At 32.9% G+C, this 72,089-nt stretch overlaps 1 protein-coding gene across 3 annotated transcripts; it reads left to right on the top strand.

The window, feature by feature from the left end:
* The first annotated feature begins 46,337 nt into the window (after positions 1-46,337).
* LOC124371281 lies at positions 46,338-70,236 on the top strand. Of its 3 annotated transcripts, none has more exons than XM_046829621.1 (3): positions 46,338-46,642; positions 58,261-58,508; positions 67,809-70,236. In XM_046829621.1, exons 1-3 carry the CDS (start codon positions 46,615-46,617, stop codon positions 67,875-67,877), a joined length of 345 nt encoding a protein of 114 aa, XP_046685577.1. In that variant the 5' UTR covers positions 46,338-46,614; the 3' UTR covers positions 67,878-70,236. The 3 variants fall into 3 exon arrangements, 1 of the variants encoding a protein (XP_046685577.1); XR_006923237.1 differs by lacking the exon at positions 46,338-46,642 and adding an exon at positions 46,700-46,924; XR_006923236.1 differs by lacking the exon at positions 46,338-46,642 and adding an exon at positions 46,703-46,928.
* Positions 70,237-72,089: the final 1,853 nt, after the last annotated feature.

Raw genomic sequence — 72,089 nt, 5'->3', positions numbered from 1 at the left:
TATCATGTCCGTTCTGCAAAAAAGAAATTTTAAGAAAAAACTATGATCGCCATTATAATTCTAAAAGTCACGAAAAAAAACAAGCAAATTTACGATAATGAACTAAATTATTTAAGACAATGGGCTAGAGAAAATAAAATTGCCGATCACGAAAACATGTTTAATATTGAGAAATTTACGTGAATTAAAGAGAAATTTCAAAGTTGAAAAGAAAAATCTCGACCTATTTAATGATGAAAAACTTCATTCAATAGCTGAAAAGTTGGCTATCGGTACTAACGATAAAACCAAGTCTGAAATGATCGAAGAAATTGATAAAACTCTTAAAGTAAAATCCGAAAATATCATTGATGTAGAAGTTTTATCCTCAATACACGGTCTTTTCAAGCAATACATTTTAACAAACTTGAACGACAATTCCATGTCAATTTACAAATATCTTTCAATTATGCGGTCAGAAATTAAAAGTTTAATCGAGAAATTTCAAGAAAATGTTAAAAATATGAAGGGCTATCTCTCTTTGGAATGTGAATACGAACGAACTTTAGTGAATGGTGAACCGCAAACATGTCTAATGTATTTTACTATCAAAGCAGACGAAATCTTTGACGTAAACGACTTTATTACTAAGCAATTTAATAAATTAACACATCGAGAACAAACGAATAATCCAAATAAAGGTTCCGGATGGACATTTAAAAGTTGTAAACAACTAGTTTTGAGCCTTAACAAACACGAAATGATGAATGCAGGATCATACATCGATTTACCAAAGAATATCAAAGATAAAAAAGCTTGTATAAATATAAAAAATAGAGATGATTTTTGCTTTATTTACTCAATAAGATGTGCTATTGAAAAACCAGAAAGAGACTGTGAACGTGTAAAGCAATACGAAAAATTTGTGAATGACGAAATATTTTCAGGTTTTGAGTATCCAATGTCTCTGAAAGATATACAAATATTTGAAAAACAGAAGCTACAATTCCAAGTATAAGTATCCAACAATGTCTATCAATGTCTACAGTTTTGATGAAAATATTAACATTGTTCCGTTACAAATTTCTGAAAAATATGACGCTGAAACAAACATTGATTTATTGTATGTTAAACAAGATGATAAATCTCATTATGTTTTTGATAACCGATTTAAATAAGCTTGTTTCTTCGCAGTTGTCTAAACATAAAGAAAGAAAATTTTTGTGTAGAAGATGTTTAAGCCATTTTTACAAATCTGGAGATTTAACAGATCACTTAGAAATTTGTAAAAATCATGAAGTTTGTAAGCCAATTATGCCATTTCCAGGTCAAACAACTAAATTTACTAATTATCAAAAGAAATTTAACCATCCGTACGTAATTTATATGGACTTTGAGAGCATATTAGAAAAAATTCCGACATGCAAGAACAATCCACAAAGATCGACTACAACCAAGATTCAGAGGCACATTCCTTATGGTTTTACTCTATATTTAGTGTCGAATGTGACCAATCGCATGTACAAACCGATATGTTATCGTGCCAAAAATGAAGAAGATTTGAAAAACGTCCCGACAAAATTGTTTGAAGAACTCAATAAATTATCGAAATACATAGCGAAAAAATATAATTCTAAGAACATGAAACCTATGAAATTGACAGAAGAAGAAGAAATTTCGTATCAAAATTTCAAACGTTTGTCATATCTGTGAATGGTCTGCTTATGATGTTGGGTCAATTCAGTATGGTTTTACTCCTGATAGTTGGAAAGATAAGAGTTATAATAAAGTGAGAGATCATTGTCATTTAACCGGCAAGTTTCGAGGCGCAGCTCATGCATGTTGCAATCTGAATTTGAAAATTTCCACAAAACATTCCCGTTTTCTGCCACAATATGTCAAATTACGATACTCATTTGTACATAAAAGAATTGGCTAAACAATATGGAAATGTTGATTTGATTGCAAACACCGATGAAAAATATATAAATTATTCTGTAAATTCTGGATATGGCTATGAATTCGAAGGTGATAAGCCAAGAAAATTCATCAAGTTTTCGTTTGTAGACACGTTCAGATTCATGGCCTCGTCTATAGAAAAGTTAGCTAAAAATCTAAAGAGAGAAGACTTCAAACATACAAATCATTTTATACAAGATGGACTGAATGAGATAATAGAAAGACAGCCAAATGACGACGACGAGATTTTTAAAATTCTATCTGGAAAAGGAATATTTCCCTATGAATTTATCGACAGTATTGAAAAACTTGATTACACAGAAGAATTGAGAATTCAAGATTTCTATTCACTTTTGACAGATGAGAGCATATCTGAGAAAGATTTTCAACACTACTTAAATGTTTGGAACAAATTAAAAGAGAAAAATCTAGGAAATTACTCTGATCTCTATAACATTCAAGATGTTTCTATTGCTCGCTGATATCTTTGAAAATTTTAGGAATATTTGTTTGAATTGCTATAAACTCGATCCGGCACACTATCTAACAGCTCCCAGTCTCGCATGGGACGCAATGTTAAAATTAACGAAAATTGAGCTTCAGCTAATTAACGATTATAATATGTATTTGATGATTGAAAAAGGCATTCGCGGGGGCATTTCTCAGTGTATTAAACGATATGTGAAAGCAAATAACAAATATTTAAAAGATTTTGATAAGACAAAGACCGAAAACTATTTACTCTATCTCGATGCAAACAACCTTTATGGGTATGGCCTAATGCAAAAGCTGCCGTTTAGTGATATCAAGTGGATGGATCCTAAAACGTATACAAAAGAAGAGTGGCAAGAAACAATTTTAGAACTCACTGGCGACGAAGATTATGGCTATATTCTCGAAGTTGATCTTGGATATCCAACAAATTTACACGAACATCACAAGGATTTACCTCTTGCTCCAGAACATTTTAAAAACAAACTTTGCACAACTCTACTGGATAAAACTGAATACGTTGTTCATTCGAGAAATTTGAAGTTCTATTTGGAACAAGGTATGATTTTGAAACATGTGAATAGAGTTATTGCATTCGATCAGAAGCCTTTTATGAAAGAATACATTGATTTTTAACACAAACATGAGAACCAAAGCTACAAGCGACTTTGAAAAGGACTTTTATAAGCTGATGAACAACTCAGTTTTTGGAAAATCTATGGAAAATGTGAGAAACAGATGTGATATTAAGCTTGGAAATGAAGAATTTTCAATGAAACAAGCTAAGAAAACAAATTTCAAATGCTTTAACATCTTTGACGACAACTGTATAGCGAGTCACATGTACAAACAAAAGGTTAAATTTAACAAACCGATTTACATAGGATTTTCAGTTCTCGACCTCTCAAAATTGCTAATGTACGAGTTTTATTACAACAAATTAAAGAAGTTTGATCCAGATTTGAATCTGTGTTACATGGATACAGACAGTTATTTTCTAGAATTGAAACGAGATCCTTTTAAAATTATTAAAGAAAATATAGATGACTTTGATACAAGTGATTATCCAAAAGATCATGAATGTTTCACTACTAAAAATAAGAAGGTAATAGGGAAATTCAAAGATGAGTTAAATAGCGAAGTTTTAGAAGAATTTTGTGGTTTAAGGTCTAAGATGTACTCGTACAAATATCTAGATAAAAACCCAGTTAGGTGTAAAGGAATTAAGAGAAGCGTTGTAAATAAAACAATAAATATCGAAAACTTGAAGAGATGTTTGTTCGAAGATAAAGAAGAATTTAGGGAGATGACAGTCATCAAAAGTTATAAACATGAGTTGTACACTGTTACCATAAACAAGCTGGCACTGAACGCTAAAGATGATAAGAGAATTGTCCTAGAAAATAAGATCGATACAGTACCGTATGGCTATAAAAAATGAAGCAAAATCTGATATATTAGACGAATTAAATAAACTTGGAAACTTTGATATGTAAATGGAAGATGATTTAATTCACTGTCACAAGTGTAAAAAGAAAACGAAAAATATAGATTCAAAAATCGTTCAAACTCAAAATGGATTGTATAGAATTGCAGCAAAATGTAAGACAAATAAGAGTAAATTTATAAAGAATCCTTATGAAAAACAAGTAAAGAAAGAATCTAAGAATAAGGAAGAAATCGAGATTGAAGCTAGAGAAATTCATGCACCGGTACGAAAAAAGTTTAAAAAGAGAAAAATTATAACATTAGGAATTGACGATTTATGGGCAGCAGATTTAGTTATAATGTCTAACTATTCAGATCAAAATGATGGATTTAAGTATATGTTAAATGTTATTGATACTTTCTCAAAATATGCTTGGTCAAGAGCTATCAAAAGAAAAAACGGCAAGGATATTTCAAAAGCTTTCGAAGATATAGTAAAAGATGCCATAAGGATCAATCACAAACCTCCTAACCTACTTCATACAGATAAGGGTTTAGAGTTTAAAAATAAAGAATTTAACGATGTTTTGAGAAAATACAACATTAAGATTTATCATACTGAAAACGAAGAGAAATCAAGTATTGTAGAGAGATATAACAGAACTCAAAATGAGAGAATGAAAGTAATTTTTGAGATTAATAAAAACTTTAAATGGATCGATATTCTTCAAAAAATCGTAAACAATTATAACGATACAGTTCACAGCACAATCAAAATGAAACCGAAAGACGTAGATAAGGATGCAGAAAAGGAGTTATTAGAGACCATTTTCAAGTATGTTCCACCTGAAATTCACACGAAAACTAAATTTAAAGTCAATGATCATGTAAGAATTGTTAGTAAAAAACAAACATTTTCGAACAAATATAAGAACAATTGGTCAAGAGAAATCTTTGTGATTTATCAAATTAATAACACAGATCCTGTAACTTATAGTATAAAAGATTTAAATAATGAAGAAATAACCGGAAAGTTTTATGAATATGAATTGAAGAAGTCAAAACTGTAATATAAATTTTTCTATATATAAATGGCGCATCAAAAGAAATGTACAAAGTGCAAAGAATTTAAAGATTTAAATGAATTTTATAAAGATAAAAATAGGAAAGATGGAATGCATTATAATTGCAAAGATTGTGAAAGGGAATATCATAAAGAATTATATGATAAAATAGAAAAATTAACTTTGGAAGATAAAGAATGTCTTAAATGTAAAGAAACTAAAAAAATTTCAGAGTTTAATAGTGATCACTATAGTAGAGATAAGAAAGACTCATATTGTAAAGATTGTGTAAAGAAGAATCACCATAGATTATATTATGAAGATACTCAATGTGAATGTGGAAGAACTATAAAATGGTTAAATAATTATCAAAAACATTTACAAACAAAATATCATAATTCAAGAGTTTAACATTTTCATCGTGTAATAATTTGTTCTATATAAATGGAGTCTCAAAAGAAATGTACAAAGTGTCAAGAAGAGAATAGAAAAGACTGTTATTGTAAGGAATTATACGTTAAAATGAACAAATTAACTTTAGAAGAGAAAAAGTGTTACTTTTGTAAAGAAATTAAAAATATTTCTGAATTTAATAACTGGCAGTATAGTAAAGATAGAAAAGATGCTTTTTGCAAAGATTGTGCTAAAAAAATTTTCAGCGAAAGTTATAAAAACGAAATGCCTTGTGAATATGAAAAAAAAATTCTACGATGGTTACCTAGTTATGCTAAACATTTACAAACAAAATATAATAAATCGAGAGTTTTTAGTAAAATTTAGAAACATTTTCATCGTGTAATTTAGATATTCTATAAATCAGTCGAGATTCTGCCATATTTGTAGTAAAATGATTTCCGTTGTATAAAATATTCAAAGATTCTTTCATTTGGTTATACAGATTGATAGAATTTGGTTCGTCATCAATGAACAAAATCTCTAATTCAGGATAATTTATTTTTAGATGTTTTAATCGGTTTGGTATTTCTCGTTTCTGAGCTCTGATAACATAATAAGGCCATTCCCACATGTGATTCTTCTTAATTAATACAAAAACATGGTGCTTTTTCTTATCAAAATTTTTACATATCATATCTCTCTTCATTAATTCCATTCGCAATTCTTGATTCTCTATTTTCAAGGATTTCATTTGACCTGAAATTTGTAACTGTTTTATTTCATCTTTTAACTGCTTATTTTCGTTTTCAAGTTTTGTACACACCAAATTTACGAATACTTGGTAAAACTTCTTCTAAAACCCAATCTTGAAACATTTCTGCTATTTTCATTTTAGATTTCAAGATTAAAGAATATATGCCTGCTTCATTGATGAAAACAGTGTTTTTTTTGAAAGTTTGAAGGCGGGGGCGAATCACCCCTACCTTCAGAATGTATGTTTTCGAAGCTTTTTTTATATTTTTCTTTGACATGTTCTTTAATTGCTTTCTTCGTATCTTTATATTCTAACACCTCTGCAACATCTTTCGCCTTAAACCAAAATTCATTATTTTCGTCAACAAATGTTAAAATTTCTTTATTATTGAATTTGAGTAGATTCACAACTGACTCCATTTAGATAGAAAAAAAAATTTAACTAGTAATTTTTATTTTGAGAATAAAGCCCAGATTCATTGATAAAAACAGTGTCAGGATGAAGATTTTGAAAGGGTCTATGGCATAGACTCTTGTAATTTATACATTCAAAAGTTGTTTTCTTGAAAATTTGAAGGTAAGCTATTCAATAGCTCCCCTTGATTCATCATTCTTTCGACAATCTTAAATATATTGTTGTTTTACTCTCATTATTTAAATAAATTTCCCTCAGAGTCTTGAACAGTTAAGACGATTTTTTGAATTCTTTTCATATTTTTTCTAATTGGAATATAATCGATTTCATTCGGTTTTTCACTGATTTTTGATCCATAAGCAACATTTGGGAAAAATGTGTACAAAAATTTCAGATTCTTTGTGTAAATGTTCGGTATGATTTTCAAAACTAGGTTCAACGAGATTACAATGTACTTCAATTACATCGAACGGTCTAAATTTTGGCGTTTTATTTCCTAAATATACCTGATTTGGCTCAATAGTTTCTTGAACAAACCCTAATAAAATCTACAATAATTGCTGAAAACATTATTCTTACTGGTGATTTTATTTGAATTTTATTAGAGAGATAATTTTTTTGCATTTCAAACTTGTTTTCGTCAAAGTTTAAAGATTTATCTGATTGTTTGAATGTTTTCAGATAATTTTTAAGGGAATTTTTTATTTGATCGAAAGTATAATATCCTTTGTTTAAACCATAATATTTTGTTACGTTCTTCTCACTAAATCCTATACAATAAGGAGAACTTTCACTAATATTTATTACAAAATTATCAGAATAAAAGCCGCTTAAACCGATAAAATAATTTGATTCTTCCTCTAAGTGTATAGGATGTTCCAAGTTTAAAACTAATTTAGAGCTTTCTGAAGTCAACTTGAAACAGCTTCATTTTCGCAAGCGTTGCTTCAAGATGAAAATCTTCTATTTAAATGGAGAAATTTTTAAAGCAAAAAGATCAGATAAAACTTCAAACGTTTGAAGAAAATAAGAAAGATCAACCAATCAGATTGTTAATTGTTGGTTCAAGTGGATGTGGAAAAACAACTTTATTATTGAATTTTTATCTACAATAGGTTGATTCCTTATTCCAATTTGTATGTTTTTAGTAAATCTTTAGAACAAGACGCTTATAAAAAATTACAAGAAAGATTTGAAAACATTGAGAAGAACTTAAGTAAGAAAATATCATATTTTTATAATGCCTCTGAGGACATAGTTCCATTAAGCGAGTGTAAACCAAATTCTTTAATCGTTTTTGATGATTGTATTTTGGAAAATCAAGACGTTATCAAGGAATATTTCGTAATGTCTCGTCACAAAAATATCTCTTGTATCTATCTTTCTCAATGCTTTTCAAAGGTTGATAAACAAGTTATTAGAAATAATTTGAATATGTTGTGTGTTTTTAAGCAAGACGATCACTATTCGAGAAAGATTTACAACAATTATGTGGGATCTGATATGAGTTTTAACCACTTTAATGAATTGTGTGATAAAATTTGGAAAGAAGACTATGGATTTTTAACTATTAATCTAACTTTGAAGCCTAAAAATGGAAAATATTTGAATAAATTTTCTAATATAAATGCTGCTCAGTGGTCTGACAAATCTACTTGATAAAATATTTGTTACAATTATTTTTATATTATCTTTAATTTTTATTTACATTATGAAAATAACAGAAAAACGGTAAATCTGTTCACGTTCCACGTTCACGTTCATGTTTCACATTCGTGTTTACGGTTCACGTTCATGTTTCACGTTCATGTTTCACGTTTCACGTTCGTGTTTCATGTTCGTGTTTTCACGGTCGTGTTTCACGTTCGTGTTTCACGTTCCACGTTCACGTTTTACGTTCCGTGTTCACGTTTCGTGTTCACGTTTCCACGTTCCACGTTTACGTTTCAAAATTTTCCTAAATAAATGGCGAACGTAACTTCAGAAGAAGCAAAAAAAAAAAAACTTGATCAAATAGAAAAGAAATTAATCAAAGAATTTAAAGAACAGATTCGAATGGATGAAGAAGAACAAGAACTTATTCAAAAAATTAATCAACCTGTAACTTCTGCAATAAAAAATGTTGAGGGCAAAATTGAAAATGTTTTAAGCGATAATCAAAATTTAATGAATTTGGTTCCAGTTGTACGACAATTTGCCGATATTTCGATACCAGAATCTGAGTTTGAATTGCCAAAATTACCATCTTCAACACCATTTAGACCTCGAATCATTGAAGACTCTACCATAGTTGAACCAATAAGTCCTGGAACAACGGATATAATAATTGGTGAAATTGGTAAAAAATTTCTTCCTAGAGCAAAGGATGATAAATTTGGTTTGTATTGGGACAGAAAAAAGAAAAGTTTTATGATTGGAAATTTGCCCGTGAATTTTGAGCATAATGATATCATTATTAATGAAAAAACATATAAAGGAACTCAAGGTTTATGGAGATTATTAACAGGCACTGATGTTCCAAAAGACGGTTTATATTCTGAAGAAGACTTGAAAAAGTATACAGAAATTTTATGGAAATCTGATTCAATTTACAAAAATAATGATCCATCAACTAAGAAACCAAAGTCAAGTAAAGGTAAAAAATATCTCAATTTGATTAAACCAATTTGGGAAAAACGAATCGAAGGATCAGGTGTAAGAAAATACAGTGATAATAAGATTGAATACAGATATATCGACGATTTGACAAAACTCGATGGAATTATTAATTATATTTATGCTCAAGAAAAGGCTGGAAACAACAATTTTTTGAACGAAAAGAAAGCGATTAAAGATTTTATTTCGAACAAACTTGATGAAATGATTGAAAAACCTGATGGAATTAAATATTTAAAACGAGTTTTGCCGGCAATAAGTTCATCTATGATTGAGGGTAGTGGACTTTTGAATGATTTTATCAACAATTTACCTTTTGAATTACACGTACCAACTTATCAGTATCTGGGGCCTGGCACAAAACTCGAAAAAAGACTAAAAAGAGGAGATCCTGGTATAAATAAATTAGATCAAGCTGCTATGGAACACGATATTTTTTATGCAAAACATAGAGACACAAATTCCAGACATATAGCAGATAAAGTTTTGCAAGATAAAGCAATGGATAGATTTTTATCAAAAGATGCTAGTTTAGGTGAAAGATTTGTTGCGCTTCCAACAGCTGGAGCAATGTTTTTGAAGAGAAAACTAGGAATGGGAATCGAAGAGAACTTGAAATTTTAACTATATAAATGGAGGTGAACGTAAACTTCAGCAAAAATCAGAAAGAAAAAATAAAATCCGCTTTTAAGAAGAAAATACCCGTTAGTATTCAATTTAAAATAGATCAACTAAAAAATGGCGAAGATAAGATATTTTTAACAAATAGACAATACAATAAACTCGAAAAAACATAAGAAAAACAATAAAGGAACCAGAATAGAATTTTCTTATAATCAGTTGAAAGAACTTAAAAATGGTGGACTTTTGAAAGATTTATTAGATTTTGGAGAAAATATTCCAGTTGTTAAAAATGTTGTTCCTTATGTTCGTAAAGCTGCTCCAATCGTTAAAAAGGATGTGATTCCTATTGTTCGAAACATTTTAAATTGGTTAGATAAAGAGTTGGAAGATGTTACAGGATCTGGATTAGATGAAAAAACTTTGAATTACGTGAAATCAAACATTGAAAAAAAAATTTAAACCTTTAACATTCGGGGAATTGGAAGAAATCTGCAAAAATATTAAACATTTTAGAGGAATCTTCATGAGAGATACATTACCTGAAAAAGTTAAGAAATTTGAATGTGGAATTGTGAATTTAGACTCGATTATGGGAAGTGGAACGCATTGGATTTGTTATTATAAAAATGATAAGAATGCATGTTATTTTGATTCGTATGGAAGAATTGAGGACAAACCACCTATAGAATTGATTAAATATTTGAAAAAATCAAGCGTCTACTACAATGATTCTCAGATTCAAGACTATAAAGATCCCCCAATTTGTGGTCATTTATGTGTTTTTGTTTTGAATGAACTGAGTACTGGTAAAGATTTTAAAGAAGTTGTTAACAAATTATTACTTAATAAATATGGATTCACAAAATATTTTTGACGTATTTGGAACACAAATTATTCAAAATGTAGATAATAGTTTGAATTTTGATAGTTTGAGAAATGAGTTTGATAACAAGTTAGAAAATGTATTACAAAACCTTCCAGATTCAGATATGTTTGCTGTCGAGATTGAAGATTTTAAAGCAGAATATGATAACAAACTTGCAAATTTCATGAGTTCAAATGAAGTTGCTGATAAAATAAAAAACATTGGAAAAAGAAGTTGATGATGGTGTAAAAAAATTATTTACCAATTTAATGTCTCATATCGAAAAAGCTGATAAAATTACTGAAGCGATCAAAGTTGAAAAGAATTATGTTAGTTTAGCTAATAAAAAAAGAATTGTCGGTGTTCGACCTGGTATTGACAAACATGATGTTGTTGTTAAAGAACAAATTTTAAAACCTCTAAAATTATCAGAAAACATCGATATTGTTGATTTACATGATCCGAATGTTAAAAATGCCTTAGATTTTAAAGGAAAAAGAATTAGCGGTGTTAGTAAAGGAATTAATCCATTTGATGTTGTTGTAATGATTCAATTAGAAGATCCTATTAAAATGTTTAATGAACTAAAACAAAATTATGAGAATCATAAACAGCATGTTAAAGATTTTACAACAGAAGTCTATGAAAAACTTGATGAAAGAAGTAAAAGATCAGTAGACGATGTTGGTGAATTACTTGATAAAGTAAATAAACTAGAAGAAAACTTTGATATATATAAAAATACTGTTAATGTATTAGTTGGTGAAGTAATTAACAAAATTCTGGAAGATTTTGATACACATTTCAATGAGAAAGTAAACTTTTTTGAAAATTTTGGTACACGTTTCAATGAGAAAGCAACACATAATAATGAATTACTTAAAAGAATAGATGATCGATACTCTTTATATCTCGATAAAGTAAATAAACTAGAAGAAAACTTTAATAAATTTAAAGAAGATGTTAATAAAACTTTTGAAAATATTGATAACAGATTTAATGGATTAGGCGGCTATGATGACTAATTTTCCTTATATAAATGGCGCTCATATATTGTGTGAGATGTAAGGCAAAAACTGAAACAAATGATATAAAATACTATGCAAACATCAATGGAGTTAAGAGAATTTCTGGAAAATGTGCTGAATGTAACACTAAAAAGAGCCAATTTATAAAAACTTGAAATTTTTTCCTAATAAATAGAGATGGCGGGACATTACAGTGCTTTCGATCTTTTTATCATGCAACACGAAAGAGATTTGAAAAAAGAACATTGGGATGACATTTCTCAAAAATATGAATTATCCGAAGATATGATGAGATTATACGTAAACAAATTGAATTGGTATAACATTGCAAAATATCAAACTCTGTCCCCAGAGTTCATTCAAGAAAATATACATTATCAATTAAAAGATCATATGTCTGTTCTTTGTCTCTATCAACACTTGAGTATAAAGTTTTTGGATGAAAATAAAGATACAGTTGATTGGAACAATATTATAGATAGCGGTTACTATCCTGTGCAGATTTTATTGAAATATGTGACCGAGATCGCAAAATTTAAGGAAGAGAATCCTGAATATGACGAAGTAGATCATTAAAAATGACTCTAATCTTTTTAATTATTTTACTAAAATTTATATCTTTTCTTATAAAAACGTACATTAGATCGATGAAAAAATGATACATGATGTTTAAAATTTCTAAATTTTCTCTTATTAAATGGCGGACTACAGAAAATATGCTAGTGATATTGAAAGGGCGGAGTTTAAAAATTTCTATCCAATTAGTAAACAACATTTGAATGAACCAAATAAAAGAACTGAGTTTAATATTGATTTTGGAGATAACTTTTGCTCGTCTAACTTCCAGTTTTATATTTCTGGAACTTTAACAAAACAAGATGGTCAAGCATATCTTGGAACTGATAATGTTAGATTAATCGATAATTTTATACCGTTTTTATTTTCTAAGATTGAAGTAAGAAAACACAATAAATTGATAGAAGAAGTCGAAAACTGTGGCCAATTAAGCACGATTAAAGGAACTATTTCGTATTCAAAAAGTGATGTTATTTCTCAAACTTCTAATGGCTTTGAATCAGATTTTAAATTTGGTGTTTTTGAAGCAGCTGGAAATTTATCTCATTTTGGATTAGGATTTTTTTGAAAATGTTACTATTCCGATCTATAAAGGAGGATTTTATCTAAGTTTTATAAGAGCAGAAGACGATGATGTGATTCTGAAGACTGCAACTGGAAATGTTATGCCTGTTGATGGAAAAATAACAATTACAGATTTTTTTATTAGAGTTCCAATGATTGATTATAAAATCACGAGTAAAATAAGGTTGATTGATGAAATTACAAAAAGTCAAAACATTATGTTTAATTTTCTAGATTGGCAATGTATTGAACAAAAAGGTATTTCCGGAACAACTTATTCGTTCGATATCACAAATATTTATAGAAATATCTTCAATCCCAAGTTCGTTATCATCGGTTTTCAAACAGATAGACAGAATAATCAAGAAAAAAATCCTTCAAAGTTTGATAGTTTGGATGTAAAAAATATCAGAGTAAAATTGAACGGTTCTTATTATCCAGATGAATTACAAAATTTAAACATTTCCGGAGGTCTTTTCAGAATCATGTATCAGATGTATCAAGATTTTAAGAAAGTTTACTGTAATAATAAGGAAATGTATTACAATCCTAAAGAATTTTTAGCGAATAGACCTATTTATGTCATTGATACAACAAAGAGTTTGACAAATATTTCTGGTTCAAAGAACGATATAATTATCAATATGGATTTTCAAAAAGCTGTTACAAACGCGATTTGTTATGTTGTTGTTGTCTCTGAGAAATTTTTAGCCTATGATGTGATTAAGAACGATATTAGAGAAATTCAGTAGTTAATGATGTTCATATTATTCTCTTTCATTCCTTCTAAAACTTCAAAAATATACTCTTTCGCTGATGAAAAATCTCGATTTCTTCCGGAATAATCTTTGTAATCATAGACAAAATATCCTAAATAGTTGTACAATAGAATGAAATTATTTATATTTATCTCTGTTGTAGAAATGTAAACATAAACATTTGTGCTGAAAAATTTATACCTCGGCAGACTTAGTTCCATAATCTCCATTTAAACAAAAAATCTTTTTGTTTAAATGGAAGAGTATAATGCCAACTGTTACAAGTGTTCTAATAGAGGAGAAATTATCGATAAAAGATATTTAGTTTGTAGAGATTGTAATTTAATTTTGTACGAAAGACCTAAACCTAAGAAATTTCGAAATAAACTAACACATTTGAATAATCTGCTTATGAAATTACAATACGGAGACAAGAAGCAAACAAAATTTGTTACAGAATTTAGAAAACAGAATAAAAATTTTTACTTATCTCTTGGAACCATTGACAAAATTATTTTCCTTTTCAAAGAATACATTAGGTTTGTAGGTATCGATACACACGTTTATTATGAAAAGATATTACCTGTATTTTTTCATTATCTGGATGTTGAATTTGTCTACGATTTTAAGCCAGAAATCCTCGATGATTTTATAGTACATTTGGAGAAAGTAAATGAAGAACCTCGTCAAACAATGAAGATGTTGGCAATTCCCTCGACTTCTCGAGTGATTGTTAGCAAATTTCATTTTTTCCGTCTTTAAATTTTTTCTATTTAAATGGAGTTCTTGAAAGAGTTAAATGATATTGGAGAATGTAAGTTTAAAGAGTATAAGAAGTTAAATGAATTGGAAGAAAGGAAGAAACATAGAATCTTGAATTTGGAGAAAATGAAAGATAAATTCGGGTTTACAATAATTGCCGAGTTGGAAGATTGTAAAGTACACTTGCCGAACAGATTTTTGACTGTTTTGGATGAGAAAAAGATTAAAGAATTAAACAAAAATGAAAAATTACACTTGGTTGTTACTGGAAAGAGGACTATAAAAGATAAAGAAATTATAACAATTAACTTTGTAGAATAAAGTCTTAACTCTAAAACTTGCAGTCCCTCCCCACGTCATAGTACTGTTTTGATAACCATAGTTGGTGTCTTTCTTCATAGGAATCACATGGAATATTATCTACAGTAATACCTTTTGTTTCACACAAAATGTGGCTATATTCTATAAGAAAAATTCTATAATGCTCTTTAATGAATTGTGTTGATAAATCTTGATACTCACAAAAATTCCTAAGAAATTCATCAATTAAGTCTTGATTATCTTGAAAGAACGTATAATATGGGAAAAAATGTCATAAAAAAACGATGAAAACTCTCTGTTTGTTTATTTTTTACTTTCTTTTCAATATCTTTCGTAATTATATTAAATATGTAATCCCTTACTTTTTTAGTTTTTTGCCGATAGTAAAACACTCCATTAGACGTTTTTTCTGCAAAAGACTTTACAAGTTCTTTGAATTCTGTATCATTTAAGGAAAGTATCAACTGTTCTTTAAAATGTTTTGGTAATTCGTTGAACTCGTTAAAATTGTCTTTCTTTGTAAGTTTTTGAAATGCTAGAAACTGAAGAGAGCTTGGTGAGTTCATGTTGTTTATTTAGTAGAAAAGTTTTTTTATTAAAGTACAGTATGTTTTTAGTAAAAATGTTTTAAATTGATTAAATTTTATTAAGATTTCGAAGATTTTTCCTTTATTCGTAGCAGATTTGACAACATTTTACAAAGCACAGCTTAAGAAAGTAGAAGCTCAGATTCGGTTAATTTTTCATTCCACAGAGTAGATAGTAATGTACCGATCGCTTTTGGAGACGAACGACTGTAGATTCGGTTAATTTTTCATTGAGATTTGCTTTGTTATTTCTCAGCTTCCTTTATGGTACATTGAACAGTATTTTACATTGCTTTTCGGTTGGCTCCGAAAGTGCGCCAGGAACCCCATATTACTATCTACTTATATATATATATATATATATATATATATATACATATACATGTATATACACATACATATACATACATATCCACATCCATACACGCATACCTAGTAAAAACAGCATTAAATTTGCTACATAATTTCTGGATAAATTAAAATAATGGGAAAAGAGCCTACATGGGCCTTAATGGCCTGTGCGTAGACTCGAGTTGAAAATGTTACGATTCGAATTTTATCTCGAGCAGAGTGTAGATTTTTATAAAATTTGTTAATTGAAAGAAGACATCTAAAGCAGAATAAACGACGGATATGACCTGGAATTCCGATTATCAGCAATATAGTGGAGAAAGTAGACAAAAACAAATAAAAAATATAGATGAGGCAACTTTCATGTTAAACAGTAACGTTAACAGATACAATGCTCGTTATTGGGCTGATGTTAACCCTCATTGGATGAGAGAGCAACAAACCCAGCATCGTGGTTTCACATTGTGAGGGATCAGTTTATTGATCCCTTTTTTATTGATGGAAACCTAATACTGAGGTATACTAGGAAATTTTATAAAATTAGGTTTATCTAGCTATCCAAGTAGCAACCAACAACTGTTATGAAGTTTGGTTCCAGCAGGATGGAGCACCTCCACACCACGGTCTGCATGTGGTCAAATCGCTGGATACAGAAGAGGAAGTATCGAGTGGCCACCAAGATCGTCAGATCTACCTTCACTTGACTACTTTTTGTGGAGTCACATTAAAAACAACATCTACAAAAACGAAATCTCAGTAATAACAAATAATCTCAGTATTTTAGGGACAGAATAGTATCGGAAATTCAAATTTTCCTTGTGAATCCATACAGCATGCCGTTTCATGTTTCTACAACAGTGTTGGACATTGTGAAACTGTCCTGGGACAGCAGTTTGAACATCTGATTTAAAAAACACCTGTTAGTAAGGTTTCGCCGTTTTTATTGCGTAACATAATTATAATTACTAGTGCTACTACTGTAACATTTAAAAATTTTAAACTGTCCTCCATAAAGCCCGTTTTAGGAATATTGTTTCGTTTTTGTTTCACAGAGGGGTTCATTTTTCTATCTTTGTCCATTGATGTTGAGCAGGATCCATCCATGCTTTTAACAGAATTAATTTCAATAAGCTGCCATTTTTTCTGGGTTGAAATATAAAGCTCTGGTTCCCATTGTACTTCTTTTATCAAGACCTGTCAAATGAGGTGTCACTTAATGGGTCTTTAAATTTAAAAATCTTATTTTGGGGAAATGGGCAAAGTTGTAACAGTGACTAAAAAGTTAAATTCTATTTCCCAGAAAGGTGTCCCGAGTATATATCATACATATTTACTTTAAAAGGCCAATGAATTTTAGTTGATTGTAAAAGTTAGCTGTAGAAGATGAGAGAGATGAAATGTTGCAGGCCAAGAGTGTGCCAGCGAGAGAACTAAGAGAGTCTAGAACTCCGACCAAACGATACGTACCCAACAACAGAGGCCAGCACAGGACAAGTCAGCGACAGGGAGGTGTCAGGTAAGCCATATAGCTTGTAACCACTGCGATACTAACAATTGTTACAGCTGGTGAACAGTACTCGTACAGACCTTGGTCAAACCAAAAACATGGTTTAAAACAAAGGGAGCCTTGCTAAATAAAGTGGTTTTCAGTTAATTACCTTATAAGAGCATTTGTAATCCATTTATATCGTCTTATTTAGTTGAGAAAAAAGTAAGTTACCAATTTAATACCCACGACAATGAATAACAAATGTGCAATATTTACAGCTTAGCTGTTGAGTTATGATTACTTATTAACTCGTTTAGAAGAAATTAATGATTGTTTGTTGTGTTGTTGCAGCAGCTTCCTTTCTTATTATTGTCAAACATAACTTCAATATAACCATTTTGGCACAAAGCAAACTGTCTACCTGTCCCTCCAAATAATGTAGCAAACACTCAACATCATTTTATTGCTGCTCCGTGTATGACCTTGACCCTCCTCCCCCTCTTTAATAATAACAATGAAGGATGTTTCCGGGAAAAGAAAGGAGTACAACCGTATGGATGTCCAGGAGCGGCACATCGCTAACCGCAAATGTCGATATTCTGGAATGCAAGGGTAATTCGATAAGTTTAGTCTACTCTGTGAGATGGCTGTTGGAGTTGGTGGGGTTCGTTCCTTAAGAGTCAGAGGTTGTTGCAGCCTAGACATAAGAGTGTGCCACCCCCTGCCTGCTTTCACTGGAGAGGCTGGTACAGAGTTGGCTTCCTCTTCTCCCCGAGGGGACATGACTTGAGATTAGTGCCCTAAATTCTTCTTCATGGATCTCGACAGGAGGTCGCCCCTATCCTAACTTTACCTATCCACCCATCCAAAATATCCTGTCACTCCAGAAGCAACACAAAGGCCCTTATAGGACTAGGTTCAATTTCTAAGCTTCTTGTTAAGAGAACAAAAAAAAAAAATTGTAAAATTGCCAAAATATGATGCACAATTGTTTTTGTTTTTAATATGCATTGATAATACTTTTTTTATTATTATTTTCACTGAAAGAGTTTACCCCGATTAATCTGCAACACGGTTGTTCCTCTCTTAGAAATCGGAAGTTGACTGTATTCAATAGTTACTGCCAAGAAATCTACTCGTATGTATGATTTACAGAAATAAAAACTTAAAAAAAAATTTAATTCAATTCAAATAATTGCCTCTTGCTTCCGACTCTTATGGAGAATCAGTTGTCGTCAGATACCAATATCCTCAAACTTCGATTATATTGATTGCATAGGTTAGAATTAGATGTTATAAATATTTGCCAGTTTAAAAAACAAAACAAAATCTATATCTTTAAGACTTAATATCATAATGTGTCTCAATATTCATAAACCACGGACATAATTCCGTGAATCACGGAGTGGGGCGTATATATGTACAACTACGTTCTACTCTTTTGAGTTAAATAATTTATTATTAGTCATATCTATCTTGACAGTAAAATACATAAGATATGCACAAAAGTTATTTTTACTAATAAATAACACTTGCTTTCAATGTAGCTTAAGGTCACGTATTTGGCTTATTTACCTTACTTTGGGGTACAAAGAGAGGTTTTGAGAAACAGCATCTGGACTTGTTTGGGAAAATATAAATTAGGCCTCTAAAAGAACAAAGTTTATCAGCAGGGTCCTAGTTCGCTATAATAATTAATACTATTTAACTTAGTTGACTATCAACTGAGTCATCATATTTAGTCAAATACAAAGTCTTAGCACGTGTTGGAAACATGTTCACTATATTAGATTCAAACTTACTGTAGTTTACTATCAACTGAGTTATCATATTTAGTCAAATACAAAGTCTTAGCACGTGTTGGAAATATGTTCACTATATTAGATTCAAACTTACTGTAGTTTACTATCAACTGAGTTATCATATTTAGTCAAATACAAAGTCTTAGCACGTGTTGGAAACATGTTCACTATATTAGATTCAAACTTACTGTAGTTTACTATCAACTGAGTTATCATATTTAGCCAAAAACAAAGTCTTAGCACGTGTTGGAAACATGTTCACTATATTAGATTCAAACTTACTGTAGTTTACTATCAACTGAGTTATCATATTTAGTTAAAAATACAAAGTCTTAGCACATGTTGGAAACATGTTCACTATATTAGATTCAAACTTACTGTAGTTTACTATCAACTGAGTTATCATATTTAGTCAAATACAAAGTCTTAGCACGTGTTGGAAACATGTTCACTATGTTAGATTCAAACTTACTGTAGTTTACTATCAACTGAGTTATCATATTTAGTCAAATACAAATTCTTAGCACGGGTTGGAAACATGTTCACTATATTAGATTCAAACTTACTGTAGTTTACTATCAACTGAGTTATCATATTTAGTCAAATACAAAGTCTTAGCACGTGTTGGAAACATGTTCACTATATTAGATTCAAACTTACTGTAGTTTACTATCAACTGAGTTATCATATTTAGCCAAAAACAAAGTCTTAGCACGTGTTGGAAACATGTTCACTATATTAGATTCAAACTTACTGTAGTTTACTATCAACTGAGTTATCATATTTAGTTAAAAATACAAAGTCTTAGCACGTGTTGGAAACATGTTCACTATATTAGATTCAAACTTACTGTAGTTTACTATCAACTGAGTTATCATATTTAGTCAAATACAAAGTCTTAGCACGTGTTGGAAACATGTTCACTATATTAGATTCAAACTTACTGTAGTTTACTATCAACTGAGTTATCATATTTAGCCAAAAACAAAGTCTTAAACACGTGTTGGAAACATGTTCACTATATTAGATTCAAACTTACTGTAGTTTACTATCAACTGAGTTATCATATTTAGTCAAATACAAAGTCTTAGCACGTGTTGGAAACATGTTCACTATATTAGATTCAAACTTACTGTAGTTTACTATCAACTGAGTTATCATATTTAGTCAAATACAAAGTCTTAGCACGTGTTGGAAACATGTTCACTATATTAGATTCAAACTTACTGTAGTTTACTATCAACTGAGTTATCATATTTAGCCAAAAACAAAGTCTTAGCACGTGTTGGAAACATGTTCACTATATTAGATTCAAACTTACTGTAGTTTACTATCAACTGAGTTATCATATTTAGCCAAAAACAAAGTCTTAGCACGTGTTGGAAACATGTTCACTATATTAGATTCAAACTTACTGTAGTTTACTATCAACTGAGTTATCATATTTAGTCAAATACAAAGTCTTAGCACGTGTTGGAAACATGTTCACTATATTAGAATCAAACTTACTGTAGTTTACTATCAACTGAGTTATCATATTTAGCCAAAAACAAAGTCTTAGCACGTGTTGGAAACATGTTCACTATATTAGATTCAATCTTACTGTAGTTTACTATCAACTGAGTTATCATATTTAGCCAAAAACAAAGTCTTAGCACGTGTTGGAAACATGTTCACTATATTAGATTCAAACTTACTGTAGTTTACTATCAACTGAGTTATCATATTTAGCCAAAAACAAAGTCTTAGCACGTGTTGGAAACATGTTCACTATATTAGATTCAAACATAGTTTATAAATTAAACTACGAAATTAAGAGAATAAGTTTCTTTATTTCTTCAAGATGACTTACATTAAGTTGTGAATTGGTTTAGACTGTTATTAACTTATGATTTGAACAGTGTTTTAAGATACTCACTTTGAAAAAATGAACTTAAATTTGAATTAAACGTCAACATAAAACTAAATTGACAAAATGGATAACTTTAAATTTATTACACATTAAAATTAACTAGGCCTACCTTATGGATAAACCTTATGGACAGTAAATAAAGTTATTGGTACAATCTTCGAAGAACAGAGAAATTTGTTGTAAGTCTCTGTGTATATTAAACAATTAAATAATAAACATTCTTTTGGCAAAATATTGGAAATAAACAGTAGCTAATTATAAACATATCTATCTAACAGGCTACATAAGTATTAAATTACTCCATACCTATTATAAAGACAAAGACAAGCTTAAGTCATAAAATGTAATGAGCTAAACTCAAATGAATAATAATAATAAACATTGATTCAGAATAAAATCATGTAAATAATCATCTAAATAACTAATTAACTCGTAGAATCTAAGAACTTTTTGCAACAATATAAACAATAATCAAATTTGAATTAACTTACAACAAAGTGAACTCAGTGATTAGTTCGAATCAGTAAAATTAGAAAAGTTTATATCAATTTAAACAAATTAAATTAATTAACGAAGTAAACATTGGTAGAATTAAGTCAACTCATCAAAGTGGTAAATTTTGACAATTTATAACAACTTAACTAATATAAACAATGATTAAATTATTCATCAGCAGGATAAATGACTCGTTGACTAGAGATTGAATTCAACAGTCTAGTGATCGTTACTGTTCATCTTTACTTCTCATGTATATTCCTGAATCCTTTACTTTCATGATTTAAGGTAACATGTGTTTACACTATGACACAAAATATGAACAAAAATAATAATAAAATAAAGCATGCAGAATAATCAAACAAAAACGGATGTAAACAACGAGAACAAATCGAGACAGTGTCATCTCATACTGAGAACCAGCTGATGTGAGTGGGGGGGGGGGGTAGGCTGAGGTAACTGCCTGTACGTCCAGGCTTGCAGTGATATGTCTCTTATCAGATATTGACAGAATAGTTGGTTCAGTGAACGACAAAATGGTTGCTTCTGAAACAGCTGTCACGATGACTGCTGATCAAAAACAATTACAAAGCCAGACAAACGGCATTACAAGTCTTACGCTCTCGTTTGGTATAAATAACATTACTAAAAATGTTTAATATTGATTGTAGAAATAAAATAAAATGTCTCTTTTCTAACTGCTGGAACTTTTGTGTGTTTGTAGTTTTACAAATAAAGACATCATTTCAAAAATATTTTACATGAAAACTATAACTCCTACATACAAACGCTTTGTTGACCACTTAGTCGCTTCAGAATTGGAACTTCTCAGTGGTGAAAATCTGAACTGTCTACTGTCAAAGTTACTGAATACCATTAATTCATCAACTGGTCTACTGCCTAAATATTGACATTTACAAATTATTTTAGTTTCTATTTTACTATTTTTAGTCAAATAAAGAATGGTCAGTTATGTTTTATATACGAAAATGAAAATTCAGAATCTTTTTCATTGATATGTGCTATGTTAGGGTTGCATCGTTGTCTTAAAACATTGGACAATAGACAAAAGAAACATTTTTTATTTAAACATTATTTGAGATTGTAACTCTGTTAATTGAAAAGAACTAAAATTAGAATACATTTTTAGAGAAAAAAAATTATATCTGTTATAACTGTAATTCACAAAGATCAGAGACCAGTTAATTTTCAGTTCCCTTCTTTTAAGTACTCTTCAATAGTATAAAGTGATTCTGCAGCAGCCACAGCATCATTTTAGTCTTGAATGTCCCTCCGCATTGAGTTCTTTAAAGTCTTCAGGTAGGTAATTCCACAGTTTGAAGTTCATGTGTGAGGGCTTCTGAAACATAGAAAGACGATGTGCAGGCAGATGGAAATCTGTTGCTCGTCTGGTGTTACAACCTCTAGGAAAGCCACTGTCACCCACAAAGGCTACTGCCTCCAGCACATACAGGTATGCGCTGAAGATTCTTGTTGGTAGAACCACCCGAGACCGTAGTGGAGTAAGGCACAGTAAGCTGTTTAAGCTGATGCTATGTCACTGACTGCTTGTATTATTTTAACACGGGATGACAATGTGAATTGTCCATCTGAGGTCTTCATCTATTGTCAGTCCCAAGTACTTTGCCTCTGCTGCTGCTTGGACTTTTAGCAAGTGCACAGATTTTTCAGAGTTTTAGTTTCATTAACCACAAGATCGTTTTGGTGGCAATATTGTACTGCCATATTCATTGCTGTAAATGATCCAATCTCCCGGTTTTCTGAGGTTTTTTCAAAAAGGAGCAAAACCGTGTTGTCAGCATACACCAAAGTCGTGGAAAATTTTATTCAGGTACTCGGGTAGATTGTTAGTAAATAATATTGTTAAAAGAACCTGACCCAGGACTGATTCTTGTGGGACACCCTCAGAACTGGAAGTGGATTTGATGTAACTTGACAATCTTATTATTTTGGGTTTGCCGGATTTCAACTATCTGTTCTCTGTTGGTCAGGTAACTTCTGAACCATTCAGCCTCGGTGGCATGTATTCCCATGGTATTCAATTTTGTTAACAGTTGTTCATGGTCAAGGGTGTCAAATGCTTTACTAAAATCCAAAAATAATGCTGTAGTTGTATTCTTAGCTTCTACTTGGTTGATGATGTGTTCAAAAATACTAATAATAGCTGTAAATGTCGACTTTTGGTGAAACCATGTTGTTGTTCAGTGACAGGTTATGTGTCAGGTAGTTGTTTCAAAGGGGAGTGAGTTCTATTTTTTCAATAACTTATAAAAATGTTGAAACTTGTGAGATTGGGCAGTGGTTTGTTGCCTTTCTTTGTTAATAATATTCCAGATGGTTTTAGTTTTATTTTTGTGATTGTGCTATTTGGTTGAATATTGATTAACATCTGAGCCCTTTATTTAAGAGATACTGATCGTCGGCATCTAAGAATTCCCATCTTAAAGTGTTGAGTTCTGGGTTCTAGATTTTACGTTTGCTTCTATGCTGGTTATATTTTTTGTTTCATTCAATGCTGATCCAATAAATCATTACATTCCGACTCAAAGTAAAATGGTACAGGATCGTCAGAAATCTGATGACTGCTACCTCACAATCAAGGGGCCGATGGTTATTATTTCTAGTATTAAATTTGTCAAACCTGTTTCAGAATATGGATTTCAGGAACACTCCATTTAAATGAAGTTAAACTAATCATCCTTACTGTAGAAAAATACATATATTTTGTTCATAGTTTTAATGTTTTTTATATTTTTTCAGACCGTGCTATCAGGAATAATGCCAGTGCATTCAGAAAGATTTGTATTATGACTAAGGACATAAATAGTTTTTATTATTAGGTATGTTTTGTCTGTCGTTCTAATGTACCCAAAAAATACAAATGTTCTTCAATTTTATCTCAGATGAATTTTTTGTTCTCATTAGGTGAAAGAACTATAGACAACCAAACAATTGTTTTAAAATAATTTATTTATGCCCCTGAGTCACTTTTTAATTATGCGTAATAATGTAAAAAATAGTAAAATTAAGTACAGTGCAACCTTGTTGTCTAGTCAGGCTGCAGCCGATCCGACATAACGAAAATCTGTGTTAAACAGAGAATAATTAAGAAATAAAGAACATCATGTACAAACAATACAACATTTGTTTACTGCGGAAAGAACACAAATACACATCACGAAAGTATAATACTGTTTACAGCAGTATCATTTTCATGAAAACTTTTTAAAATTTGAGTTGCGTCAGCTTTGAATGCTGTTTCCTTGTTGTGCAGTTCTTTTCAACATGAGAAGCTCGGCCGATGTTGTCTCTTCTTGTTGCTCAAAATATACCATTAACTCGCCCAAATGACTTGCTACTTCTGCATGGCTTATAGCTGTGATATTTTCAGTATTTTCTTCGTCAGTATCCTCCCTGTTAACGGCATCTTGTCGCAACAAGTCAAAATACATGTAGTTGAGTTCTATTAACAGTCTACTGATAACAAACATCCGCCCCTCGTTCTACAGTCTGAGCGGACGACATAAAGCTAATTTTAAATGTTCTTGAACTGATCCGGGGTTACCCGTAGATCCGACATAAAGGAGTCCCACTTAACGAGGTTGCACTGTACAAGAGAACAATATCTCAATAAAAATGTATTAAAACACAAATATTTATTGTTAAATTAAAATGTTAAGTCATTTCCATCAAATGTTTTTTGCATTTAAGGTTAGAATCACACCCTTATATTCGTTTTGGAGCAGAAAGCTTAACTTCTTTTTAGTCCAATTAGGACAGATAAACGCCTTCACTCAGCTTCCAAACTTGAACAAAGTCTTGGTGTGGCATCTAAGTAGCTTGGAGCAGGGCACACAAACATACCTTGTATTTTACTTTATAAATAAAACTCACTTATAAATATATAATTCTAGTAAATTTACTTTTGATTTTTAGTTTTCCAGTATAGTTACTGTAGTGATGAGTAGAATTTTATGATTTTTAATGTACTAAAATAAGCAACTAGGAGAATTTTGTTTTTTTAAATCACTATGTAGTTTTCCTAAGCCACATTATTTTAAATAGAAGTTTATCAAACAAATCTTTAGATTGTAAGTATTTGTACAGTGAGTGTGTATTTCTATTCTTAGTTAAATATTATACTTGTGAAATCTGACATTTTATTATATATATTTTTTATATTTCAGTTTTATTATTCAATATTTTAAAAATTTATTTGATTGTTGTTTGATAAAACAACAAAATTGATCTGTATAGAGATGACTGTTGTGATGTTGTGTTTCTTTTGGTTAGAATTATTTCGTATATAAAATGTTTTATTTTATAACTAGTAATTTATTTATTTTTATTTTGGAAAAAAAACATTTTTTTGTTTAAATATTAATGGATTGTAGTAATGGATGTTGTAAAGATTTGTATGTGTTGAGTTTGTTGTGTTCTCATTTATTAAACATGTACAAATAATAAAACAATATCAGTTGTGATTTTACTACATCAATAGTGTGTTATTAATTTTAACCTAATTATACTACTTAGATCAGTATGGCCTGTTATGTAATCTGTATTCTAATAATGAGTAACTTACCTGAATTATTACTTGCATTTCAAGAAGTTGTTTAGGTAATCAGGAATTGGGGATAAATCTATTTAAAAAAATACAAAATTAGGACCAATATATGATAGAATAATTGATTAGCATCATAATTTTTCAATATAATCTATTTTTGAAAAATTTTTTAAATTAAATTGATACAATTTATTCTTGTGTATGTGGTGTCATAATTAATTGCTAAATATATTTTTTTTTAAATAAACTTTTTATTCATAATAAGTATTATATCTCCACCATGGTGCCATTGGAACTAAAAGAGACATTTCTCATGTTGACAAAATTAAATAGGTACTAGGAACATAATTCATCACATTATACAGAATAATGCAATAGAATACAGGGAGTTCTATAGTGACTACAATATTCTAAGATATGATAAGCACTTCAGAATGAGAAAAACATTCACTTGGAGAATTGGTGGAGGAATGCTTTGTTTTATTATCTATAGCAGTTATTTTAGCAAATAATTTTAATATGAAGAATAATTTTATGAACCGTGGGGTCCCACAGCAAAGTATCATAAAGTGAGGAATCTATCAAGAATCCCACAACGGAAAATCTCATAGGTAGGAATCTCACAGCGAGGCGTCCCACAACAAAGAATCCTATAGTGAAGAATCTATCAAGAATCCCACAACGGGAATTCTCATAGGTAGGAATCTCACAGCGAGGCGTCCCACAACAAAGAATCCTATAGTGAAGAATCTATCAAGAATCCCACAACGGGAATTCTAATAGGTAGGAATCTCACAGCGAGGCGTCCCACAACAAAGAATCCTATAGTGAAGAATCTATCAAGAATCCCACAACGGGAATTCTCATAGGTAGGAATCTCACAGTGAGGCGTCCCACAACAAAGAATCCTATAGTGAAGAATCTATCAAGAATCCCACAACGGGAATTCTCATAGGTAGGAATCTCACAGCGAGGCGTCCCACAACAAAGAATCCTATAGTGAAGAATCTATCAAGAATCCCACAACGGGAATTCTCATAGGTAGGAATCTCACAGCGAGGCGTCCCACAACAAAGAATCCCATAGTGAAGAATATCAGCTGTAGGATTCTTTCCTGTGAGTTGCCTCGCTATAGGACTCCGAGCTATGAGACTGATTTGTTGAATTTTTTCCCATGAGAAATAAAAGTGGTGGGGAGAATACAAACCGAGGGAAAGGCTAGATTAGCATCTTAAGTTCTTGTAATTTTATAATTCTGCATTTTATTCCATGAAAACAGTGTCCAAACATGAAATTCCTGACGTATCTCACAACAAATAAAGGAGTTAATGATCAACTCACCTTGGTAATTTCAATTATAATTCTAAGGACTTTTAATAAATACCTGTTAATGAAGCAAACAAATATTATATTACAAAACTTTAAAGTTATAACGATATTATCAATGTTGTTTCTTGTTTATAAAATTGGTAACTTTTTAATTTCATAATTTATGTTAAATATTTAGCTTAATCATTATTGTTATTAGGTTAAACAGTACGCTAATCCCATTATAGGTTTTGTAATGTTCTAATATATTTTACTTATATTGTAACACCATTTTCTATATCTCACTTTTTATTGTATTTTATTTTTAGAGTACCCTAAAACATGGAACTTTTGCCAAGGAGCCAAATACATTTTGCACTTGTATGATGAGCTATCCTTTGATGGGAAGAAGGTTAAGGTTTCATTATGATTGGCATTAGAGTAGTACTTGTTTTGTTTCTTTATCGCCAAATATTAAATTATATTTTTAACTAATTTATCTTGGGTTAAAAAATGCTATGGCTTTTGAGGTTATGGGTTTAACTGCTCTGTCACAGCAAGCAATTATTACTAGCATTGGTGTTTCACGGAGATTCAAATAATGTGTTTTGAAAAAAAGTCTGAAGTTCTATAATATTTGAGCTTCCAGAACCAATATTCACATTAATTAATATACTGTTGTTAAAATATTTAGAACCTCAATCATTCAAGATCAAAGATTTTCTTAAAATGTTTGATTAAAACTCTATATTTAGACAGTAAAATGTAAAATTTATTGTAAAAATGTATAAAAAGTCTTCTCAATATAAAATTAAATAGTATGGTGATTTTTTTATTTCTTAAAACAAGTTACTTTTAACATAAGTTTACCTTTAAAAAACTAATTAGGCCTTACCAACACCATTAACTCTGTAGCCTTCTTTGATTTGTAAACACCAATGTTTAAAATCAACGCCGTTCCTGACTTAGGCGTGCCACAACGCTTTAGTAAGATTTGTTTATTTTAACCTAGTTTGTAATTATGTATTAGGTTAGTTCTTTACATGAAGAAGAGATCAGATTGCAGATCTCGAAACGTAATGTTACTGTTTTCTTGTTTCACTGAACGATGGCAAATGTCCGGAAAAAATCCTGTTTCCTTCACAATCCTTCCATCGTCAAAAATAACCTTCAAACAATGTATTTAGTAGTTAATTTTGCCAGGATGGATGAGTAATGAATTCACTGAGACCACCATGGGGCTCTAGAACACAGTGACTTTTAGATGAAGATGACAGTAGATAATGATAGAAAATAAATATAATGATTTAGGTTCAGTAGACAGTCTCTCAGATGATGAAGTTGACCAACTGTAGCTGCTAATCAGTTGAATATAAATAACAATGTAGAGCCTGTACATGGGATGACTGTACATGTACACGCCAGGACCCTTTTATAGGAAAGCCTGGCTTACAGTATAACTTGGATATTTCTAATCCAATTGAAATTTTTCAGCAGTTTGTCACTGATGATATAATACATTTTATGGTGGAACAAACCAACAGTTTTGCTCACCAAACATTAGCTTTAGGTTCTGTAAAAGACATTCAATTGTGAGAAATTGGCTCGACTGCACACCCTCAAAAATGAGGAAGTTTCTGGAAATAATTATTATGGGACTCAGCTCTGCACCGCAAATAAGACTTAAATTGCAATTGGTATTTATGAGAAGCCTATCATTAAAACTATGACTAGAAATCGCTTTGACATTATACTAAAATGATGGCACTTTCATGATAATGAAGATGAGTATGGGGTGCAACTAAGGTTGATAAAAATCAAAGCCCTTGGTAAAAACAAAAAAAAACTAACGGTACAGAGCTGTTTTTTACTTTATTTTTTTCTATTCATAATACATACATACAGTATGTATTTACTTATATAGCCTAATAACAAATAGTAGGTAGCAACAGAGTGGCCTCCGAATAATAACAAAGTAACGGTTTATGTTCCTATGAATCCATATCCCAAAGGGCAATTCGTCAGAATCTAAAGATCAAGCACAAAAGGTTGTTAAATACCTAGTTTCAGGTCTGAGTATAGAAGGAAGAATGTTATACTGTGATAACTTTTATAGCAGTATGCTGTTGCCAAATAAAAAAAAATACCTTTTAATGTAATATTTATCTCCTTGTATAGAACACCAGATAGTAATAGTAAACATATTTTTTACTTATCTTGAATATTTACTACATTTTATTTGTAATAGGAAACCCAAGAGTAAGATTGTTCTGGGAGCAGATTTTAATATAGATTTTTCAAAAGTTAATGATGTTAATACAGTTATGCTCATTAACTTACTTAAATCTTTTAAATTTATATCATGTCAATGACACTCCAACTAGGTATAATAATATTATTGATAATATTGTTACAAATCTAGATAAAAACTGTTTTAGGTGCTGTCTGTGGAGATTACCAGATTTCGGACCATGAGATGATTCTGTTTAATTTCTGTGTCCCATCTGTAACCCCTATGGTGAAACAGATCTCCTTTTCGAAGAGTAAAGGAAAAATAATGTAAACTCATTTGCTGAACAATTATCTCAGTTTGATTGGTATAGTCTGTTTGAAAATTACAGACACTAATGCTGCTTTTGAATACTTTATAAATAATCTTATGTGTTTATACAATTACTTTTGTCCAATGATTCAAAAGTCTGTTAATTTACAAAATAAAAAGAAAACTGGTAACTCCAAATGGTTTGATGAGTCTCTCCATAACATGAGAAATATTGTTAATACCTTGGGGGATATGTTGAAAATACCAGCTTATAGGGACAATTGTAGCTTTAAGGAACTGCTAAAACTTGCAAAAGGAAAATGTACAGAGAAAGAATTAAAGAAGCCAAAATAAGGTGTAATGATACATTTATCAATGAAGCCAATAATAAGTGCTTAGCTGCCTGGAAGGTTATAAAATTGGAAGCAGGAAATCATTTTAGTACTGATGATAATCTGCCACAGATAGCTCCAGATAAATTTTAACGACCACTACATTAATATTGGTAAGGAAATACTTAGTAAGTATCAGACCAACAATAATAATAGTTTAAGACACAGTGTTTACCTTGCTAATGCTAAAAGTTCACAGGTCAGTTTTATTTTTAAAGAAATAGACGAGAAACAAATATGTGCCATAGTTAAATCTTTTTAAAGCCATCTAAGTGTGAGGATATATATGGCTTATCCAATAAAATAGTGAAATTCATTGCTCCTCTTATAATCAAGCCCTTGACTTATGTAATTAATCTTAGTTTGTCTTCCTCACGTTTTCCAAATTGTTTAAAACTTTCAAAAAGTATCCCCTTGTTTAAAAAGGGCGATAGATCCTGTGTAGATAATTATAGAACAATAACGATTGTTTCGGTTTTTTTTTTTCTAAAATATTAGAGACTTGTGTTAAAAATAAGCTCATGGATTTCCTAGATGTAAATCAAATCTTATCAAATAGCCAATTTGGGTTTTAGGCCGGGGCTACTCAACAGTTAAGGCATTAGACAATGTTGTGTCTCAGATATTGACAAGTTTTTTGAGGATCATGAGTACTTGGGATTGACCCTGTTGGACCTCAGCAAGGCTTTCGACAGTATCTCTCATGATATTTTATTAAATAAATTGCAGTATTATGGAATATGTAATGAATACCTTACAGTTCTTCAGAACTTATTTGTGTGGTAGACTACATATGGTCAGTGTTGGTGGTCAAGATTCGTCTGTAAAAGAAGTCCTTGCTGGGGTCCCTCAGGGCTCTGTCCTTGGCCCCCTCTTATTTATTTTGTATGTCAATGACTTACCAATCAATTTGAACTGTAAATACCGTATTGTACGCGGATGATACATCTATAATAGTAAAGGGCAACTGTGTACATGATGTTCTTAGTAACACTAAATAGAGTAATCAATACAGCTTCTATGTGGTTTGAGTCTAATCTCTTAAAAATGAATGATAATAAAAAAACTGAAAACATACTATTCTCTCTAAGAAGTATTGAAATGCAAGACTCTATATTGAAACCGGTGAAGCTCTTAGGGATAACTTTAGATTCTAAGCTTATCTGGCATGAGCATACAAATATTGTAATTTCAAAAGTTGTCAAGAGTTTGTTTTTTACTACGTAAACTAAAGAGCTGTGTTAGTAATAAGTTACTTAAAATTGCTTACTTTAGTTTTTCTTCATTCTCATTTGTTGTATGCTAACATTTTATGGGGTAATAGTGTAGGTGCAGAAAGAGTTTTCCTGTGGCAGAAAAGAGCTATAAGAATTATGTTTTGTCTAGGTTATAGGGATAGCTGTAAATCATATTTTATTAACAATAATATAATGACTCTTCCATGCATTTTTATTTTTCAAATTTTAATTCATGTACGAGAAAACGTAGAAGATTTTACAAGTTTTAACAATATACATAATTATCACACACGACATGCTAATGACTTAGTTTTGCCTACAATGAGATTAAACCAAATACAGCAAGAGTCATAAATATTTGCAAATCAAGCTCTCTTTAAACAAGCTTCCCGAAATGTTGAGGGTGTTAGATTTACAAACTTTTAAATCAAAAATTTCCAAATGGCTCATCACTCAGGCCTTCTACTCTGTAAACGAGTTTCTGAATTCAGAGGTAGCTATTAATGCTTAGCGTTTATCCCATCATATGAAATGTCCATACTTTTGTAGGCCAGTATATTTTACTGTGTTGTTTTTTGTTTTTTAACTGTACATTATTGTAATATGTATTGTTTTTATGACTGACTTTGTCAATTCTGTAAAGAAAAATGGCAATAAAATGATTCTGATTCTGATTCTGATACCTTTCTGGAGACGGGTGAGGAACTCTTAAAGATTTCATTAAGGGAAAAATAAAAAAGAAGAGTTACATGTAAAGGAAAATGGAAATGGTGTTAAAAAATCAAGTGGCAGGACAAACGGAGAGTACTGATAATATTCACTTGCGCTGAAGACTCTGCAAATATAGTACCTACAGGAAAGAGAAATAGAGCTGGAGAGCCAATTTTGAAACCTACATTAGTTATGGATTACAACCTAGCCAAGAAAGGAGTAGATTTGTTTTGATCACCTCTCATGTGACTATACACTACTCTGGAAGACCACAAAGTTGCATAAGACTGTTGCAGTGGAACCGTTGCTGGGAACAAGGGTTATTAAGGAACACTCTTGTTATTTAAAAGAAGCAGAAAATGATCAAGTTCAGAGGAGTGCTACTGCGAGAACTAATCAAAGCTCTTGAAGACACCTCTGCTCCTGTTCCTCCATTACTGCTTCAACAAACAGGTAGATCTACCTATTATGATCTTGCTAGTTTTTTTTATTCAACATGCTCATGATATTTCATGATTATTATTATTTGAGAATATCACTATTGCAACTAAAAAAATGCATGTCATTAGGATACTATTTAATAGCATAAAGTAAACAAACACTTCCTGTATTTACAATTTGTTACTCATGTAATTGATTAGCCTTATTTAAAAAAGCTATTATTTTTTATCTATTTCAGGTCGAAAGAGACCAGTACCAAAACATAAACTGTTGAAAAGGGAAGGACCAGCACGGAAAAGTAGAAAGAGGTGTGTTCAGTGCTATCAAGAGAAAGTCCTTAAAGTAGGAACCAAAGAGGCAAGAAACAAAACCAAAAAAGTTAACACCTTTTGCAGTGGCTGCCCAAATGAGCCAAATATGTGTTTGGGGTGTTTCAACAAAAAACACTAAACTTGTTTATATTTATAACCTTTTGTTCAGTAAATAAAATGTATCTTATGTACATGCTTTTATTTATCTCCAAAAGTCTTTACTTTATTCATTGTTTTGATTTTTATATTCCTATTGACAAGTAGAAGTATTGTGAATGCGACTGGGTAAAACTCACTATATAAGTCACTGAAGTGTGAGGCTTTCGAGTCCTAAGCCGAGCTGAGGTAATAGTAAAGGTATGGGTCTCGTAGAACCCCAAGCCGGGTTTAACGAAAGAGTAAGTGAGGCTATAGAACCCCACGTAGGCATGAATGTGTTAATAACGAAAATTTTATGTGAAATTTGAGAACAAAAACTATTTGAATATTGAGTTTAGCTCCAGTTCACCTTCCTTTTTATTGCAGCGTCTGGTATCTGACGCTGTCTCAGACTTGACTCATGGAATCTGGAGGTTCATCTAAAGAGATCAAAGAAAGTCGGTGACAAAGAGGCTCAAAACGAACCTTCACATCGCTTCGACAAATAGGTAAAGTGGCAGTCTCATTGGCTCATCAGGCGCACAATCCTCACTCACCTTTCTGTTTCCTAAACAAGTTGTACTTAACACTTAAATAGGTAAAGTGGCAGTCCCATTGGCTCATCAGGCGCACAATCCTCACTCGCCTTTCTGTTTCCTAAACAAGTTGTACTTAACACTTAAATAGGTAAAGTGGCAGTCTCATTGGCTCATCAGGCGCACAATCCTCACTCGCCTTTCTGTTTCCTAAACAAGTTGTACTTAACACTTAAATAGGTTTAAACAATATGTATTATTTTGCAACATAGAAAATGTGCTTGTTGCCTCTTTGCTGCAAGTAGAGCAGGAAATACTGAATTTTGTGAAACTGACTTGAATTTTGTTGAGTCACAAATATTTATGTCCAGTATTAACCCCAAACAACTTGTTATAACATTTCTTTACATAATTATGTATTTTGTACCAATACTACTACACAAAGAAAATAGAAAGAAAGAAAGAAAATATTTATTTCCCAAAAATAAAAACATAGTTAATACATAATAAACAATAACAGATTATGTATACAATAAAGTCCTTGACCTGCCAGGGTGTTCGACCAGAAAAAATATGCTATAAGATTTTACACTAAGATAATTGAAGCTCACAAAATTAAAATATTAATATTTACATAGACATCAATATAATCTAAAAGTTTAACTTAACTGTTTTCCTAGAATGTACTAAAATTAAAATAAAAAATAAAAAAACACGTTTTGGTTAACTAACATACTTTAAAATACTCTCCCCCAGCTCTAAATAATTCATCTTTTTTTTATTTTTTGGGAAATATAATATACCTCTAAAGGCAAGCCTGTGCAGAGGTACATCTTCTACATTGACAAAATATTATAAGTCGAGCATAATAATTAAATAAATAATATAGTAGCTTACTCATTATATAATTAATAGACTACAAATAATGATAGGAAAATATTCTTTTTAGGTGCTGATCATATGTCCCTAATTTTGGCCGTAAAAGTTTAAATGTGTCAAGAAAAAAAACTAAAAAAGAAAAAAAAAATAACTTTGTCTGTCTGTAGGTTTCGTGATTTGAGCAGCGTCTTGTGTGTGTGTGAGTGTGTGTCGGTTTATGTGTTGGTATGGGTGCATTCTTTACTTAGATAATATTGTATGTAGGTGTAAGTGTAACGAATTGTTGTGAATGTTGCTGCAAGGTCGCCACTCAGACCTGAAGGCATCCTCGCCCACTTGCTCCATCATGCGGCTCTGAGCGGAGACACTCCGCCCGTCAAAGCTCAGTCCATGCATGGAAGGCAGTAATGCGAGGCGCCCCAGCCACAAGTCACGCCTTAGCCCACTACATTGAATAGGTAGTCTATACTGTCTTGTTTGAACAACCAGCTTCTTAGACTGCGTAAAAATAACTTTAAAACTTGGTAAAGCTTTTTATATTTCCAGGAATAACGTTATATATACGAGGAGCTATAAAATTAAATGTTTTTCTAAAATAATCTATATAGGGTTTCGGGACACAAAAATTCCTTCTATTTCGCAATGCCATACTATGTAAAACCTCTTCTCTTGCGGCATATTTATCACGATTTATGTGGAAAAATTTCAAAACTTTAAAAAACATAAATATATCTTACTGGTAAAACTTTTGTTTGACTAAATAATGGAAAAGATGGCTCCCTCGACTTAGATTTATTAATTATACGAATGAATTGTTTTTGTAAAAACATTAAAGAATTTAAATTCGTTGCATAAGTACCACCCCAGGCTGAAATTGCGTATTCCAGTTTGCTGTGAACAAGCGAAAAGTATACGGTACGTAACACTTCACTGCTGCATATATCTTTAAGGAAATAAAAAATTCTTAGATAATTGCTGGAGCTGCCCTACTAATCTTGATACATGTATTTTCCAATTTAAATTTTTTCATCCAAAAATATGCCAAGGTATTTAATATTGTTACATTGTTTTAAAATTTACACAATTCTGACTACAGGCCGTATATTTTGTTAAACAGTCAACACATTTATAAGTTACAGGATTTAAAAGTATACACGTTTGTCTTAAGGAAAAATTGAAATAAACAGTTTTTTTTCAGGACTTAAAATCATTTTATTAACTGCGAACCAATATCTGAGAGCAGCCAAATCTGCATTCATAGCTTCTTGAATTTCCACATTACTGCCTTTGATGTAAGTTATAGCTGTATCGTCAGCAAATGATGTTACCAACCCTTTGAAATTGCCATTACACAAGTCATTTATGTATATTAAAAAACAAAATTGGACCCAAAAACTGAGCCTTGAGGAACCCCATACTTAATTATGGCACTTTCGCTCAGTACGCCATTTATTCTAACGCGTTGTCGCCTATTCTTGAGATAACTATGAAACCAATCATACGCAACGCCTCTTATTCCACTCTTGTACATTTTTTTTAATAAAATGTTGTGGTTGACCGTGTCAAAAGCCTTTTTGATATCTAAGAACAACCCACTGACTTTTCTTCGTATTATTTATCCCTTTGTTTATCGATTTAACAAGATTAAGAATAGCAGATTCCGTGTTAAGCCCTTCTCTAAAACCATATTGATTTTTGCTAAAAAATTTTGTTTTTGACAAAAAAAATTTATGAGTTTTTGCTTCATTAATTTTTTCAATTATCTTAGAAAAGGTCGAAAACTAGGGAGATAGGTCTGTAATTGTCACACGAGGTTCTCGAGCCTTTCTTATGTAAAGGTATTACAATAGATTCTTTGAGGCACTCAGGAAATTCACCCAGCGTAAACTTAAATTAACTATATGTAAAAATACTTGAGAAAAGCGGCTTTGGACACACAAACGATTTTTCCAGGAAACTTGCAGAATATCTGAAAAATTAGTTTTCAATGTTAAATTTATACCTGTGGTTGCCTTTTTAAAACTTACCTAAATATCATTTTCCATTTGATTAACCTCAAAAAATTATGGTTTAACTGAGGTGTGTGTTGTGTCTGTGCCACTATTGGCAAAATTAGACATTTATTAAGCATCAAATTTCTATCCTTTGAAATTTTGTAAAATTATACATCACATTTACACACATTTTATTTATTCCGGTAGGTTGGTCCTGACAAAATGTCAGGTTCAGCAAACTCCCCTCCAGGAGATATTGAATCACAGAAATTGGAAATGGAAACTCAACTGGCGGTTGCTTCGATTATAAGTCTAGAAATAGAAAATACAAACGTCAATCATGATTTTGCAGAAAATGTTACAGTACAATCAGACCATAACACTACTAATGTAGGCCAACAGAAAAGAAAGTTCTGTGAAGGTGATAATTGTATTAATCCAACAGAACAAAATCCTAGACCCAATGCCTCCAGTTTGGACACAAATCATGTGGCAAAAAGACCTAACATTAGACGGTCGAGATTATACAACGAATCAAAAAAGGACCGTATGAAGTAATCATACAAAGTAGGGACGGGAAAAAAATCAACCCATTTTTGATAGGCAAAATATTTAAAAATGGAGACTGTAAAATTGACCATATTAAACGAGTAGGCAGAAATCTAACTGTGATTTGTGAAGATGCTTTTTCGGCAAATGAGTTAGTAAATTGTGTTCATTTAAAGAATTGTAATGTTTTTATACCAGCCAGTAAGGTGGAAATCACTGGGGTTGCGTATATCGAACCTGAAATTACTGAACAAGAAGTGATAAGTGAGAGAAGTCCCCCTATCCCATAGTTCATGCCAAAAGATTTACAATGTAAACCGACAAGTAACACACACATTTCATGACTTTAAACATTTGAATCAGACCAGCTTCCAGATTTTGTATATCTAAATTATGTGCGAATACCCATTGAACGGTACATGTTGCCTATCAAGCAATGCTATAACTGTTTTCAATATGGTCATGTAGCTAAGTCTCCTTGCAAATTTGAAAAGATATGTAGAGACTGCGGACTGAGGTTTCACAATGGTGAATGTACACAGTCAAAAAAATGTGTCAACTGCCATGGTAACCACAGTAGCAACAGTAAGTCGTGCAAAGAATATGAGAGACAAAAAACATTATGCAAAGGATGTATATCCATAGAGAAGATTTTTTGACGGCAAGTAAACACTTCCCAACAAATAACCTAAAACATAATCCATACAGCATCCAGAGGAAATCATATGCAACTATAACAAAGCAGACTGCATTCTACAGTCAACCTCCATCAATTACCGGCAGTGATCATTCCCTTCTGCTCTCAAGTAATAGATTTCTAGGACTCAGTGATATAATAGAACCCAGCAATACAACACTTGACAAACCTATCAATACCAAACCAAGATTCGTCAAACCAAAGGAAAACTTGTCTGAAAAATCCTATAGTAGGACCTCCAGTTCAAGTATCGACAATATATCTTACCAACCTGCAAACAAAAATCCGAAAATCGAACGCTCAACGCCTGCGAATAGCGGACATTTAAAAAATTATTAAATTACAAAATTAAAGAATTGAGAACCAAAATACAAGGCGAAGGGGTCATTAATAAACAAAAGGTAGATGACTTACTAGCACAATTTCTTTAAAGATTTATTAGCGTCTCAAAAACCTGGAAATACAATCCAGACATATAATAAAAACACATAAAATAAATCAGGAAACAAACAAATAGACCCCAAAGACAGTGTTTTTTTGGTCCTAATCCACGAAACTTCTGCAATGAACAGAAAAGAAAATAATCAATTAAATTTGATTCAATGGAACTTAAGGTCTATCAAACAAAAATGGGCAGAACTTATTTAATATATGACAAAAAAAGTAATCAAAAAGGCTTTACACTAAAATCATGGTGGACTGCTGAATGTTCTTATGCAATTGCTCAACGAAGGCTTAGTTTTAAGAAATTCAAGATGGATATGAACCCTGTTAGTTACCAAAAATATCAAGAAGCTCAGTTAAAAGCTAAAGACACAATCGAAAGGGCAAAAAAGAATGAATGGCATAAATTATGTGCAAACATAGGTGAGAAAAAAAATTGCAAATTTGCGTGGAAGGTCATAAGAAAACTGAAAACAAACAAAAGCAATCATGAAATATCACTTATCAAAGAAGACCAGCACCTAGCAGAGAAGTTTATGAAACACATTGTCCCAGATCACGTTCCACAAGCTGAAGAGATATCCACACCAAAAATAAAGGATACAGATCTCATACTTGAAGAAAACTTCACAATGACTGAGTTAATTGCAGTTCTTAAAACAAAGAAAAAAGACACTGCTCCAGGAAATGACCTTATTTCCTATAGTATGATAACTCACCTACCTGAGGAGGCCTTAAACGTACTACTGAATATATATAATAATATTTGGAATGACAACCTAAGCTTACCACAAAAATGGAAAGATATAAAAGTCATAGCTCTACTTAAACCAGGTAAAGAGAAAGATCATGAGGAATCGTACCGCCCGATTTCTTTGATTTCCGTTTTTATTAAGGTGATGAATGGTATGATAAAAAAAAGACTAGAATGGTATGTAGAGAAATACAATCTGATTCCCTCAACTCAGTATGGATTTAGAAGAAACAAAGGATGCGCCGACTATCTACTAAACCTAATACTGGATATGGAAATTGCTCGAACCTTTAACGAAACATTAATATTAACAAGTCTAGACATATCAGTGCATATGATAGTGTAAATTTACCCTATCTGTTTAGAAAAATGTACATTTATGGTGTTTTTCTCAAAAAAGTTTATCATTCATTGTCAAAATGGCTTGTAGGTAGATCACTTAATTTGGTTTCAAACCAAGGCATCATCTAGAGTGACCTGTTGAGGTATGCCTCAGGGAAGCACCTTGAACCCATTGCTATTCTCATTATATTTGGCAGAAATAAACAATTGTTTGCCTGAAGGAGTCATATCCCTACAATATGCTGATGATGTGGCTTTGTACTCAAGTAATAAGAAAATTGATCAAGTACTGGTTAAAATGCAGACCTCACTCACAAATATTGATAACCTTTTCAATAATATGAGATTTAGTTTAAGTGTGAGTAAATGCAAAGCTATGGTTGTATCTAGAAAGAAGAGGATAAACAATGTTGTAAATCTTAAACTTGAAGGTCAACAACTCCCAATTGAGTCAAGAGTTAAAATGCTCGGTACAACGATCGATAATTAATTAAAATTTGATGAACACATAAACAACTTAATAAACCAATGCAGTAAAGATCTAAATATCATCAAGATGATTACCTGTGGAAGAAACAGTGTTAATCCTCATTTCGCAATTACAGTTTATGAAAGCTTAATTAGATCTAAACTTGATTACTGCTCGTTTCTGTTTGGGAACTGTTCAGAGCATAGATTGTTAGAAATAGAAAAAATTCAAAACCAAGCTCTAAGGATAGCTTTAGGAGCCCTCAAATCATGTCCTATAATCGCCTTACAATCTGAATCAGCTGTAGAATCTTTAAACCTGCGATGAAAAGTTTTAACGGAAAGACTTGTGTATAAAACTATCACAGATATTAATAACCAAAATCGATACAGATGCCTATACCTACAACTACTGCTCAACATCAACCCTTACTGGAAATGTAAAAAGACTCCACTCTATATTGAGGCCATAGATTCCATGGTTAACTTCATCCCAGATTTTCCTGAAATGAATAAGAAAAATTTCAGATCTACTGATTGGGAATTTCCCCCTCAACTAGCAAACATTTCTGTACAGATTAATGATACAATAGATGATACAATTTTAACTAAGAAAGATAATTCTCCGGAAGTTTTCCAACATATAGTTAACCAAATGATCAACTTAATCTATAGAGACAGGATCAAAATATTTACAGACGGTTCTAAAACAGGCGAAGGTACAGGAGCAGCAATTTTGATACCACAAATGAATGTGGAAAAGAAATATAAACTTTCACCAAATGCATCGATTTATACAGTTGAGCTTTTTGCTCTATACATGTGTTCTCAGCTTATGAATAACCTCCCCAACTGTGACATATTAATCTGCACTGATTCTCTTTCTGCCATCAAATCACTACAAAGTATATGTGATGGCATAATAGAAGATAACATGTCTCTTGAAATAATAAAAAACTGTGTAGACTCCAAGAACAGAATAACCTTTCAGTGGATACCTAGCCAGATCTATTTTCCTGTTTATGCCAATGGTAATGGATGTATTAAGTTTAAACCATCTTTCACCAGCGGGAAAGTTTTTCTGAATGAACTGAAGTTTATTTTAGATTTAACTTTTTTCAGATACATAGTTTAGGTTAGCCGTGATTAAGTCTGAAGTGGAATGTATCACCGACACCGCTGCCCTACAGTTTATGGCCCATTCACGTAAATGCAACACGGCTATACCATTTAAAAGTTTAACATAGAATCACTTTAGTTTATTTCTGAAAAAAAAAAACACTTTAGGCCATAGTGGTGATCTGTGATAAACTAAAAGTTTTAAACTTTAATGAAATTGTGTTGAATTTCATTGTATTATATTCGAATAGAAAGTGTTTTGGGGTGTATTGTTTATAAACTAATTTTATGACAGATGAATGAATACGAAACACTAATGTATAAAGAATCCTGTTTATGAAAAACTTAATTATTAATTATGTGGCATGACAATAAATTATTTTTTTAGCATTTCTACGAATACACTATACATAGACAAGGTTACTATACAGAAGGTTGCCTCAGTCGCGTGCGCACACACTTGGCGCATCACGTCACACTCAGACCTCCCCCACCTACACTAGCCGCTGTCAAGTGCCGCTAACACGTGTTCGCTCAGACGCACTACGATTTACAGTTTAGTGTATTTATTATCATTATTAGTGACCACGTTTTGTAAAAGTTTGGGTGATTTTAAGTGTGTGAGATGCTGGGGAACGGTGTGCAGTAGCCGTTTGTAACAACAGCCGCGTTAAAAACACGTAAGTTGTCAGAAGAAAGTAATAAGGTATTTTATCACAGATTTCCTAAAGATCAGTCATTGTCAAAACAGTGGGCACATTTTTGTAAACGGGCGGATAAATATTTTAATCCTCTTACTTCTGTTATTTGTTCTGATCATTTTACAAGTGAGTGTTATGAACGTGATTTAAAAGCAGAACTTTTAAATTTAGCCCCTAAGAAATTATTAAAGCCAAATGCTGTGCCTACACTGTTTTTCATGCTCTGAAACTGCTACATGTGCAAGCATTCAACAAAATAAAATTATTTCTAGCGAACGAGACAAACGCATTAAGAGCAGGGATTCCAAAAAGATTGTAGAATGTATTTTAAATAATGAATCTACTGAAAATGAAGCCAATTTAGAAGCTCCAGATATGAATGAACCCCTGTTAAAGAAAACAGTGAACTTAAAGAAAAATCGCTTTGTTGCAAAGTAAAATTGATTTAGATTGTCGTGAAATAAAAAAAACTTAAAAAAGACAACCATAATCTAAAAAGAAAAAAACAATAAGCTTACAGCAGGAACCAATAAAGCCATAAGGTGCTCAAATCAATTTTAACAAAAAATCAAATTGATTTATTGCTTAGTATGAAAAACAAGTAGCTTGGACAAGTGATGAAATCTCGTTGGCTTTTACCCTAAGGTACCTTAGTAAGAGATGTTCTTTGTTTATAAAAAGAAAGATGAAAATTCCCCTCCCAGGACTTTCAACGCTTCAACGTTGGGCTTCACGTTTTGTAATTGATCAGGGGCTGTTTGTTTCAGTGTTCAAATATCTCGAAGTAGCTAGCTCTTCATTTAAAGAGCACGAGCGTGTGATTATTTTGCAATTTGACGAAATAAAAGTCAAAATAGTTATGGAGTACGACTCCAAGAACGACCAAATTGTGGGGTCCGCACAGTCAAATGCAAGTTGTTTCAGCTCGAGGACTTTTTGCAAACTGGAAGCAACCCCTTTACGTTAATTTCGACACACAAGTTACTAAAGAGATTCTATCGACAATAATTATTAAATTAAAAGAAACAGGCTATACCGTAAAAGCTTGTGTAAGTGACATGGGAGGTGGAAATGTAGGATTGTGGAAACAGCTAGAAATAACTACCAAAAAGACATATTTTGTTCCTAACCCCTCCTCCAACGAAAAGGTATAACTTATTTGCAGACGCTCCTCATGTTTTGAAACTAATTCGCAACTGGTTTTTAGATACTGGTTTTGAACTTTCTAATGATCAATTTGTCCAAAAAGAGCCAGTTTATACAATTCTAAATATGGAAGAAAATGAGGATTTAAAAGTATGTCATAAACTAACGACAGCGCATTTAACTGTTCAAAAAGCTGAGCGTCAAAATGTGCGGAAAGCTAGTGAACTAATGTCTCACACAACGGCAACAGCCTTGAGACATTACTTAAGAAATGACGAAGTTGCACAGACCACAAGCAGTTTCATTGAGCTTGTGAATAAATGGTTTGACTTGATGAACTCCTACAGTCCCCGACAATTTGGTGAGTCCTCTCAAAGGGCGTATGGACAGGACTTGGTCAAACAAAAATGAAATATTGGACGAAATGTTGAAAACGATGACAACAATGAGATGCTGTGGGAAAAAAGTCCTTACAGTTGTTTCAAAAGGGGTGCATTATATCTATCGTGTCACTAAAAGAGTTGTTAAAAGATCTCAAAACATCGTACGACATTAAATACATTCTCAACTCATAGGCTTAACCAAGACTGTTTAGAGAATCTATTCTCTCAGATTAGAACGAGAGGAGGACTAAACGATCATCCTACCCCATTAGATGCCATATACCGTCTGCGGGATGATCATTCTTGGTAAAACCCAAGGCTTATTACAGCAAAATACTAACACTAACAACGATGAAGACACGTCAGAAACAATCGTTAGTAAAGTATTGCGCGTAGTAGGAGTAAACGTGATCGAAACTATATGTCCTTGCTTCGATACAGTTCAATCTTCAATGGAGATGACACAAGATAAACTTCCATGTTACACCAGGACCAAGCAAACCACTCCGTTGATTGTAAGAATGATGCCTTGGAGTATCTTTCAGGATGGGTGGCCAAGAAGCTAAAAACAAGTTACCCATATCTTACGACAGTTCAAAGATGAAGAGAACGTAAAATTTCCTGAAATCGGCATGAATGATTCATGGATTAAACATTTATCCTATGGAGGATTGACTCATCCATCACCAGAATGGCTCAACCAAGCAAAGTGGATGAACGAAGAATTTGAATCATTTCATAAAACATACCTTTCCAAAGAACCAGGTGCGTATTACTAATATTTCATAGAAACAAGTAGGCTTTTGTAGTGTTCATTTCTTTCAATGCGCTGAGCGAAACTGTATTTATGAATAAAATAGGTTTGCTTCTTTGTAACTTATTTTTTTAAATTGAAAAATATTGAATAATACAATTTTTTGATGGTATATGTTATTTGCAGGCGTAGTAATTTTGTTACATAAAATAAAGAGCTACAGCAATTTTATAGTGTTATTTACATTTAAATTGAGATATTTCAAATGCTTTCGTTGTATGGCTTCAAATGGACGGCTATATTTATTTTATTTATACTACTTAAAAGTTAGAGAAAAATAAGAATATATTAAAATTTTGTTTATGTAGGTATCATTGTTGTTTGCAGTTTTATTGTTCATTATATAGATACATTCTAAATCATCTTTGATTTGGAGTATTGACATCAAATAAATGTATTACAGTAAGTTAAAGTATGCAAACTTCTTCACAGCTCCAGCTTTAATATTATTTCAATGTATATTTATATTCTAAATATTTCTCACCATTTTCAAGCTAGCAAATACAGATGCGTCTATTAGTATGCAATATAATTTAAATTCAAACCGAAAACCCCGTTGAAATGTATTTTATAAAGTTCTGTCATAACTACAAAAGGTTTTTTTTTTCAGGCGTCCGTAAAACGAATGACAATGTCAGTTATCCAGAAATACCCTTGTATTCCGGAAAAGAGGTCGCCAGAGTATTCATAAAACAAAGGACCATAATTAGAATGAAGTTTATAAACGAAAAAATGACTCTTAAAAGAAAGAACCTAGTGAGTGAAGACAGGAAAACTTCAAAGAGAATATAAAAAAAAACTCACGAGTTAAAAAGTGTAAGTAGAAATTTTCTAATAAAACACGAGATTTTGATAATTATTGATTTATTTATCTGTTTGCTACGTACTTTTTATTACATGAAGTAGAAACCAATCATCTTAAAGGAATAAAAACATTCTCAAAGTAAAACAAATTAATATGTGCATTAAAGTTGGTTTTGTTAATATTGAGATCAATGTATCTTCATAAATACACCATTAGGTCATGCAGTAGTACGTAATAGTAAAAAAAAGGATTTAAAGGATAATGTACCCCAAGAACAAAATACAAAATATACGGTAAATAACTGGCTCAAGCGACCCAAACAATAGGCTTGAGCAGAGAGAGCGCGGGCACAGGTCGGCGTGTGACGTCAGGGTCGCGGTGGTACTGTCTACACACGCCTTACCGGACTGAGACAACCTTCTGTATAGTAACCTTGATACATAGAGGCATTGGTTATATATGGATTAAACCGTATTACATTGTAGCATTCAATTCAAAATTCGAATACTACCTTAGCAATACATTGTGACATTGTATCAAACTGCAGTCCATTATCTTGTAGCCACTTGATCATTTCTGCTTTTTTGGTACCTGAATTAGGTGCTTTATTAACTTGGACGTTATGATAGGCGGCATTATCAATAATTATTAGAGAGTTAACTGGTAAGTTTGGAATGAGCTGAGTTCTTGTCCATGTCATGAAGTTCGCATGGTTCATCTAATCATGATAATCTCCTTCGCTCGTTCCCGCTTTCCAGATTAAGCAAGCTTCAGGAATAAACCCCATTTCACCCCCTGCGTGCAGTATTATGGCTCTCTCGTCTTTACTTATTTTCTTTTTAAAACCTTGAAGACTGGCGTCACTCCATCCCTTTTCAGTCACATGAGATGATAATATATACGATTCATCAATGTAAACAATAGTAGAGTTCTCTGCTCGCGCTTGTTTTATACTTCGTAAATAGTTTATACGTTTCATTCTTATGTCACTAGCTTCAATCAAAATTTGCCTATTATTTTCAAATTTTTTTCCACCGAAATCCTAATGATGCTAATATTTTTCTGAGGCTAGTTAAACCCCCTTCATAGTTATTTTTTTCATTCAGCTTGTTTTTTAACAATTGAAGAGTTGGCAGGCAACTATCAGTTTTATAAAATTCATGGACGATTCTTCGAACAACACATTTATCTAAGTCGTCTAGTTCTACTATTTTCTTTTGTATTTTTTAGGGGTACGACCACTCCCCTTCAGTGGAAGAATTCATTTTTTTTCATGGTGAATCTTCTTAATCAGTGTCTTTGAAACACCACAAGCCGCGGCAGTTCTTTCTAAACATTATTTATTTATAGGGATTCGTTTATCATTAGATAGTTTCGACTCATTTGCCATGAACTCACTAACCCTCCATGTAATTTCTCGAGCCTGGCTTCTCGTAGTTTTTCTACTAACTAAACTAATGAATTGTGTATAACGCACTTAAACCACTTGTCCACTTCTAACAACAGTGAATACTTGACTGTGAGGGAGAACAGGGACAATAAATATTCGACTGCAGCGGGCCAAACATTGGCGGATGTCTGCAGAACAGTTGTTATATCGGGCAATCCACCCGTCCCCCGCCATAGTCCGCTCGGTTGACTCTTAGCCGAACCTTCAGCGCGCGTACTGTACCAAGATATGAGACTTAGCAGAAGGGAAATAGTAAATATAATCCGACTAAAAATAGGACATGTCACAGTTAACAAAACTCGTCATCTAATGAAACTTTATTTCACTCCTCTGTGCTTAAATTGCACTGCAGGAGTAAATGAGACAGCGGATCATCTTCTAATGAAATGTCCACAATTTGAATATGCAAGAAACTCATGTTTCCAACAAATTAGAAGAATACCTGATGACGATACCTCAGAAAAACTCAAAAAAATTTTATCTAGTTTTGATGAAAGATTATATAAGGAAATAAATCGATTTCTGACAACCATAAAAAGAAACATAGCCTATAGCATAATAGTGAAATAATGATCGAAGGCAATCGCAGATGAAACCAGTGCAAAACATTCTTTTAGGTGAGAATTGACTTCATGGTGTAATGCCAAGTCAGCCGTAAGGCATTTAGATAAAAAAAATTGTAATCACTTTTGTTTTGTTTTGATTTTCATTCTGTTTCTGCAGGTTAAATTTGATTTGGTTTTGGCTTTTAGGCTTTTAACTTGTTTGATTTGGAATAGTAAATAATTCATAAAATAAAATAATTCATTAAATCCAATTAAATAATTAATTTCAAATCTAGTTATTGTTTGTATAAAATAAGTTTGTGTTTGGAGAAGTGTTACTAGTCCTTTCCTGTAGTAAGTAAGTAGGCATATGTTATAGTAACGTAATTATTTTCGTTATAAGTTTTAGGGCTATTCACAACAGATATAAAATTAAGCTATATATTCATTTTATTTGCTGGAAACAATAGTTAGGTCTTATTGTCTATTAACCACAACTAGATTAGGCTAACAATGTAGGAGAAAATGCTGGGGTCTCCATAACATAACCACAATATCCTTTTCCTTTCAGACAGACCTATAAAAATCTTATCCAAGATAATCGCTGCAGCGACGGTCAAACATCACCACAAAAAGCCACTTTATAAAGTAACTATAATGCTTTTCGATGAAAGTAATGGTAGCATTCGATAGTGGATAAATAAATGATAAATCTTAAGATCAGCGACTACCGCTCCGATCGCCGTAATTTTTTGCATAATAACAGGTTAACGTAATTTCACCGAAAAAATAGTCCCGATTGTCGCCGTAGCCGTTTACTCCTCCCCCCCCCCAAAAAAAAATTTGAAAAAAAAATTTTAAAAAACCTGACTGACAGTGCATTTATTCGTTTTTTTTGGTGTTATTAGTTCGTAGAGCAGTAGTCCAGGTACTACTTCTAGTATAAACTCGTCTTATCTTATCAGTGATAAACGCGCGCCACTTATCTTTTGCCTGTAATGAAACCTGCGTTAGTTCTGTCTGAGTTTTGTGTGTATAAGCAGTCATGGCGTGATCTGGACTTAGACTGGGCGAGTTAATTTTTTTTCTAAAAAATCAAGCAGCGCAAAGCGCTGCGTAGCGGGCAAGCATCGCGTGATCTGAGTTTTGAATAGGCAAGCTAGGGTCTTTTTAGCGTGTGACAAGAACCATCGCACGCCATGTCAATAACTTCACTAATTATTCCTTGTCCATGTGAGTTTGTTTGTTTACGTCTGGCGATCAATCGAAGCCATCCTATAGGTCACGTGATCTTCCCGGCCAATCAGAAACTTTCCTGTTTGTCACGTAACTACTGTCAACTCATCAAAACGACCATGGTCAGCCATTGTTTTTAGTTTGATATTCGAAAATCTTGTTATTTATGTGTTTTGTATTGCCAACATTGTACTGCCGAAAAACTGGTGTTTATATGTTAGCGATAATCGGGACTATTTTTTTCGGTGAAATTACATTAACCTGTGTTAGTATGCAAAAAATTACGGCGATTGGAGCGGTAGTCGCTGATCTTAATATTTACCAAATAAATATATTGATTAGTATGAAGTTCGGTACTTTACAATCTTGCTACAAGCCTGAGAGAAGAAGAATATTGTATTTAATTTTCGTTCTTTTTATTTTGTTGTTGTTTATGTATTGGTTAGTTTGTTTATGTTTCTTGTTGCAAGTATGTAGGCTAATATTATTTGAAGTTATTATTTATTCAAGTAGTATAGGCAAGTTTTGAAAAGTATTTCTCTTTCACGGGAGTGATTTAGTAAAATAAATAATTAGTGTTTTGTTTAAAAATAACCAAGTTTCGTAATCTATAAGCGGCTTACACTCGTTATTCAGTAGTTTTTATTGAACAGTTTGATATATTATATGCCAACTTCGATATGCACAAATCGTACACAATAAGTTAATTTAAGGTATCTATGAGTCAAAGGCCGACCTCGCAAATCAAGAATTTCACATTATCAACGTATTCTGCTCATCCTCCTGAACAAAAATATATATGGTTTTAGGGGGTGCAAATGACAAATAACATGGTTTTAAAGGGAATATTCATAAACAAATCAAATCATATCAAATCAAATCATCTTTTATTGCATTTTCTTTACAATTCAACATCGCATCGCAATCGTCAAGAAACCCCTTATAATTATAGTTATAAGCAACCCCTTATACATTCACACACACAGTCAAACTTACATCTTCATACATTCTCTCAAACACATTCTCACTGACCTCAGATCCTATGCTCTCATAAATCCCAGCGGCTCATCATGAATTCATCGACAGAGTAAAACGCTCTAGACACCAGTAGGCGTCTTAGACGAGTTTTAAATTGATTTTGATTGTTGGAATTCTTTATACTTTCAGGGAGCCTATTGATCAGTTTGACACCAACTTCTTGAGGTAGATGTTGCGACAGCGCCAGTCTGTGATGCTGAGTTCGATAGTTGTCCCTGCCTCTTGTTTCATATTGGTGAACGTCCCTGCCACGAATCAGAGTACACCTTGATCTGCAGTACGTAATCACCTCAAAAATGTAGAGGCAGGGCAAAGTCATAAATCCAAGCTCCCTAAAAGATTCCCTACACGACTCTCTGAAACTCAACTTTTGTATGATTCTGACAGCCTTTTTTTGAAGTCTGAATACTCGTTCCAATCTATTTTTGGCACAGCCTCCCCAAAGTCTTACTCCATACGCAAAGTGTGGATGGATAAGGCCATAGTAGGCCATTTTTAAAAACTTTGGGGGAACATAACTTTGCTAGGTTGCGCAAGGCATATATACCTGCGGAAACTCTAGCACATATGTGGTCGATGTGGTCGTCCCAGGTCAGCCCTCTGTCAAGGAACATTCCCAGAAACTTTGTAGAGTATGTTTCCTCTAAAAGGACATTATCTACAAATACAGCTGGCCCATCCGAACGTGTATTCTGCCGAATGCAGAAATGTACAAAATTTGATTTGGTTTGATTTGTTTTCAAGTTCATTTCAGAAAAGAATTGAATACATGAATTCACTTCAACAAACGTTGTGATTTCCAGTTCTTGCAGTGTTTTGCTTTTAAAACAGAGAGTCGTGTCATCAGCATATTGAACTAGTTTCCCATGTTGGATCACCGAGTTCAATCTACTGACATAAATCAGGAATAAAAGAGGCCCAAGGATAGATCCCTGAGGGACACCATGAGGCATTTTGATTTTGTTAGATGTGACGCTCGAAATCTCCACGCTCTGATCCCGCTCCTTTAGGTAAGAAGCAAGCCACAGCTGCGGGAGTCCCCGAACGCCACATTTCTCCAACTGGTGCAGCAGTGTCTCATGATGCACACAGTCAAATGCCTTGGACAGGTCAAGAAATATGCTAAGCACATGTTCTCGCCGTTCCAATCCATCGACAACATTTTCCAAAAGGTTGTTCACAGCGTCAATTGTGGATTTGTTTTTTCTGAATCCAAATTGCTCTGGATTCAGAATCCGCTTGTTTTCTAGAAAGCTTTCAAGTCTTTCATAGAAAATTTTTTCAAAAATTTTGCTGAACACCGGAAGAATTGATATGGGCCGATAATTGCTTGGAATGTAAGGATCGTCCTTCTTGAAAATTGGAATGACTTTGGCTGTCTTCAAAAGAGAAGGAAAAGTTCCAGATTCGAATGAGGAATTTATCAGTTTTGTGAGTGGTCCTAATAAGTGCCTGAGGCACCGTTTAAGTAACCAAACTGACATCCCATTTGCGTCACCTGTTTTCTTCGAATTCAGTCCCTGTATGACACGTGCTATCTCATCCCCACACACAGGAGGCAGAGCCATGGACGCAACCGGCTCCGGAACACGCCTTCCACAAGATTGAGTTTCCGTGAATGACGGATTCATTGAGGCAACAGAAGAAAAATATTTATTGAATTCATTTGCCACTAGTAATTGATCTTCAACAATTGTGTCATCAACTTTGATCACAAATGATCTGGAACCCTTGTCCTTACTCGTATCTCGAGAAGAATCATTAATAATTTTCCAAGCTGTCCTTGAAAAATTTTTACATTCACCCAAGGCTCTATTGATGTCATAGGCTTTAGCCGCTCGTATGACTTTCTTGTAGATCCTCCGGTATGTTCTAAAAAATTGTTTAAAAACGTTCATTTTCAGATTCAATAAAGATTTTGTGAAAGAATTTTAGTTTTTCTCGAGATATGAGAATGCCCTTGGTCAACCATGAAATTTTCTGAGGTTTGGTATTGATTTTTGTTTTTTTTAAAAGGACACGCAACATCTAGATAGTAATTGAAAGCATTACTAAATGCCCGATACATGTCATTGACGTTTTGAAAGTTATTTAAAAAGTTCCAAGATTCATTTTTTAAAAGTTTGTTCAGATGGCAAATGTTTTGAAAATTACAAACTCGTGAAATTTTGAATTTTGAGTTTGTAGTTTGCATCCATGAACCACTATCTCCTGCGCAAAATGGTCAGAGACCGCCGTATTCAAAACAGAGACTGTGGTGTCAGAAATGTTGGTAATGACGTTGTCGATGGCAGTACTCGACGTCGCGGTCACTCGTGTCGGTGTATTCACGGACCAATTTAAGTTAAAAGATCTTAGAACATCGCGAAGCCGCTGGGTAAGGGGGTTGGTGTGGTCCATTACATTGATATTAAGATCACCAACTAATACGAAATTCATTGAATTTTGAGAAAGACGATTTAAGAGATGCTCAAACTTTTCAAAAAAAGAATGTTCACAGCCATTTGGGAGACCTGTAAAGTCCAATAACCGTTAATTTACCAAAAGAGTTTGACGAGACTTTGATACCTACGGCCTCAAAATCCAAGTCCAAACTGTTGTCAATTTTAAAAGATTCGATTTTTGACGATTTTTTCACAAAAATTGCCACACCACCCCCTTTAAAATGATTTCGACAAAAATAGTTTGCCAATTCGAAATTTTGAATTTTGAAGATATCGATTGATTCGGGCTTGAAACCATGCTCCGAGACAACCAGCACATCAGGTTTAAGCTCTTCACACAAAAGCGCCAATTCGTAAACCTTGTTAGTCGCAACTTGAGCGTTCTGGTGAATTACTTTAAGCTTGTGATTTGAAATTTTTTAATTTTGAATGTTGAGATTAGAAATATGAGCATTTTTTGATGTTGGATCCGAGGTCCTCCCTAGGTTGGTTCCGCACTAGGTTGGTTCCGAACACAAACAGTTAAGTTTTTAATGTTCTGTTTGTGTGCTGCGTCTGGATATCTGTTTAATTCAATACTATCTGTGGCCGTGACTGATGGCGTATCTGTTATCTGAACGCTCTGGGACAGAAGTCGGTGCTTCACAAGATATCGTGTACCGTAGTTTTTATCAAGTGACAATCATGGATCAACTATCCACTAGTTTGACGAATTGAGTGTTTTGTCGGGCATGTTTACGTTTTGACTGAAATAAGATTATTTCATTTTTAATAGAACATGGAATTTTTAATAATGAGTGTATTTATTCGTCGTGTGATCGCGTATTGTTTTTGAACCAGGAGACTTTGATGTTTCGTTGTGACAGAAAAATTTGTAAAAGTAGTAAAAACAAGATTTAAATGTTGTAATTTTAAAAAATCGGTCTGGGCAGGTTTCTGTTTTGAAAGAACAGGCTTAGACATAAAAACATATTTTGGTTTGGTGACCACATTGTTGCATTTGAAGCCACTGAGACAACGCTATATTTCGTTAGAGTTTGGCGTTTCCGCACATTCTGTGGTGGACTGATGTTCTTTCTGCTGCGTGTTTCCATCACATTTCAACGATGTTGAAGAAAATTGGCGGTTCTCTGACAGTTGTTGAAATTGATGAGGCCAAATTTGGAAGGAGAAAATACAGTTGCGGCAGAAGAATTCAGGGATAGTGGGTTCTTGGGGGAATCGAAAGGCAGAGCAGAGATTTCTTCCTTTTTTCTGTTGAACAACGTGACAGGGACATCCTGCTTGTCATAATTAAACAATGGGTTCTGCCAGGTATGACAATTGTTAGCGACTGTTGGAAGGCCTACAACTGTCTCGGTGACTGACGAGAATTCAGGCACTTCTCTGTCAATCATCAAATCAAATCAGATTTTTAATTGCCGGAACATTCTACATCGCATGGCAAAAGTCAACTTTTTACTTGCTAGAATTTTTTCATACACCCCACAATAGATCTCATTCAAACATTCAATTTACATACATCCATTCATTCGCCAATGATTCCCACTTCCAGCGACGGATTTAGTCAGTCTTTTTAATTGGTGGTCTCCTATGCTATAAACTCGTCTACATTTTAAAATGTTTGTGACACTAAAAAGCGTTTCAAACGAGTTTTTAACACCTTGGGTGTTGGAGCGTTTTTTATTGAATTTGGTAATTTGTTGACGAAATGAGCACCTGCCTGTGAAGGCAAGCGTTCATAAACCACCGTCCTGTGTCTACCAGTTCGGTAGTTATCTCTGCCTCTAGTCTCAACACATGTATGTCTTGGCCATTCGTCATGGTACATTTAGAAATACAAAACAGAGTTGTTTCCAAGATGTAGAGACTAGGCAGCGTTAACAGTTTTTTGAAGGCTTCCTTGCACTACTCTCTAAATTTCAACAGAGCGATAATGCAGATCGCTTGTTTTTGCAGCTTGAACTCTGTCATAAATTGATTGTTTGCACAAACTCCCCACAACACCAACCCGTAAGTGAGATGGGGATAATCAAGCCATAATACGCCATCATCAGAACCTGACTCGGGCAGTATTTGGCTAGAGACCTCAAAACATAAATGCCTGAGGTCAATTTGGAGCAAACGTGATTGATGTGATTATTCCAAGTCAACCCTCGATCTAGGTAGATTCCCACGAATTTCGAGCAGAAGACTTCTTCCAGCATTGTATCAGCCAACATAACAGCTGGCTCGTCATGCCTGTCTACTGATCGCAAAGCAAAATTTTGAAAATTAGATTTTGCAGAATTTGTCTTAAGATTGAGGCTGTTGAAATGTTGGACGCAGTTGTTGATCTCAACAAAACTCTACTGTTCCAGAATCAATTTGGTAGTGAAACAGAGAGTCGTGTCATTAGCACACTGCACAAGTTTTCCGTGCAGAAGTGATGAACCTACATAATTGACATAGATCAGGAAGAGAATTGGACTGAGAATTGAGCCCTGTGGGACACCATAGCTCAGGTGAATTGGTTCAGATAATTTGTTTGAGATCTGGACAATTTGAGTTCTGTGGCTTAAAAATGACCTGAGCCACTGGAGAGGCACGCCTCGGATCATTCATTAACTTTGTTGACCCTGATACTAGAGAAAATGTATAAGTAATTTTTATATTCTTAGGTATGGCCCTGCTCCCCTAAAAACAATAAAGCATAAAAAGTTTCAAATTTAACCCTAGAACACTACCGTGTTTTGAAATTCCCTTGTTTACTACTGATATGTAAATTTTACGTGGCATACATGTATTTTTATGTGTTTATTTTTTTGTGTTATTTTTATGTGTATTTAGGTTATGTGAAGGTTTATTTGCATGCCTGTGTGTTGTGTTTGTGTATTTTCTTGCCTATGTGCTTGCTTAAGGTAGGGATACGTGTGTTAAAGCATGTGAGAGTGTGTATGCGTATGAATGCTCTGTGGAATATTTGCTGGAATAGGACTAAAAAATAAAACAGTTAAATTATTAAGTGACATTATTTTTCTTCATTTACATTTACATACTAGTTGAAAAACAATAAATTTTAAATCTTGATGCATACTTCTATAGATTTTTGCGTAATAAACATGTTAAATGCAGTCTGGACATCTTTTACGTTGATGTTCGCCACATATAGCTTGTCCACAATGGCAGTAAGTTGTAGTTATTCTGGAAAAAATATAATATCGTTAAAATCAAAATATGATTTTACAAATCATACTTAAAATAAATGGCAAACGTTAAAATCTTTCCTAAAAATGTATGCTCAGATTTAATTACTCAACATGACAGGGAAAACATATAGTAGCTAGCATACTAATGTGGATTATAATGTTTTACATCCTAAATATAATGACATATATAATAAAACATAAATAATTACTTGCTTTTCTAGTAGTCACTAAATGAACAGTACTTTCGAGGTCCTTGTTGATCAACTACTGCAGGTTCTTGATGCTGTCCCAAAACATTGTCAATACATCTTTTCAAGTAAACAGATAGATTTCAGTTCATAAGTCTAGATTGTTGAGTGAAAAACGTTAACTTTTCATGCAGACTCAGCATAAACTCCAGTCTTGATTTTGGTTTTTCTTTTCCAGTGTGATAGCTTCATTCCTTGACACATCTGATCGAATGTGTCAGCGCTTCCTTTTGTTGAATTGTACGTCATAATAGCGTCTGGTTTTCCAGAGTCCTCACTGACAGCACCTGGATGCATTGCAGAGGTCAAAGAAACGATCTTGTTGTTTCAGTTTATAAGAAACAGCTGTCATGTAACCTGAAACAGGAAGAGGCTACTACCAATAGCCCGATTTCTGTAATTAATATCTGTGAACTCAACCGGTAGTTCCTTCTTGTTTTTTTAATGGCAGGTATGAAATCAATGGCAGGATTGACAAAATTCGAGTTTCATATTACTAACCTATTGTATCGTCCTCAAGAGTAAAAAAATTTAAAGAGATGAATATGAAGTAACGAAGTTGTAAAATATTTTTTTAAAGCGGAACTACTTTTCTCTTATGTAGAAATATTTCTTTGTTTTTCATCTGCGCTTGCGTAACGTGATATTGTGGTAATGAATCAATTGTGCACCTTGTGAGACAATGAGAATACCTCTTCACCTAGATTACACTACTTTTTGTAGTCTGGGTGTCTCTGAGGTTGAAATGATGCAGGGCGTTTCGTTTTGAGCTTCTTTGTTCTTCATCACCGACTATTTTTGGATCCTTCAGATGAACATGATTACAAAGTTTAGGAGTCAAGTCTGCAACAGCATCAGATTTTTGATGCAGCACATGAGAGGAAGGTGAACTGGAGCTAAACCAAACAATCGGTATTGAATCAACGTTGTATTGGTCACGAATGATGTTTGCTTTCTTGTTATCTTGAAAATTAAAAATCAGAAATTGTGAATTTAGAGGGATTTTGGCTCTAAAGAACGACGGTATTGTTATTACAACAACTGTTTGAGAATATAGTTCATGTTGGCCTCACATGAGTACCTTCAACCATCAGTATTAGCTGCGTCGGAATGCCCTAGATAATTCTGAGCAATTCTGGATCAACTTCATTCTCTTTAATATTTTAGTATAATGATCATTCAGTCTTAGGAAAATAAAAAAACATGAAAATTACCTAAGTGTCGGGTGCCGCCTCTGACTGAAGAGGACTTGAGGTGATTTGAATTTGATATTTAGATACTTTCTTGAGGGGTGTTTTCTTTTGCTGGCAGCAGTGCAGGTTGGTGAACTTCGCATTGACATTTAGGGAAATTTCAGATCAGTATTTTCCCGTTATCAGATAGTCAATAGTCAATAGTCAGTAGTCAAAAGTTCTTTATTTACATCAGCATAAAGAAGTGTAATGGCGTCAAAATTTACAATGAATTAAAATCCAGGTCTCTTGCTTTACAATGTACTGTTTACAGAGTCAAAAAATTCTGTTATGGTGTAAAAGGGTCTCTCCATGAGCCAGTCTTGAAAGCTTTTCTTTCCCCGTTATCAGATAGTCAATAGTCAATAGTCAATAGTCAGTAGTCAAAACAGCATAAAGAAGTGTAATGGCGTCAAAATTTACAATGAATTAATATCCAGGTCTCTTGCTTTACAATGTACTGTTTACAGAGTCAAAAAATTCTGTCATGGTGTAAAAGGGTCTCTCCGTGAGCCAGTCTTGAAAGCTTTTCTTTAACTCATTCCCTCCAAGATTTTTCAGGTTGAGAGCTAGGGTGTTGAAGATTTTTCTTCCCATGTAGGATGGTTTCCTGCTGTACCGTGTAGTATGGTGTCCAGGAAGGAGGTAGTCAGTTGCTCTCCGGGTGTTGTGGGAGTGAGTATCCTTAGCTCTTGGTAACTCCATTTCAACTGTCTGGACAACTACAGACAGAGTAGATGTACAGTGCTATGACAGTCATGAGTTTTAAAGTCTTAAAAGCTTCTCTGCAGCTTTCAAGTGGTCCCAGATCTGCCAGTGTCCTTATTGCCTTTTTTTGGAGGAATAAGATCTTGCTAAGATTATGGGCAGATGTTCCTCCCCATACTGATATACCATACCTTATATGGGATTCAAAAACAGCATGGTAAGTTGTCTTTGCCGCTTGCAGTCCTCCTATCCACTTAATTCTTCTTACTGCGTAGATTCCAGATCCAAGCTTTTTGGTCAAACTGTTAATATGATCAGTCCAGGTAAGATCACCATCAATCACTATGCCTAATAGTTTTGATTGTTTTTCTATTGTGATGTTTTGAACGTTAGGCACTTGATCTTGTCTTCTGCTAAAATTAATTTGGGTGGTCTTTGTTGGATTAATTGCCAGGTCATTTTTCAGGCAGTACTGCAGAGTTTTGTTTGTTGATGTGACAATGTCTGCATGCAGGCGCAGTGTGGAGTCATTTTTTATAAGAAGGGTTGTATCATCTGCATACATATAGTTTTTACATTGTCAGTGTTGATATAATGTGAAAAATCATTACTAAAAAGTACAAACAAAAATGGACCCAGTACTGAGCCCTGTGGGACTCCTCTTTGGATCTGTAAGTACAGCTTTGTCCATTTGCAGTTTTCTTTAGGCTACTTCAACAATATGCTTGCGTCCCTCGAGATAGCTAGCCACCCAGTCATTTGCTCTGCCTTGAATCCCTAGTGCGGACAGTTTCTTAAGAATCAGCTCATGCCCCAAGCAGTCAAAAGCTTTACTGTAGTCTAATAGGACTGCTGATACATAATTATTGTCTTCAAGTTAGTCGACGACGTATTCAGTAAGGCTTGTGATGGCATTGATTGTAGATTTTCCTCTGAGGAAGCCGTGCTGACTTTTTGTTATTAGGTCATAGTGTTCAAGGTGGACCAGCATTCTCGAAAGTGCAATCTTCTCTATGATCTTTGAAAAGGTGGAGATCAGTGAAATTGGGCGATAGTTTTCTGCTTTGGTTGTGGAGCCTTTTATGGAGATGACGTTGAATGGTTGGTTTGAGAAAGCACTGATTACGTTTATTGCGAGTAAAGTAGGACACTAAATAAAATGGCTGTTACAGTGCTAAAAAGATAACTACTTTCTGCATTAGGTGACATTTGGCAATGGTGTGTCAGTCACGGTGTATTAGTCCTGTAAGTAGGTAGAAATTATGTATTTGATAGTTTCTTCAGACTGCTGGCACTAGTTTTTAAATTGTATTTTTTTTAAATCGTTTACCAAACTCTTTACATTTTTTTAATATGTGTTTCAAAAGTTAGTATATTGAGAACATATTAATATGTTTAAAATGTGTTCAAAATGTTATTAGTATATTGACAACACATTAGGGATATACGACCAAGCCATAGAGATATCACATCTCCTTTCCATAAATATAATATTAGCCAAGTATAGATAGTGCAAGTTATTGTTTATGTTAACTGTCAGTCTTACAGGATTAATCTGTAGTTTTAACTAACTCAATGATGTTGTTTTCCAAACAGCCACAGCCATGCCTGATAAAAATAATGATGTTGAAAATGATAAATATGTAGAAAAAAGCAGAAGTGGTCAACCAAGAAAAGAGAAATTGAGGGGTAAAAGCGATATTAACAAAAACACAAAATATCGAAAGAAAGTAGAACGAATTCCTAAACAGAAGAACCAAACTCAGAATAAGAAGCTGGAACGAAGTAAAGCGAATACTGATGTTGGTGACATTGAGTCTGAAATTGATACTGAAAATGAGGAGGTAAGATTTGCGTAGGCCTACAACATTTAAACATTAGAGATTATGTATAAAAATGTAATATTTGTGTTATTGTACTCCCATCATTTGTGTCTATGTGTTTGTTTCAGAAAAAGCTCTGTGATTGTACATAAATTTAAGTTAGGTAAATCTATATGGGGTGTCTAAAATGTCTGGAACACCTTAATATTTTTAAACCATAGCCGATAAAATCTACAAACTTTGCACAACGTTATAGAGCTATCTTAACTAATTTTGTGCGCAATAACCATCACACACGCTTGTCTTATGGGAGTGTCTAGGAAATTGTAAATGCAAGAGTAGACCCTCTATTACTTTTTCAGGTCAATCATTTTAAAGGTCTTTATTATTAGAAAAATGGCACAAACCACATATCATAAATTTTATTAATTACAAAATGGAAGCTGTTGAAATAATGTCACTATTAATCATGTAAACGGCTGCCATTTTGTATAGAATAAATGTTTTAGGAATATCTTATAAGAAAATAGAGCACTCTTAGTATTCAATTTGGATTTTTGTAAAGATATTCAAACTTTGAATATTGAATTTTGGTTAATAAAAGAAATATTTGGGTGTTGTGGGAAAGTCAAATATCGATCTTATTCAAACAAGTTCACTTAGACTTGCATTTAAGATATCTGATATGCTCCTCCCCTCAAGCCGTCCTCCCAATGCGAGAGTTGATAGTTATTGCATAAAAAAGTTAATGAAGATAGTTGTGTTATATTGTGTAAAGTTTGTAGATTTTATTTGCTATGTTATTCAGCATTATATAAACAATGGTTTATAAAAAATATTTTAAATTTACATACTCTTTCTACGATTTAATAACTTTTTAATAATAGGAAATCTCAAGAATATTTTATAAACTTTAGGCATCAAAACTATTAAAAGTTTATTTTAAAATTAGTTGTTTATATTATTTTATGTTTTATAATTTCTACCCCTGTGTGGAAACTGTACAATAATAATAATATCTTTATTGTCATATTAATATATTACAATCATTGACTAAGTCCAAGTACAGCAGTTTATACAGAAACATGTCAAGTCAAAATTTAATCTGTGTTGACTAATTAACTTATTATAGGCTACTAATAGATCAATAAAACTTAATAATCTACAACGTACAAATTAAAGTTTAAAATGTTATGAGTAAAGATGAATTATTATTAATTAAAAGACCCAGAAACTAAAAAATATCTGATTCAAACAACAGATATTCTACCACTACACTTTGTAGATAGTACTCTTTTCAGTTAAAACATACTAAACATCAACAGGTCAACATCTTAATAAATAAATATTGTAGATCAAGTATACAATATATAAATAGTTTTAAAAACGCAACAATTAACAACCAATAACCACACACAATGAGAAAACAGTTTGACAACTTATTAAAATGTATTAAAAACACAAGATCATTAGAACTTACAAAAACTAAATGTAGTTGAATCATTTTTACATGATATATTATATTGCAATATTATAAATATTGAGTGAACAAATTAGAAACTATTGCCACTTGCAAAAATATCTTGTATTGCATAAAACGGATTTTCCAAAAGCCAGGTATATAATTTATACAAAAGCCAGGTATATAATTTATACAAAAGCCAGGTATATAATTTATACAAAAGCCAGGTATATAATTTATACAAAAATATATTTTTAGGGTAACTGTTTATTATAGGGTCTAATTTATTGTACAATTTAAGTGTTAAAATAAAATGAATGTTTAGTGTATTATTAGTATGGATATTATGGTTGAAGGTTAAATTATATGAATTGTTGAGAGCATACACAGTTAGGTCAAACAGGCATAATGTATTAATAGTTTGTATTTTAAGTTTTATATTAGAGGTTGATAATGAGTTAAGTGACTGGCACCAGTAATTCTCTTACAGTTGTTTTTGGATTATTAAAATTCTACTGATTTAAGTATTGTATTAAAAAAATTTTGTCAACAAGTAATTATTTGGCTTACTTTGCAGCAAGACATTGGCTATTTGAGTACTGTGATGTCATAAGGTGTAAAGAGTTTCATGGTCTATGTAATTATGTATATATTATATATCGCTTATCATAATTGTTTATTGGTAATTTATTGATATTTATTGTTAATTATATTTGTGTATGTATTGTGGTGTATAATTTATTTATTTTGTGTGTTTGTTTATTGTATGTAATTTATTTTCTGAATTGTATTATTGCATAAATATTTTTTTGTAGATACCCAAATGGCGGCTCAAAGTAATATATGATGCTAGACTCTCGTAAATGTGAATTTATTGTTTATTTTTTCAATTTACTAACTGGCCACACTACTTGTAAAAGTGGTCAGTCAATTTCCAAAAATGATAATGTTATAATTATGTTTATATTGATTGGAAATAAATTCATTTATTCATTTGTTCCACAATATTAAACCATATCTAAAAACAGGTAGAAAAAAAAGCAAAGTAGGTTGCTCTAATATAGTTTTGTGGAACACAAGTAATTAGGCATCTCAATAAATAAACAAATCTTGAGAAACAAGTAGCTATATTTTAAACATGTGTTGTCCATGTTAAGTGATTGTCAATGAAAATTCCATTAAACTTTACTGAGGAAGAGAAATATACCTCAATGTTTACTGTAGGTCTTATGCTAAAATCTGTATTTTGGGTCTTTTCCTCATTTAAAAGAAATCCATTTGCTTGGAACTGAACAATTCCTTATTGTAACTTCATATAATACTTTATGTTCATCCAAACTATTTGAAACATTAAACATCATAGTGTCATCTGCATAAAGAATTGTTTTTGTCATGACTGAAAAAAGGAGATAATTTATTACAATTAAAAGGAGAAAGGACCAAGTGCAGAGCTCTGTGGAACTCCTTACTCTACCATACCTTCATTTAACCATTTACTTCAAAAGTACTTTTTGTCACCTATTAGTCAAATGTGAGCAAAGAATTTTTTAACATGATCCCCTAATTCCATAATGTTCTAGTTTCAAAATTAGGTCAGGGTTATTAACGCAAACAAAGGCCTTACTCAGGTCACAAAAGATTGCCTGAGCTCTTTTGCTTTGCACTCATAAGCCTGAATGACACCTTTGACTAGGTTGTCAATAACCAAACTGAGATGATATATTACAAATATTATTTACTTTAAAAAAGTGGCTCATTTGATCATAGACTACTATTTCTATTAATTTAGATTAAACTGGTATAATTGAGATGGGTCTATAACTTTCAGGGTTCTTTTCTGGCCCCTTGTAAATAGGAGAGATCCTGGATATTTGTAATTGTTCTGGAAAAAACCCCCTTCAGCCAAACACTGCTACATTATGACAGTCAGAATCAGAATACTTTATTCGTGAACTTAGAGTACAGAATAGGCGTCAAAACATTACAGAGATTTAAATAAAAGTATATATAGTTGTTGAGCTTTAAGGCACTGTCGGTGGTGATGGTTACGACTACGAGGGTTGTGTAGCTCTCACTGGAATACCGGTGATGTTCTCCAGTTCATGAACTCCTCAACTGTGTAAAATGGTCTCTCCACAAGCCAAGCCGTTAAGCGTTGTCTGGTGCTGCTGATGCTGGGGCCTTTTATTGTCTCTGGTAGCAGGTTCAGGAACTTCGCTCCCATGTAGGAAGGCTTATCTTCAAAAAGAGTTAGATGATGGACTGGAAGTGTGTAATTCATAGCCTGTCGGGTGTTGTGGCCGTGCCTATCCATACCTCGTTGGAGCTGTAGCCTGCTTGCGTAAGTAGCCACAGCTAGGATGTACAGACTTGTAATCGTTAGGATTTTTAGTTCACAGAATTTTGGTCTGCAACTGTCTCTCTTTCCAATATCTGCTAATATTCTTATTGCTTTTTTCTGGTGGATAAGCACACGTCCGATGTTGGTTACTGACGAGTTCCCCCATACTTCAAGGCCATATCGAAGATGTGATTCAAACAGTGAGTGGTATGCAATCTTGGCTATGCTGGTGTCACTTATGGTTTTTATCCTCCTTATCACGTAGATGCTGCTACTCAGCTTACTACACAGGCTGTCAATGTGGGGGGTCCATGTCAGTTTCTGGTCTATTATTAAACCTAAATACTTGGTTTCTTCTGGGCCTTCGATGTCTGGGATCCTGCTTACCCCACCATTTCTCCTGCCAAAGACCAGTTGTTGTGTTTTTTTCTTCATTAACTACTAGGCTGTTGTTTTGGCAGTATTGTATTGCCATGTTAATGGAAACTAACGAGCTGATTTCAAGGGCTTCAGGGGTTTTTTCTCCAAGGAGGAGTACGGTGTCATCCGCATACATTAGAGTCCTGCTGTAGTCTTCCAAATATCGAGGGAGATCATTTGTAAACAGGATGAAAAGGATGGGGCCCAGCACAGAGCCCTGTGGAACTCCCCTCACTACAGGCAATGACTTTGATCTTACTGTTTGTGTAGATCCCTTTTCAGTGCATTTAAGTTCAACCATCTGACTTCTTCTTCCAGTTAAATAGCTCTTGAACCAATCTGCAGTTTTCCCACTAAACCCAATTTTTCTCAACTTGTTACACAATTGTGTATGATCTAAGCAGTCAAATGCTTTGCTGAAATCAAGTAGAATAAATTGCGGTTGGTGTGTTTCCTTCTTCTAGATTATCTATTACATATTCAGTTAGAGCTATTATGGCAGATGTGGTTGATTTTCCCTGTACAAATCCATGCTGATGTGGTGTGAGCAGTTGATTGAGTGATAGGTGTTGAAGAAGTCTGTTTAGTACTATTTTTTTGAATACTTTGGAGAATGTGGGAATTAATGAGATTGGGCGGTAGTTCTTTGGGTCCAGATGGTTTCCTTTCTTGAATTTTGGGTAAACTTTTGCAATTTTAAGCCCACTTGGAAAAACTCCTTCCTGGAAAGAGCGGTTGATGATGTATGTTAACGGTCCAGCAAGTTCTTCTTTGCACTTTTTTAGTAGACTGGCGGATATATCATCTACTCCAGCAGATGTTTTATTCTTTAGGCTGTTGATCACTTGAGTCAGTTCTTCTTTTCATTCATTTCTCATTTCTTTATTGCCAAGAAAACAATCATTACATAATTGTACAGGCAGAGTCAAAAATACAATAAAATAATCATTAACTAATTATAGCATAAAATTCATCAACACTATAAAAAACTATTGTCTGTTAACAATCTTTTAATACAGCATTTAAAACTTTTCGATGGTAGATTTTTAAAGTATAATGGCAGATGATTATATAACTTAATGGCAGTATATTTAAAGCTATTTTGTGTTGTACTGTAGGATACTAAATCATTTCTTAGTTCCTGCCTATTTCTAGTTTCATAACTGTGGTAATCACTATTAGATTTGAAAAGATGTATGTTCTGTTTTACATAAATAAGGCACTGATAAATGTAGATACATGGAATTGTCATAATTTGTAACTTAATAAATAAATTCTTACAATGGGATCTAGTTGGAGCTTTACAAAATCAATCGAACTGCCTGCTTTTGCAAGACAAACAGACAATGAGAGTAAGAGCAGTTGGCCCAAAAGATGGCACCATACATTAAAAAAAGAATGTATATAACTATAATAAATTAGAAGAAGATACATCATTAGAAACTGTGTAATTTAATTTTCTTAACATAAAGATACCTCTAGTGATCCTGGGTAAAATATAATTAATGTGAGAGAACCATTTTTAAATCAGATTGCAACAGAACACCAAGAAACTTAACAGACTGAATCTCTTTACATCTATTTAAAGACATTGCTAAATCTTGTGTCTTTTCTAAATTTTAGAGACAGACTGTTAACATTGCACCAATCCGAGAGTAAACCAATCTTAAAATTAAAAATATCCAGTGATTTTGTCTTCACAAAGTAACATTTAGGCAAATATCATCAGCATACAAGTGACACTGTGTATTATCATCATCTAAAATAGCTGGCAGATCATTAATAATATATGATAAACAAAAGTGGTCCTAAAATAGATCCTTGCGGAACACCATTAACAACATCCCAAAAACTAGATAACGACCCATTAAAACACACACACTGAGTTCTATTACTAAGATAGGACTCAAATGAAAGACAAAGACATCTGATCAAAACCCATATGTTTTAAGCTTAACCAACAGTGATTTATGCTGCACTGTGTCAAAGGCCTTTGAGAGGTCAAAGAACCTTGATTCCACACAAAGCCCCTTCTCCATGCCATCAGACAAGCCTGAAAAGAAAGGCACGAACCGCATCACAAGTGGTGCGATTCCTTCTAAAACCAAACTGCTTGGCTGAAAGCAAAAACAATTTCGCTCCAAGTAATTAATAATTTGTAGGCTTATTAACCTCTCAAAAACCTTCGAAAAAAAACAGGTACAAGGGACACAGGTCGAAAACTATGATACTCATCCTTACTGCCCTTCTTATAAACAGGAATCACCTTACTTATCTTCAGTTTATCAGGAAAAATAACCTACATCTAAACATGAATTAATAACATTACATAAAACTTCAGAAAATATAATAACTGCTTATCTTTAAGATTTAGAATTTAGATAAAAGACATCCTGACTATTACTGCTACTTAAAGAATTTATAGCTGAGAAAACATCATCTTCAACACTTACATGAGTAAACGAAAAAACAGAAGTCACATTATTATAAACATTTGACAGATAAAAAACTAACATTAAAAATACTATTTGGTATATTACTGACTAGATCATTAATACTGTTGATAAATAATTGTTGAAACCTGTAGCAGTTAAATTAATACTATTATTGGTATTGGCTTTAGCCTTACTATTGACAGTGAGGTTATCTTTGACAATGTTCCAAAGTTGTTTAGGTTTGTTGGAAGAGTTAGCCACCAATGAATTATTATAACTGAGTTTAGCTAATCTAATCTCCTTGCGGTAAATGTTTTTCAACCTTTTATATGCATCCAGGAAATATTGAGAATTTGTATCCTTACTTAAATAATAGTAATGTAGACAGGATTCCTTAAGAGCTATTAAAATCAGGAGAGTACCATTTATTAATATTAGAATTTACACTAGATCTTTTTTTGACAGTTTTAATTGGAAAAGTTAAGTTAACTACCACATTAAATAAATTAAAAAACAACAAAAACTTATCACTAGCAGCTGAATAGCTGTAAACAGGTAAACCAGTTCATGGTATTCAAAATTTCTCAAAAAGGTAAGAGTTTTCTTTATCTTGAACCAACCTAGTAAGAGATGTTGTCCTACCCTCCTCCGAAACTGTAGACAGCTCCATGGAAGTTGACACCGCAAAATGATCAGACTCCACTGTAGGAACTACCTTTACCGTCCATCTATCAGGATGAACACTAGTGACAATGTTGTCTATGCAGGTGCCCCTGTTGATGTTCCCAGGACGTGTAATTGAATTATTCAACATGATATTCAACCCGTAACCTCCAACTAAGTTACTTAAACGCCACAGTGTTCCTGTCCTTGGTCTCGAGAAAGTTAATGTTAAAATCAGCACAGATGATCACTTCATGATTCACATGGGAAGCAGTTTGCAATAGATCATCAAATAACAATAAAAACCTGTCAATATCCGTGGTGTTAGGTACTCTGTACAAACAAACAACAAGAGCATTTTAAAGTGTCCACATAAACAGCCGATATTTCAAAGAGCAATTCGACAGCTAACTTATTAATCCAAGGTACTTCATGAAAAGTTAGATTATTTTTAATAAAAATATAGCCGAACCACCATGTGAGTGAATTGTCCTACAGAAAGAGGATGCCAGTACATAGTTAGGCAACTTAAAAAGAGATATCTCGTCCAAAGTGAGCCAATGCTCCGTTATGCAAATTATATCACTATTGTTTGTGTGACCAAGGGCCTCAACTGAGACCGACTTTTCCTCAGTCCATGACAGTTCCAAACAATTAGGTTAAACCTTTCTTACAGTTGGCTCTGGCTATAGTGCAAACTTTGCTATTTACTACAGTTTGGGTTTGCCTAAAAAAACCATACTCCTTACCTTATTATTTTTAGGCTTAGGCTGATTGTATTCACATATTAGTGTTCCACTTGGCCAGAACTCAGAATTTAACACTTTTGAGGCTAACTCCAAAAGGGCAAACCAATTTTATATGATTTATAAGTATCATACTTTGTTTTCAACTCGACACACTCTGAATTGTTAACACCGGCTCCTTCCAAGTAGCTAACTAAATCTTCTTTTTGAACTTCAGGCGATAGACGAGATATAAATATCCAACTCCGTTTTCCAATAGCTTTTAGCTTGCATACATTTGCCTCTTCACTCTTCTTCGTACCAATAATAGGCTTAACATTGTTCCTGCTCATTTGTTAACTGACGAGACATCTCAGGTATCTGACAGCGTACCTCTGTGATTTCTGCAGGCTGATTGTGGTTTTGAGGATTTTGTGCAAGGGTGTCATTAGCTATGTTAACAAAGAACTCATTGAGATGATTAGCAACATTTTGAGGATTGTTGGTTTTGAGGCCATTTATTTCTAGTTTGATTGATTTTTCTGTGTCTTGAGTTGGCTTTCTTTCTCTGTTGATAACCCTCCAAATTGTTTTGGTTTTATCATCAGCTTGCTGTATTTGGACTGCTGTGGCCTGTCGTCTTAGAGTCTTCAGTTTCAGGTCGTAGTCTTTTTTCTTGTTTGACATTGTAATTTTGTCCTCTACTGTTCCGCTCAGTAGGTATTTGTTCTGAGCCTGTAGAAATTCTTGCTTTAGTACCTCAGCTTCGTAGTTTGCTATAGAACTCTGTTTTCTGGTCTTTTTTCTTGACTTTACCATTGGGCAGGATTGGTTAATAGCTCCTGCAATAATCTTGCCTAAGTTACGATAAGCGTCCTCTGGTTCATGTTCAATGAAGACACTTTCCCAGGTTTCATGGGTAAGGATAGATTTTAAGTTCAAAACATTCCTTTGGTTGAATTTCCTAGAATAGAAAGTTTGATTCTGAGCTTCTGGGGCAGAGGTATTTATTTTGCAGAGCTGTGCTGTGTGGTCTGAGAGTCCGGCATTGAGAATGTCAACCTGGATATCATCATTGCCTAGGTTTGTGCAGATACAGTCGATTGAGCTTATTGTAGTAGGTGTTATTCTTGTAGGAAGCAGGGAGAGGTGTGTCATATTGTGGCTAAGAAGAACTTCGTTTAATTTTGTCATTTCAAGGTTTGGCTCCAAGCAGTCAATATTGGTATCGCCTATGAGAATAACTTGATTTTTCCATGTTTGTGCTTTTTCTAGGGTTTCAGAGATGATATCCAAGGACGAGTCCAGGTTTCCTTGGGTTCTGTAGATGCCAACAACGTGTAAGTTTTTCTGGCCCTGTTTTATTTTCACAGATATTAGCTCACACTGTAGTTCGATGCTGAGGTTTGTTATATCTGTAGGTGTAATGGTGTACCTAGCATTGTCATTTTTATAAATAGCTACACCACCTTTTTGGTAGCTGGTTCTACTATATTCTGCAATAAGTGTGTATCCTAGAATATGGGTATTCTGAATTTCTGCCTGCTTTAAGCCATGTTCAGTCACTACAAGGAGGTCTGGTTTAAGGTCCTCCAACAGGTGAGTTAATCTTTCAATTTTATTTGAAAGCCTGTCCATATTTTGGTGAATTATTGTGAGTTGTTCATATTTTTTTTACTTTCTGGCTACATTTTGGTTAAGACTTGTCAATTTGTTGCCTTGTCCCTTTCTTTCTTTATTGAACCAATCTCTAAAAAAGGCCGAATGTTGAAATTTTGTGAGAAATGTTTACTGAGATCTTCTTTTGTATATTGCGCAGTGCATTGGATCCACTTGGTCATCACATCTTCTTTTGTATATTGCGCAGTGCATTGGATCCACTTGGTCAACACATCTTCTTTTGTATATTGCGCAGTGCATTGGATCCACTTGGTCAACACATCTTCTTTTGATGTCGATATATACTGTGTATGTCTTGTTACGGCCACAACACAGTGGGGGTTTGAATTGTAAATTTCCTCTTCATCTTTTGACATTCTTACCACTGCTATGTGGGCGACTTGTTTTCCTTGGAATTCATGGATGGTAGAGCAATTATATCCCCACTTTTTCAGCTCGTGCTTTTCTGATTGTTTGAAAACCAAGATTTGATGTTTTTCTTTATCCACAGGAAGGGTAGCAAAGGTAATTTCTTAAGCTCGTTACTGATGGCATTGCTTGAAGTCATACCCCCTTTGTACATATTGGATAGCAGCTTTGCTACAGTGACAGGACATCTGTAAGTGTGATTGAGGGTTTTTGTGGTTTTTTTCAATGTTCAGAATGTCATAATACATTGCATTGCACTTTGGATTTCTATTTATAAATGGAATTTGGTGCTAGTCTCCAATCAAGATTATCTCTCTTACCTTTGCCAAGGCTGCTGCAAAGAATATTTCTCCGGCATGTGGCATGAGTGCCTCATCAACAATCAGCCTCCTGTAAGTTCCACCTGCATTGAGATGTTGTGTGGAGTGAATTATAAAGGAATGGATGGTGCGGCAGGAATCTTTTAATCTTACAAATTCTTCAGGATGTTTTTCCTTTAGCCTTGAGCGAAAGTCGGTGGCGCCTCAAAGGTACAACTCTTGTAGGTATTATTGATTTTAATATATTGTTAGACATGTTATAAACATCCTTGTTGTCAGACTTGTTCAGTCTTCTGGATGCATTTAAAATCTGGTCATGAGTTAAAGGACTCCATTTAAAACAGTCTATTGTAGAATTTGTATTTTTAAATAAATCCTCACGTGGAATTGTTGGAGTGCCTATTTTTGTTTGATTTGTTTGATACAATCAATAAAATAGTTATTGAAACTATTAGGAGGAATAAATGTTGTTTGCTATACTTTGTGTACCAGATGACTTGTATACCAGTCATGATAATTTTGTTGAGTTTTTGTATAACTCTCTTAAAACATTGAAAGTATCCAGTATAATCTCAAAGAAGGTATGAAAATTCCCTTCTTCTACAGTATTTTTGTTACGATAATAATACACATCAACCCAATGATAAGAACCCAGGTGGTCACACAATTTATGCAGAACTGACTTTGGAAATACCAATTCACAAATTATTTTAGTGTTTATAGGTGGTATTTAACTGTTTTTTGTAACATTATGAACTAACAATAATGCCATAATGGTCTGAAAAAGGAAAAGGGATATGTCACATTTGTGGTGTTGGAAATGGTGTGTTGATGGACTGATAAGTGCATTATCACGGCAATTTCTACCTCTTGTATGTTTGGTATTCGTACATTAAAAATGAAATTGTCTTAAAAGATTTAAGAAAACAATAACAGTTTCAATTTTTTTGGTAATATCGCAATGTATATTTAAATCCTCACCAACAATAATAGTGTAATATGCCACTGAGTAGTGAAATGCAGTAAATATGCAAGTTTTAAAGAAAATCACAGGATCTCCAGCAGTAGAGTGATATAAAGATATAACTATCAATATTAGATTGTCAAAAACAAATGGCACAGTAGTACTCAAGTGGATTTGAATTCACAGCCTCATTTTGATTAAGCCAGTGTTCAGAGATGCAGATTAAATGTATATTTTCTATGTTTTGTAAACAACTGTCAAGTAGCAATGTTTTGTTTTTAAGGGTTTGTATGTTTCGAAAAATTATCTTATTATATATGTTTTTATCATTCTTATTCTTATTATTATTCCCTACTAATAAACTACTCATGTCATCTATAGTTACTGTATTTACATATTTTGACAACTTACCTTAATCATTTATGCTATACAAAACATGCCATTTAGATGTATTTTTATTATTTGTTGGTATTTCACTTTTTCTTTGATTTGGTTGGCCCTGGTCAGGAGTTGATGATGGCATGTGGAAGCACTGAGTTAGTGAGTCTCTTGCTGTGTGTTGGTTTTAACCTGGGGTTTTTTATAGAGGGTGTTCACTAAAGGATGTCACAAACTTCTGTGGCTTATAGTATTCATCATTTCAAACAAATAATTTCATAAAAATATAGGTTGAGAAATGTCTTGTTTTGTCACTAACCACCATTTTGTATTTTTTATAAAAAATGTACTATCTGCAAAACTAGTTAAGCTTAAAAGGAACCAAATTTGGCACATAGGTTTGTGTAGATAAGAGGAAAATTTAAAAAAAATTGTGTTATTTTCTTTAATTTCAACAAAATGGCGTTTTTGAAAATGTTTAATGTCAAATAAAAAAAAATCTAGTTTAGTTATATAAATTAACTAGACAACAAGTATTCGAACAATTTCATTAAAATTGCAATAGTACTTATTTCAACAAAATCCGTCAATTCATAAGCGAGCACGACCACTTTAAAGACACGCTTGCACAAGCCAGGAGCAACAAACAACTGATACCTCTTAACTGTGACATTTTTAGCGTGAGTTAAGGAAATATTAGCCAAGTTTTATTTTGAGTTCAAGAATCAAGAATCTTTATTGTCATCCCACATAACAATGTATTGACAACGTCAGAATAGCACTAGTAGGCCTAAATAAATATATAAATATGACCAACATATAGGAGCACATAAATTAAAAATTAAAATAGCCTACAACAAAACAGTTTATAAATCACATCTATATATATATAAAAGAAAGTCGTGTTAGTTACACTATTTATAAGTCAAGAACGGCTGAACCGATTTGGCTGAAAATTGGTAGAGAGGTAGGTAGCTAAGAACTGGGATAAGGACATAGGATACTTTTTATCCCGTTCCCGTTTTAGGATTCTGCCCCACTGGTCTCTAAATGTTACAGAAATACCCGTAAGAAATGCATTGCAGCGAACATATGTTATTAAGACGTGAAAGAGCCTTTTCAAATTTAATCAGCTGTTCTTTGTAAACATATACAAGGTGTCCAATAAGTCCCGGGTCGGTTAAATATTTTTCAAAATATTTAAAATAGAGCAACAAAACCTTATACAAAGTTACTGGACATAAAAATCTATTTTATCAGATATTCAGTGATCCGCTACTTCCTCTGGGGGGCCGTCCGCTAGGAGTCAGAAGAAAATCTTAAATGTAAGCATAGGTTGATATGCATATCAAATAAAAGGTCTTTATTAGTAGAGTACAGAGCCGCAAACCCGAACTCAAACGGCTGTCATTTTCGACTCGTTTATCCGTCTGAGGTCGGGTTTGCGGCTCTGCACTCTACTAATAAAGACCTTTTATTTGATATGTATATCAACCAATGCTTACATTTGAGATTTTCTTCTGACTCCTAGCTGGCCGCCCCCCTGAGGAAGTAGCAGATCATTGAATATGTGATAAAATAGATTTTTTATGTCCAGTAACTTTGTGTAAGGTTTTGTAGCTCTATTTTAAATATTTTGAAAAATATTTAACCGACCCGGGACTTTTTGGACACCCTGTATAATGCGACAAAAGAAATATGTTTATATCATTTAATTACCATTTTAAATTGCTTTAAATTTATAGTTTGAAAGCATAGAGTAAGTTTAAGAGAAACAGCAAATTTTTTTCAACTGTTTCTGCAATT

Source organism: Homalodisca vitripennis, unplaced genomic scaffold (assembly GCF_021130785.1).
Source record: "Homalodisca vitripennis isolate AUS2020 unplaced genomic scaffold, UT_GWSS_2.1 ScUCBcl_1213;HRSCAF=4551, whole genome shotgun sequence".
Lineage (NCBI taxonomy): Eukaryota > Metazoa > Arthropoda > Insecta > Hemiptera > Cicadellidae > Homalodisca > Homalodisca vitripennis.
The sequence above is the reverse complement of the archived record's forward strand: the minus strand, read 5'-3'. Positions and strand labels throughout refer to the sequence as shown.

What these genes read in the sequence shown, in the direction of transcription:
- LOC124371281 (XM_046829621.1), top strand. Translation starts at nt 46,615, where the DNA reads ATGAAACCAGTGCAAAACATTCTTTTAG. An exon ending in AGTGCAAAACATTCTTTTAG is followed by an intron (nt 46,643 to 58,260) that starts GTGAGAATTGAC and finishes TTTTCCAAACAG; the next exon opens with CCACAGCCATGCCTGATAAA. An exon ending in TTGATACTGAAAATGAGGAG is followed by an intron (nt 58,509 to 67,808) that starts GTAAGATTTGCG and finishes TGCTTTTTCTAG; the next exon opens with GGTTTCAGAGATGATATCCA.